At 36.3% G+C, this 72,089-nt stretch overlaps 2 non-coding genes across 2 annotated transcripts; both read left to right on the top strand.

Annotated features, from left to right (window-relative positions):
• The first annotated feature begins 8,315 nt into the window (after window positions 1-8,315).
• On the top strand, window positions 8,316-8,422 carry LOC116116399. The gene has a single exon (XR_004125809.1). It is a non-coding gene; the product is annotated as a small nucleolar RNA R71 (small nucleolar RNA).
• Window positions 8,423-23,410: 14,988 nt separating this feature from the next.
• On the top strand, window positions 23,411-23,517 carry LOC116116397. Its single transcript, XR_004125807.1, has one exon. It is a non-coding gene; the product is annotated as a small nucleolar RNA R71 (small nucleolar RNA).
• The last annotated feature ends 48,572 nt before the right edge of the window (window positions 23,518-72,089 follow it).

Genomic DNA, 72,089 nt, shown 5'->3' on the forward strand with positions numbered 1-72,089 from the left:
TGGGAATTCCATCTATATCCTTTGAGTCATTACAAACACACCCCCATAACAACATATTCTCCATGAAAATTCCTTACATTTTACTCCCCACTTTTCCTGCTAATTAGGGGTAGAATGGTCAAATTGCCCTTAGGGAAGAAAATATCTAAAACTTAACAAACATTTTGGTTGGCATGTCGCCGCGGCGAGGAAGCTTCTGTCGCCGCGGCGAAACTGTCCAGCAGCTTCTTGTGGCTTCAACACCTCTTCGCCGCGGCGAAGATTCTTCTTCGCCCCGGCGAAGCATGGAACATTGAACTTCTTCTATTTCAACCAATTTCAAGGCAAGTATTCAACACACCACTCAAACAAAGGTCAACCAAACAATAATACTAATAAACCAACTCAAATAAGAGCAAAAGAAGAAACGTTAGCTACGTACCTCAAGTGGGGCGTTACATGAAACAAAGCCATCAAAAACAATCTTTATTTAACAAACTGACAAGGATTCAATCAATCACCTAAACGCAAATAGAAAGAATCAAATAGAGGAAAAACCACCTAATTTTGTAAAACAACTGGTAAAGAAATGCAATTAAATTGTATACAGCCTACAGAGGAGTTTACCAGATTAAAAGAACAAAAAGTTGAAGTGGAAAATGAAGAAGAAAGAAAGAAAAACCTTCATATCTCTAATGAAGGATTAGAAAGCCTAAGATAATAAGATTCAAAAGCATTGTAACAGTCATCTAAAAGTTGAAGATTGAATGGGGTTTGAAGAAATTTTTAAACCAGCAAAGGGATTATTGTATATGAATAATAGTGGAAAGGGGTATTTTTGGGATAGAATTTTTAAACCAGCCAAAACACTCTGATTTGGGGTGTTTTATAAACCCCTCAAAAATACACTACATTGGTTTTGGGGGGTTTTTAAACCAGTCAAAACTAGTTCATAAAAAATCTGGCAAGTAATGGTTTTTAAACACCTCAAAACCAGTCTAATTAAAAACCCCCCAAAACCAGTGAAAAAAAAAACTCCCAAGCAGACCCTTAGTGCTTTATTTATGCATACAAAGTGCTTGATGAAATTTCATAGAGAAGTGCATGTATGAGTATGTTGATTTATCTTTTTGACATGAGTTTGTAGATTGTAGAGAAAGTAGAGAATGACATGTTTACATGCCATATTGCATTTTTGCATTTAATCATTTGAGTTAAGAAAGAACAATAAGAAAAGCCCATCTACATGCATACATGCATATAAGAATATTAAAGAGCAAAGAAAGAAAAGAGAATTATTAAAGAAAAGAAATTGAATACTAATTTCTAAAAGAAAGTTAAGAGAAAAGAAGGTTGTTGCGATGGCGAACCCGTGAGTGACAAGAAGAAGAATATTCCCACAGGTACACCACCTTCAGTGAGTGGCCTAAGAATAAGAAGAAGAATTTATATAGTCCGTAAGAGTGCATGTGGATGAGGATTGTACACAGAAGAATATACCTACATGGACGCCGCCTTTAGTGAGCGGCCTAAGAAGAAGAAGAATCTATACAGTCTGTAAGAAGTGCATGTACATGAGGACTGTACTCACTCGCACGGCTAGGGTTCCAAATCCATGCCTCAACCGAGTCCGGTCGGCAAAGAGTAAGAAAGAAAAGAAAAGAAAAGAAAAGAATAGAATAGAATAGAAAGAAAAGGAAGAAAAAGAAGAATAGGAAGAAAAGAAAGAATAGAATGAAAGAAAGAAAGAAGAAAAAACACATAATGAAAGAAACACAGAAAAGAAAGAAAAACATAATAAGAACTAGAAAAACAGAAAGAAAAATGCACATCCTATGCATTTGTGCATTTGCATCATACCTATGCATGATACCATGCTTGCTATCATGAGTAGTGAGAAATTAGAAATAGAGAAGGAATAAAGAGAATTAGAAATATAGAAAGAACAAGAACCGAGAAGAATAGAAAAGTGTGATGTAAGGAGAGAAATTCAGAATATGAGCAACAGAGATAGAAGGTTATCATAGTGGATTTACTTAATGAGCAATTAGTGCTCACTCAGTTGATTTCTCTATTTTTGCAGGAAATAGGTGAGAAGCAGTCAGATGGAACATTGAGAGCGGAGGAGAATGGCACTACTACCCACTGTTTTTTGAGTTTATGTATATGACATTTTTATTAATGTAAAGAAATTTTTGGGCCCACTATTTTGTACTTACATACATATATAGTTTCTATGATATATTTAGTGAATTCATATTATATTTTCCAAAGTCTACTAGCTAGAAAGAGTTATTACAAACTCCCTCACATATGCGGAGGCTCTTTGTAATCTTGGGATAATTTCTTACTGAAGAAGGCAATCGGATGACCGTACTACATGAGGACAACACCTACCTTTTGTTGGTTTGCAGATCGATTACGTAGTGCAAAAACAAAATATTCTCGATCCAAAAACCTTAAAGCCCAATGACCCTTATACGGATCTACATCATTTTCATAAACAATATAATCATAAGATCAAGATTATACCAGCATTTTGAGGCTCTTTTGATTGATGTGAATCACTCTCACTCCAAGATAGGAATGAACTCCAGTATCCACATGAAGACATGACTACAATCGCCAAGGGTTCAATGTGCTAGCAAACCCGTAGGGATCAATAATAAAAACTACAAAATTTTTCTTTGAAAAATTCTCTTCTGTACTATATATGGAAAGAAAACGTGAGAGAGAGAGAGGGGTGGCTAGGGTTTCTTTAAAAAATATATATTACTATTTTATTTTTAAGTTGCCTCTAAATAGGCAACAAAATAAAACCATAATCTAGTTAGGAATAACCATTAAGTTTATTCCATGACTAGAATGGCAAATCCCCATTACCAAACAAGGTGGTATTCCACATGGAATTTGATTTAAATTCAAATATGAATTTCATATTTATATATTATCTTCATTAATATTAAAATCATCAAATATTAATATTAAATATTATATAACATTTATATACATACATACATACATACTTAAACTACATATATTTAAATACATAATCTTACTAATTTTAATTTCCATATGAAATTAAATATAGGCAATGACCTCAGCAAATTTAATTGCACCATGAGATTACCAAAATGCCCTTTCATCTCAAAAGACTAAAATTCCCTTCTTTCTTATTGATTCTTAATATGTCTTCTATGTATGCGACTCGAAGGCTCCTCATCGTATCGACAGTGAGTAGTCTTGCGATTAACACTAATCAACTGTCTCACTAAACACAGACCAAGATTGGCCTTTAGCAAGGCATCATGGCCACCGAATAGATTTGGATTTAGCAAAATAGCTTACCTATCAGTGATATGGTTACCGTGCAATCCAATCCCTTCATCATCTCTTATCTCATCAAGGTCGAGGTACAGGAGTAGTGTCAACCTCGGATATCCTTGATATCTCTGTATTTGGTTAATGGACCAACGACCAGAATAGATTGGATTGAGCTACAACTCAATCCCACTGTGGCCATAGATTTAATGTCGTTGGCATCTACCAATTACTCGGTGAGATAATTTCTCCCATACCTGAGAGTGATGAATCCTCTGTCGATCCACAATAGTCTCAATACACTTCTCGATGTAGCCAATCACTATCGTTTTGATAGTTCTGAATAGAACTACGTTGGGCTAGTGTCAAACTACAACAATTGGTGCACAAGGCGCTCCGGTGATCTCAAGTCGAAGGATCACATGCACCACCATCCGTTAGAGATTTATTTTACAGACACTAGGGTTACCATCTATGTGGAATCCTCTAGTGGGTTTGTCTAGTGAACTCGCCTTATGACAAGCACCCATGTGTTACACTAGCTTGTCGACAAACAACCTTGACAAGTGAGATCAGTCATTGTCTTTCGACAAGGTCATTCAACACTATGATAGTCTTACCATATTATTTGTGCCCTTATTCAGAATAATATTAGGGCTCTGGATGATTCTAGAATGGACACCATATGTGATCAGAGGGTCCTCACTATCGATATTTGAAACACTTGATACCCTCGTCATGGTTCTACCATTATAAGGACATTCATTATAACATACAGTAAATATGAATTACATAATGTAGAAAATGCCTTTATTAATTATAAACATTATTTATAAGAATCAACAATTACAAAATGGATTGGCTCTAAGGCACCTACTATAATAGTCTCCCATTTGCATTATAGCTAATGATTCATATATTTAATATCGAATGACCTCAAGTGCTTTTCATGCTCTTGCTATGACAGAGGTTTAGTCAATGGATCTGTGAGATTGTCATCAGCATGTACTTTGCAAATATGCACATCTTTCATCTCAACCATTTCTCCGATGAGATGAAATTGCCTGAGTATGTGTCTGGACTTCTGGTGAGACCATGGTTCCTTTGCTTGAGCTATTACTCCATTGTTGTCGCAATAGACATCTATTGGATCAACAATCATGAAAGCCACACCAAGTTCAATGACGAACTTTTTAATCCCAACCACCTCCTTGGTCGCATCGGATAATGCAATATACTTAGCCTCTATTGTAGAGTCTGCTATAGTGCTTTGCTTGGAGTTTTTCCAACTCACAGCAGCTCCATTGAGACAAAATACAAACCCAGACTGCAAGCGATAATCATCTTTATCTGTTTGGAAACTAGCATCACCATATCCTCTTATAGCGAGCTCATCTTCCCTTCCATAAACCAAGAACATATCCTTAGTCCTTTTCAAGTACTTAAGGATGTTCTTGACAGCTATCCAGTGACTCTTACATGGATCTGATTGATATGTACTACAAGTAATGCACATGAGACATCCATCCAATTGCTGATTTGTGCTCCCTTAACACTGGAATCAATCGCTCTTCCTCTAATTTACTCAGCCCTGCGTTGATGATCACCGAAAAGGTTTCTGATTCACCAAGATACACATATTTGAGGTGAGAAGGTAAATGCTTCAGTTCAAGTTTTGGAGGTTCTTCCATTCTTGCCTTTTCCTTCTCTTTTTCAATGTCAAATTCTTCAAATTATGGATCTTGACTTGTGGTAATCGGCTGAAATGCTTCCAAAAGTCTAGCACACTCATTCGTTGCTGACTCATCTACCTCTATTATTTTTTATTGGGCAATGCAAGCTTCTAAAGGTAGTTGAGGGGTGTTCTCTTCAATAGCATTGGCTACTAGTCTGTCCACCAAGTCTACACTAAAACAAGAATTAGACTCTGATGGAAATTTCATGGCCTCAAAAACATTGAATGTCACCTTTTCATCTTGAACCCTTAAAAGTAATTTTCCTTCTTGCACATCAATTAGGGCTCTTCCGGTGGCAAGAAATGGTCTTCCCAAAATGAGAGGCATTTCCTTGTCCTCTTCCATATCCAACACGACAAAGTCTGCAGGAAAGATGACTTTGTCCACCTTGACCAATACATCTTCAACTATGCCCCTCGGATGCTTGATGGATCTATCTGCAAGCTTCAAAGAAATGGTGTTGGCTTCACTTCACCAATCCCTAGTCTCCTAAAATAGAAAAAGGCATTAGATTTATGCTTGCAACTAGATAACATAACACTCTATCAAATGTAATATCTCATATAACACAAGGGATAGTGAAACTCCTTGGATCTTTGAGTTTTTGTGGCAGCTTCTTCTGTAGAATGGCACTGCATTCCTCCATAAGCATCACTGTTTCCTCCTCTTCCAACTTCCTTTTGTTTGATAGAATATCCTTAAGGAATTTTGCGTAGCTCAGCATCTGTTGCAAAGCATCTGCAAAAGGAATGTTAATATGCAGTTTTTTAAATATCTCAATGAATTTTGTAAACTATTTATCCTGATTTTTCTTTCTGAGCCTCTAAGGAAAAGGCATAGGATGGATCTGATGTACGAACTCTGGTGGTATCTCAGGAAATGGCAATTTTTTCTTTCTTTTGTCTTTGCCTCTCTTCCTTCTTTAGTTCATCTTCCCTGGGACTTGTTGGTTTCTTTTCAACAATGATCTCTTCGTCAACTTCTTCATCAGAATCTTCCTTGCCTTTTGGTGGGCTCTCTTCTATCCCTATTTGTTCCACCTCTTCCAAGACTGTTCCACTCCATAGCATTATTGTATTTGTTTGTTCACGTGGATTTGTCACTGTGTTGCTTGGTAGGGAACCTTGTTGTTGCTCATTCAATTTTTCTGCTATTTGCCCCACCTGTACCTTAAAGTTTCGAATGGATACCCCTTGGTTTCTGAAAGTTTCCCTCATCCCACTCATGAAACCTGTGGTCTCTCGCATGAATTTCCCGAACATATCCTCCAATTTTGACAATCTTTGCTCCCCTGGTTGATTATTCACCCCCACTTGATTGTTTGACATTGTTCTTTGATTCCATTGATTTTTGTGCTGATTCTGCTGGTTCTGATTGCCCCAAGACAAGTTTGGATGATTTCTCCAGCCAGGATTGTCCATGTTGGAATAAGGATTGTTCTATTGTCTTTGATTCCCTGCCAAGTAGTTAACTTATTCCGATGATGATGAAGCTGAAGCGAAGGTGTTCCCCACTTGGCATTCATTGCTCATGTGGTTACCTGCACAAAAATCACAAGTCAGTTCAGGTGCTTGATAAGCGTATTTTACACTATGATTTTGCATTGAATTTTGATAGGATTTAGGATACTTTTCATACAATTTGGGCCATAATTGCTACCTAATTCTATTAATTTGTCTTTGTAGGCCTAAACGATGATTTTTAGCATAAATGACAGTTTTGAGCATAAATTGTGTAACTTGAGCTTGAAAACTCAGAATAACCTGAATTTAGAAGCTTTGGAAAGCTAAGAAGAAGAGCTACAACGTTCATGTTTTGGGTTTTTCCTAATTCTGACTGGACAAAGGTGAAAACTTGGCTTGAAGTCGTGAAAAGGACGCTGGGAACTGAGAAAACGTCTTTGGACGTGCTTCAGTATTTCTACGATAACTTGATCTGTAGACCTCAGATTGTGCTGATTCTTGAACGACCAGAAACATAATTGAACGGCTATAATTCATATGTTTGACACTTTTCCAGATTCTAACTATTCATGCTCAAATTGGGACTGTAGTCTTCGCCCGGCGAGGAAAAAGCTTCACCGCGGCGAAACCTGCGTCAGATGCAAAAATAAAACGACGCGTTTTGGCTTGCTAGGGCTTCGTCCTTAAGTGAGAGAGTAAATTAGAGCGAAAGGAAGAGAAAGGGGCTTGGTTCGTGATTTGGAGGCGCTCATGGAAAGAGAAGATTATGAAGATTTGGGCTTCAAATTAGAGAAGATTCTCCATCTTTTGCTTGCTTTTCAATGATGAATCTTGATTCAGTTTGTTTTTGTTGTTTTATTTCGTTTTTGAGTATGACTGAGTGGTTTAGCTAGGGTTTGATGTAATCTTGATACATGATTCAAATTTATATGGATTGAATTACTTTGAGTTTTATTTCATGATTGAGTGTTTTCTCTTTGCTTAATGTCTTTTGGATGTTTGATCACCTTCAAATGTGTGTGTTCACAATGAGACTAGAAGTGATTTGTGATTGTGCCTCTTGGGATAAATACCATGGATTAGCAAACGCTAGAGATAGGTTTAGCGATCATGAAATCTAGATAGAATTCCACAAAGCTTGAAATCCTTTGAACTTTAATCTTCTTTTGTTGGGTGCGGAAGCTTATAGGGATAGTAGGGAAATGTAGCATGAAATGTATGTTTTACAACTTAGGGATCGATTTTCAATCAAGGAATTAGAACTTGGGTAATAGATTCTATGATTTGGTTAGCGTATTTAGGTGAATTCAACACCCTAGCATTTGTTTTAGATTGTTTAATTAGTTAAGTTGTTGGGTTTTGCATTTATATTTAGTTTGTTAATCTTCCATCAATCCAATTTATTGTTGCTTCAATTAGGACTTAAACTAGAAAAATCGGTAATTAGTAACACTATCCTCGTGGGAACGATACTCACTCATCACTTTATTACTTTTTGCGACTAGTATACTTGCTATTTTTGCATGTTGTAGTAAACACGCATCAGTGCTTGAATAGAATTGACTTGCATACGTCCCAATTGCTTCTAAAGTACTGTAAGTTAGACTGAAATGGTCGTGTAAGCATCAACTTCATGAAGACCCATAGACTTCTTTGACTGCATTATCTTATTGGGTCTCTGATAGTTTTTAGTTGCCAGGACTTCAAGCAACTCATAAGCTTATTTTGCAATGCTCCTCCAGATGCTGCATCCACCATCGTTTGCACATTAAGCATCAACCCATTATAGAATGTTTCGACTTGCATCCAAACTGGCAACCCATGATGTGGACAATTTCTCAACAGTTGCTTGTATCTTTCCCAAGCTTCACACAGCGATTCAATCTCATCCTGTAGAAATGATGTGATATCATTTCTCATCTTTGTAGATTTCACTGGAGGGAAGTATTTAGTGAGGAATTTCTGTGCCAATTCATTCCAGGTTGTGATTGTTCCTGGTGGTAGTGCCATTAACCATCCATTTGCTTTATCCCTTAATGAAAAAGGAAACAATCTTAATCTGATGGCGTCATCTGACACTCCATTTGATTTGAAGGTATCGCAAATCTCTAAGAAATTTGCAATGTGTGAATTCGGATCTTCCTTCAAATCTCCCTTAAACTGAACCGACTGTTGGATCATCTGAATGATTGCTAGCTTTATTTTGAAAGTATTGTCTTGCATTGGTGGCCTAGTTATACTTGGATCACTGCCATTAACCGTAGGTATTGAAAATTCCCCCAATGTTCTATTCTCTGCCATCTCAATGACTATACCTCTCGTTCTCTTCTTTCTCTGTTAAGTCTTCTTGCGGTTCTTTCAATCTCTGGATTAATAGGAACCACTGGACGACGTCTAGCTTTTCGCATAAATTACATAGAAAGAAAGAAAAATAACAAAATTAAACTAGAAAACAATTAAAACTAAAATTAAACTCCAATCCAGCTAACACAAGAAAGGTTCAATGTTAACACAAAAATCAATCCCCAGCAACGGTGCCAAAAACTTGATGCGTTGAAATTACAACAAGCAATGTGTAGCAAGTGCACTAGTCACAAAAAGTAATAAAGTGATAAGTAAAGTATCGTTTCCACGAGGATTTTTTGTTAAGCACCGATTTTCCTAGTTGTTGTCAAGTTGGAGAAAACTAAAGATATTCGATTTGCGGGAGAAATTTAAGCTAAAATGAAAAAAAAAAATTACTACATACTTAAAAGGCTAATTAATGACAGTAAAACTAATTCGAGAGAAAATATCAATTAAGGCAAACGGTTAGGGTTTTTACTTCACTAGGAATTTATGAAATAATCTACGAATTATGCTACTTCTACACTCACATGCACAGATTCTAAATCGGACTCCCTAATGTGTAAAACATACCTTCTCAGGCTATGTTTTCCTACTTTTCCCTATTAAGCTTCCGCACCCAACAAATTGAAGATTAGTAGTTCCAAGTTCGTTAAGCTAATGGAATCCTAAATTGATTTCATTGATTCTCAAACCTATCTCTAGCATTCAATAAAACAATGGCGATTATCCTAAGAAGCTCACACATGATTCATTTCTCAATCTCATCATGTTCAACAAATAAATTCAGTAAAAACAAGAATAATCACACAATCCATGCAATAGAATGTAAAAGCAACAATTATCTATTGATTAAGCATAAAAATCCCAATTACATCAAAACCCTAACCCAAAATGAGTTAGTTCATACTGAAATTAACACAAACAGAAATAAAAACAGTAAACAATGCATTCAACATGTTGGAATAAAGAAAAGAGAACAAAAATCTTCCCTATTTGATGAATCCAAGGAGTTTAATCTCCAATCTTCTCTTCTTTCTCCCAAAAATGTCGAACCCCTAATAAAATGGCTAAGTTTTTCTTATATAGTCGGTCCAAGAAAACCAAAAACTCGCCTAAAACAAAACTGTGCATTTTAATAAAAACTGGAACTTGCAGACTTCGCCTCGGCGAAGAATAGACTTCGCAGTGACGAAAAATAAACTTCGCTGCGGTAACGAGTTCCCAAGAGTTTATCGCCGCTACAAAGAAAGAACTTCGCCGCGGCAAACTGTTCTGAACAATTTTGAAATTATGAAATTGCCCTCCGCTTGCTTCCTTGCTCGAATCTTCAATCTTTGGTGCTTTCCAATAGGAACAAGCTTCATAGTGCTTCAAATACGCTTCAGAACTTCCCCGAATTCTGAGATTCGCTTGCTTCTGGGTCCAGAAACTGAATTCCGCTCTTTATTTGCTCAAAGTGCACTTTTTGGCCTAAAACATAAAACATATGAAATTAAGTTGTAATTCAGGCAAAAACAACATAAGAAGTATCCAAAATCCAGCCAAAAAGCCTGGATAAAACAGTATAATCCTAGGATTATCAGAGATTACCAAAATTCCCTTTCATCATAAATGATGAAAATACCCTTCTCATTAATTTTTTTCTTAATCTGTCTTCTATGTATGCGACCCAAAGGCTCCTCATCATATCGGAAGTGAATTGTATCGCGATTGACAATCAATCAATCGTCCCACTAGACACAAACCAAGATTGGCCTCTAGCCAAGCATCATGGCCACCCGATAGATTTGGATTTAGCAAAACCGCTACCTATCAATGATATGGTTATTATGCAATTCAATCCTTTCATCATCTATTATCTCATTAAGACCTAGGCATAGAAGTAGTGTCAACCTAGGATATCCTTGATATCTCGGTATTCGGTTATTGGACTAACGACCGAAATAGAGTGGATTGAGCTACAACTCAATCCCATTATGGCCACATATTTAATGTAGTTGCCATCTACTGAATTATTTAGTGAGATAATTTCTCCCGTAGCTAGGAGTGATGAATCTTTTGTTGATACACCATAGTCTTGATACACTTCTTGATGTAGCCAATCACTACTGTATTGATAGCTCTGAATAGAACTACGTTGGGCTAGTGTCAAACTACACCAATCGATGCATAAGGTGCTCTAGTGATCTCAAGTCTAAAGATCACATGCACCACCATTTGTTGGAGGATTTGTTCCACAGACACTAGGGTAACCATTTATGTGGAATCCTCTGGTGGGCTGGTCCAATGAACTTGCCTATAGCAAGCACTCATGTGTTGCACTAGGTTGTTACTAAACAACCTTGACAAGTAAGATTTGTCACTACCTTTTGACAAGGTTGTCCAACATTATGATAGCCTTACCGTATTATCTGTGCCTTAGGTTAGGATAATATTGGGGCTATGGACGTTTCTGGAATGGTCACCATATATGCTCATAGGGTTCTCACTATCGAGATTTCAAACACTCAATGCCCTTGTCACAGTTCTACCATCCTAAGGACGTATACCATTTTCTTATACAAATATAATCAGATCATATGGTATAGATAAATGCCTTTTATTGATAATAAAACATGATTATAAAGAGTCAATTTACATAATTGGATTGGCTGTAGGGCTCCTTTTCTAAGAGGTGCTTCTTCAATTTTCATCAATTGTTCATTAAGAAATTTGTCTTGAATTTAGACCTCTTTCTCATCCTCCATTTTCGGTTGCTCAAGTCTTGACAAGTGATCTACCACCACATTCTTTGACCCTTTCTTATCCTGGATTTCTAAATCAAATTCTTGAAGGAGTAGAATCCATCGAATAAGTCTCAGTTTTGCTTCTTGCTTTGCCACCACATTCTCTAATCTCACTTGTCAAGGTTGTTTACCAACAACCTGGTGCAACACATGGGTGCTTAGTATAGGCAAGTTCACTAGACTGACCCACCAGAGGATTACATATAGATGGTAACCCTAATGTCTATGGAATAAATCCTCTAACGAATGGTGGTGCATGTGATCCTTAGACATGAAATCATCAAAGTGCCTTGTGCACTGATTGGTGTAGTTTTACACTAGCCTAACATAGTTCTATTTAGAGCTATCAATACGGTAGTGATTGGCAGCATTAGGGAGTGTATCAAGACTATGATGGATTAACAGAGGATTCACCACTCCCGGGTATGGGAGAAGTTATCTCATGGTGCGATTCAGTATATAGCAATGACACTAAAGCTATGGCCATAGTGGGATTGAGTTGTTGCCAAATCCAATTTATTATTTCGGTTATTGGTCCAATAACTAAACACAAACACATCGAGAATAATTGAGGTTGACACTATTTTTGTACCTCAGTCTCGATGAGATAACAGATGATAAAAGAATTCGATTGCACAGTAATTATATCGTTGATAGGTAGCTATTTCGCTAAATTCGAATCTATCGAGTGGCCATGATGCCTTGCTAGGGGCCAATCTTGGTTTGTGTGTAATGAGACGATTAATTGGTGTTGATCGTGATACTACTCACTATTAATATGATGAGGAGTCTATGAGTCACACACTCAGAAGATAATTTAAGAATCAGTTTATGCAAGGGGTATTTTCATCTTTTAGGACGAAAGAGTATTTTTTGTAATCTCACAGTGCAATTAAATTTGCTAAGGTTGTTACCTATGTTTGATTTAATATTAAAATTAAATTAGTGAGATTATATTTAAATATATGTACGCATATATTTAAATGAATTATTAATATTAATTAAATGTTAATATATTTCATATATATATATATATATATATTAATTGATTTTAATTATAAAAATAATTAATTAAATATAAAATACCATAATAAGGGTGTTTGGATACAAGGGTGGATTAGGGTTGGAGCCCATATTGATTCCATATAGGAATAGGGTTTTTAACTCATGCACTATATAAGTGCAACTTGAGTTAAAGAAAATTCATTCATTCAATCATTATTAAAAAAAAAAAAAAGCCAGCCACCCTTTACACACACTCTCTCTCATGTCTTGTGCAAAGAAATTGAAGAGAGTTTTCTCCTCTTGATTCTTTAAGGATTTTTATTCTTGAAGCCATCCCTTTGTTCTAGCAAAACAAGGGTTGGTTCTTTGGATTGTCTTCATGTGGATCACCGTTTGTGCAATTCTACGTTGAATCGATAGCGAAGTAAATTCAGAGATACTTGAAGGAGCCTCCAAACTTGCGTAAGATCTCTAACCTTGAATGGATCTTTGTTATTTCAATTTAAGCATGAAAAATATATATACATCAGACCCTGATCTTGGCGTAATTAGAGTAATCGATGGGCAATAATTTCTATTTTTCACTGCCTCTGCTTATCAATTTACTAACATCCATCATATCACTAAATATGGACATCATGCATTGAAAGGTGACCGGTGATTTACACAACCCAAAGGGCATCATCCTATACGCAAATGTACCATATGGACAAGTGAACGTCATCTTTTCATGGTCTTCAGGAGCAATGGGAATTTGGTTAAACCCTGAGTAGCCATCTAGAAAACAGTAATAGGCATGTCCCGCTAGTCTTTCCAACATCTGATTAATGAATGGTAGCGGAAAATGATCCTTCCTTATTGCTTCATTAAGTTTCCTATAATCAATACACACCTTCTAGCCTGTGAATGTCCTAGTAGGGATCAATTCATTGCTTTCATTTTTCATCATCGTGATGCTGCCTTTCTTTGAAACCACTTGTACAGGATTCACCCAAGGACTATCTGAAATGGGATAGATGATTCCCGCATCTAAGAGTTTTACCACCTTTTTCCTTACCACTTCCTTCATAAAAGGGTTCAATTGTCATTGAGGTTGCACTCTTGGCTTGATATCATTTTCCATAAGGATGTTGTGCATGCAAATAGACGAAGAAATGCCCTTTATATCTGAAATGGTCCATCCAATTGTAGACTTGTGCTCTCTTAACACCCAAATCGATTTCTCTTCCTCCAATTTACTCAAGTTTGCATTGATAATCACTGGAAAATAATTAGATTCACCAAGATACACATACTTGAGATGAGACAATAAGGGCTTCAATTCAAGCTTGGGAGGTTCTTCCAACTTTGCCTTATCCTTCTCCTTACTCATGTCCAAGTCTTCAAATTCTGGATCCTGGTTGGTATTCATCAGTTGAAGTGCTTCCAAATACCTAGCACACTCATTCTTCTTTGCCTTATCCTCCTCGGTAGTTTTGGATTGGGAAATACATGCTTCAAGAGGTAGTTGAGGATTAATCTCTTCAAATGTGTCTTTTACTATTCTATCAACCACATCAACTCCGAAACATGACTCTACTTTCAATGGAAATTTCATGGCCTCAAATATATTAAAAGTTACCGTTTCATCTTGGACGTTCAAAATCAATTTTCCTTCCTGAACATCAATTAAAGTTCTTCCCGTAGCAAGGAATGGTCTTCCCAAACGGTATCTCTTTGTCTTCCTCCATATAAAATACAACAAAGACTGTAGGAAAAATGAATTTATCCACTTTGACTAGCACATCTACAATAATACCCCATGGATGCTTGATCGATCGATTTATAAGCTGTAAGGAAACCATTGTAAGCTTCACTTCACCAATCCCCAATTTCTTGAAAACAAAAAAAGGCATTAGATTTATGCTAGCACCTAAGTCACACAAAACTCTATCAAATGTAACATGTCCTATAACACAAGTGATAGGGAAACTTCCTGGATCTTTGAGCTTTGGAATGGCGCTGCATTCCTCTGTAAGCATCATTATTTCTTCCTCTTTCAGCTTCCTCTTGTTTGAAAGAATTTCCTTTAGGAACTTAGCATAACTCGGCATCTGCTGCAAGGTTGTTAGAGTAGATGCCCTAGAGCCAATCAATTATTGTAGAATTGACTCTTTGTAATAATGTTCATTGATCAATAAAAGGCCTTTTATACTATGTTGCGTAAATCATCAATGTATGTACTGATATATGTCCTTAGAATGGTAGAACTGTGACGAAGGTATCAAGTGTTTCAAATCTTAATAGTGAGAACCCTATGAGCACATATGGTGGCCATTCTAGAAACATCTGTAGCCCCAGTATTATTCTGAAGTAAGGGCACAGATAATACGGTAAGGCTATCATAGTGTTGAACGACCCTGTCGAAAGGCAGTGACTGATCTCACTTGTCAAGGTTGTTTGGTGACAACCTGGTGCAACACATGGGTGCTTGCTATAGGCAAGTTCACTGGACTGACCCACCAGAGGATTCCATATGGATGGTAACCCTAGCGTCTATGGAACAAATCCTCTAACGAATGATGCTGCATGTGATCCTTAGACTTGAGATCACTGGAGCGCCTTATGCACCGATTGGTGTAGTTTGACACTAGCCTAACGCGATTCTATTCAAAGTTGTCAATACGGTGGTGATTAGCTGCATCAAGGAGTGTATCAAGACTATGGTGGATAGACAGAGGATTCATCACTCCCAGGTACGGGAGAAGTTATCTCACGGCGTAATTCAGTAAATGGCAATGACACTAAAATTGGGGCCACAGTGGGATTGAGTTGTTGCTCTATCCAGTTTATAATACAGGTCATTGGTCCAGTAATTGAATACGCAATATCGAGAGTAACCGAAGGTTGATACTATTTATATGCCCCGTTCTCGTCGAGATAATGGATGATGAAAGGATCGAATTGTACGGTAACCATATTGTTGATAGGTAGCTACTTTGCTGAATTTGAATCTATCGGGTGGCCATGATGCCTTGCTAGGGGCCAATCTTGGTATGTGTTTGGTGGGACGATTAATTGGTGTTAATCACGATACTGCACACTACCGGTAAGATGAGGAGCCTATGGGTCACACACATAGAAGATAATTTAAGAACCAAAAAGAAAGAAGGGTGTTTTCATCTTTTTAGGCAAAAGGGTATTTTGGTAATTTCACAGTGCAATTAAATTTGCTGAGGTCGTAGCCTTTATTTAATTTGTTAGAAAAATTAAATAAGTGAGATTACATTTAAATATGTATTCGCATATATTTAAATAAATTATCATTATTGTTAAATGTTAATATATTAAATACATATTGATTTTAATTGAGATAATGATAAACAAAATTAAAATATCTAAATGGGAGTGTTTGGAAACAAGGGGTGTTTGGGTTGGACCCCAAGCCTATTCCATAAGGGAATAGGGCAATTAAACTTGCACTATAAAAGTAAAAGTTTAATGAGAGAGTAAGAGATTTTCATTATTTTTCATTTCATTGAGAAGGAAAAGCTACAGCCCCTTGAAAACTCTCTCACGCCAGATTTGGGTTTTGGTTTTAAATCAAATACACTTCATTTTCTTCTTTGTTCTTAAGGCTAAAGAGGATCTAGCAAATCCCTCTTTAGTTCCTTGCGATTATCTTCATGTGGACTACATTGGTTCGATCCTACATTTGGGTCGGTAGCAAAATACGTTCAGAGACAAAGTTGGAGGCTCCCAAACGTGCATATGATTTCTTAAACTCTAAACTAATTTTCTGCAGATTCTTATTTTGATATAAACTGTGAATTTGTACCCTGATCTTGGTTCTATGGAACGATCCGTGTTGTTATTAGGTTTTGTTTTCCGCTGCATCAATGGATCGTTTCCTAACAAAGGCATTTACAAAAGGAATGTTAATATGCGGTTTGTTGAAAACATCAGGAAATTTAATAAACTGCTTATCCTGATTTTGCTTCCTTAATCTCTAAAGGAAAGGAACTAGAGGAGTGTGGTGTGCCAACTCTGGTGGTATTTCAGGAAATGGAAATTTTTCCTTCCTTGGCTTTGACATCTTCTCCTTCTTTGGATATTCTTTTCTTGGACTTGTTGGCTTCTCTTCAATAATAATCTTTTCATCGACTTCTTCCTCAGATTCTTCCTTCTTCTCTGGCAAGTTCTCATCCTTCCTTTTTGGTTCAACTTCTTCTAAGACTGTTCCACTTCTTAAAGTTATTGCATTTGCTTGTTCACGTGGATTTATCACCGTGTTACTTAGTAAAGAACCTTGAGCTCTCTTGATGAGAATGCAAAATGTCTTATTTAACCCCCCTTAATGTCTCATATTTTATACTTATTTTTTGCTTAAATGTACTCATTATTATTCTATTTTGATTTAGGATGCAAATGGAGGCATTAAATGCAAAACGGAACAAATTAGGTGAATTCGGATAGTTTCGACATTGCTTCGTAATCTGGGCATAACTCTCTCATCCGAGCTCCGATTGAGATGATTCAAAATTCTGTGGAACTCTAAGAAAGAGATATAAAACTTTCATGTTTTGAGTTTTGAGAGATACTCACTGCATCAAGGTTTTAATTGGGCTTGAATTTGACACACCTGCACTACTAACGTTCTGGAATATTCCCCCTTGTCATGCAAGTCAATTAGGCAGTTTATTATTGGAAGTTTTGAAGACATGTTGCACACAAGTTACAGCTGGAAACACCACTTTCCTATTTTACATTAGGACTTTATTTTAGTTTCAATTAATTAGATTAGGATAAATGTTATTTTAGGATATTATAATATTTTTAGGAGATTGAGTAGAATTCAAAGACTTGAACTGGATATTCTTAAAAGGGGGAGAGAGATCAGATTAGAGGAGATTACACACGCCTCTCCTTCTTCTCTTCTGGAATTTCTTTTTGAGTTTTGATTATGGCCATGAGCGGCTAAAACTTTTATAACTTGGTCGAAGGAAACGGAGGCCTCGGAATCAATAAAACTATGAGGTCTAATCTGTTTTTAGTGTTCAATTTATGCTTTGAGTATTGGATGTTCTTCTGTGCCTATTTTCATGATTGTTTCATTTAATTACTAGGAGGCCTACTAGTTTATTATTTGTTGCAATCTATTGCTTAATTAGATATCAAATCCGTAATTGTTTGATCCCTCTAATTTGTGAGTAAATAAGAGTTAAGAATTTGCTGCGTCAGGAATTTTAAATCTTAAGGAGAACATTCGACTGAATTAAATACAACCGCTTGTGTTTGTGTTGTTCATCTTCATCGATCTCTCTAGTCTTATGTAACACCCCATTTGAGGTACGTTGTTATTGTTTCCTCTTTCGCCCTTAATCGAGTTGGTTTTTGTTTTTATTGTTGTTTGATTTTTATGTTGATTGTTGCCCTGAAATTGGTTGAAAATAGAAGAATCTTAGTGAACCAGCTTCGCCGGGCGAAGAATAATCTTCGCGCGGCGAAGATGTGTTGAAACCACCGGAAACTCTCTGGACGTTTCGCCGCGGCGACATAAGTTCTTCGCCGCGGCGACGGGCCGATTTTCATGTTGGTTGAGTTTTAGACATTTTCTTCCCTAAGGCAATTTGACCATTCTACCCCTAATTAGCAGGAAAGTGTGGGAGTTAATTGTAAGATTTTTCATGGAGAATATGTTGATATGGGGGTGATTTTGTAATGAATCAAAGGATTATGGATGGAATTTCCAAGATGAATAAGGGCAAAATGGGAATGATGTGTTATATTTCATTAAAAGGAATTAGAGTTCAAACCCCATTCTTCTTCTCCAAAAACCAACCCTTCATTCTTCTCCTCTCAACTTCTCTTTTCTTTTGTTCAAGGAATTTCAAGGGATTTTGAAGTGATTTGAGGTATAGAACAACCTAAGGCTTCCTAAGGTAAGGATTTCTCCTTAAGTTGGTTGAATTGTAGATTTTAGTTCATTTTGGTTTTGAGGGTTTTCATTCTTTTGGTTAAGAGTAGAGAGAATAGCCAAGAAAACCAAGTGGAAAGAAGATTTGGTGAAGTCTCTCCATAGCAAGTAAGTAAAACCCAACCCAAGTTGAGATTCATGAAATTTTCTGATTGGTTTGATAGAAATGATGTTTGTATTTGATGTGTCATGTATTATGCCATGTATGGAGTTTAAATGAGATTTCTATCTTGTGAATGTTAACACCTGGCAAATATGAGAAATGGGTTGTTGGATTGGCAAGGTATTGAATGATTGAAGGGGTGTTATGGACCCCCTTTTTGGAAGTGTCTTGTTTGACAGGTTATTATTGACTTTGTGAAGGGGTTTTTCCCCATTTTGGATGGTTAGGAAAATTTTTAGATTCACGGCTATGATAGAGTTTTATAGTGCACATGAGTTTTTTGATGAAATGCCTAATAGAGAATTGAGTGTGAGTAATGAACCTTAATTTTTGCAACTTGCATGTTGGCATTCACAAGTGCATTAGTAGAGATGAATCATCATGTGCATTGTTATATGCATTGATAAGTGACCTAAGAAAGAGTAGGGAACTTTGTGTATAGAAATACCCTATGAGTAGAGAGCTTAGTGGGTAAAATTACCCTAGGTAGAGCATTGAAAAATGCTACAATAGAATAGGTTAGAAAGTAGTATGGTTGGGATGATGCTTTGTGATCATCACCCGACCGTTATGGGAATCGGATCGATGCTTTGTGATCATCTTCCGAATGGCCCTTAGAGATGGGTCGATGCTTAGTGATCGTCACCCAATGAGTATAGGAATGGGTAGATGCTTTGTGACCACTACCCGATTAGTTAAGAGTATGTAGGTTGATGCTTTGTGATCATCATCCAACGCTAGTAGAAGCGGGTTGATGCTTTGTGATCATCACCCGATAGTGACTAGAGACGGGTAAATGCTTGGTGATCATTACCCAAAATTCATGAGGACAGGTAGGTGCTGGTGATCTCCACCCGATAGTTAGGAGGAACCGAGTTGGTGCTTTGTGATCCTCACTCGGTAGTCACTAAGAAAGGGTTGGTATGTGTGATTCCACCCGATAGCCATAGAGATGAGATGGTGCTGTGTGAATGCCATCCGGCCGTACCTCCGGTAAGATGAGGCCATGAGTTTATTAGAAACAGAAATAGAAACAGAATTAGAAAAGGAAAGAATTAAGAGTCACACACGGGGACAGACAGTTAGAGAGTTTTACTTACTGAGCATTATTTGTGCTCACCCCGTTATTTTTCCTTTGTGGATGCAGGTTCTAGGTGATGATGCGGTTGGAGGGGCGTCGGCGCGCGAGGAGCAATAGCTACACTGTTCCCCTATTTTGTCTTTTAAAATGCACTTTTGTAAACAGTAACCTTTGCGTATAAAAGACATGAGAATTGTAATGAAAAGAAACATTTTGGGCCCAATTTTCCATTGTTAATTGCATGCATTGTACTAGTTTTCAGTAGGTGTTACACTTAAGGCTGCCACTAGATTAAACCTTTAGCGCTTGTCTTGGGTTGTTTAGTACTAAGATTAATTAGATCACTTGTTTCCTAATTAACTACAACTAAGGAGAGATAGGGAAATAGTTCCAACGGTGAATATTCAAAGTATGAATTGATTTATTTTTGCATCAATGATCAGTTGTAAAATTTTGATGGTGGATGTTGACTTAGACCAAGGTTTTTATTTTGATTGATAATTTAATTTGAATTGGTTTTTTTTCCTAAAATTGTTTTTGTTTTACTCAAACCCCCCCAGCCTTGTTCACGTAACATAAAACTCGGCTAGACACTCTCTGTGGGAACGATCCTTACTCACACTACTACATGTGTTTTTAGGTTTTAATCTTGGTTGCCTACGACAGCACACCATCTCTCATTCAATTTTTCTGAAATTTGACCCTATTGCACCTCCAAGTTTCGAGTAGACGCTCCTTGATTTCGGAAATTTGACCACGTCTCATTCATAAAACTTGTGGTTTCTTGCATAAATTTCTCGAACATTGTAATGACTTCTTTCTAATAGTATATTTTATAACATATACTATGAAAACATAGATAACTTGCATATGAAAATAGTTGGGCCCAAATTTTTCTTTACATACAAAATATAATTCTTTACATATATCAAAATAACAAGTACAAAAACTTAGCAACGGTAGACAGTAATGCCAATCCTCTCTGCTTGTCGACGTCCTTCCGACCGTTGCTCACCTATTTCCTGCGAAAACATGGAAAAACAATAGGGTGAGCATAAAAATGCTCAGTAAGTAAATCCCTTAACTTTTCTTCTTCTTTGATTCTTTCCTTACTTAATTTTCTTCTTCTTTCTTTCTCTGTTTCTAATTCTCACTGTTCTTTTCTTTCTTTCTAATTCTCTCTATTTCTTTCTTTCTTTCTTTCTGTTCTTTCTTTCTTACTCTTTCTATTCTTTCTCTTCTTGCTACTCTTCTATTCTTTCTAACCATAATAAAATTCATGGGAATATGCATAAATGAAATGCATATGCAATAATGCATAAAAATGCATTTTATTTCTTCTTTCTATTTCTTTTCTTTTCTTTTCTTTTTTTTTCTTCTCTATTCTTTTCTTTTTCTTTCTATGCTTTTCTTTTCTCTTCTTGTCTTGCTTGCCCAAGCTTCTCTTTTCTTTCTTGTTTCTTTTCTTTTCTTTTCTTTGCTTGTTCAAGCTTTCTCATTCTTTCTTATTCTTTCTTTTCTTATTCTTTTCTTTTCTTATTCCTTCTTTTCTTATTCTTTGCCGATCGGACTCGGTTGATGTATGGATTCGGAACCTTGGCTGTGTGAGTGAGTACAGTCCTCATCTACATGCACTCTTGCGGACCGTACAAATTCTTCTTTCTTCTTAGGCCACTCAATTAAGGTGACGTGCATGTAGGAATTCTTCTTGGTACAACCCTCATCCACATACACTCTTACGGGTCGTACAATTCTTCTTCTTCTTATGCCACTCAATTAAGGTGACGTGTATGTGGGAATTTCTTCTTAACACTCACGGTTCCCCATCACACCAACCTATTCTTTTCTCTTCTTTAACACTTTTTCTTTCTTTAATTCTTTAATGCTTATTCTTTCTTTCTCTTTATTCTTAGAATGTTTTATTCTTTCTTTCTTTATTCTTTATTCTTTCTTAAGTTTCTACACATACACAATTATATGCATATGGATGGCTCATGCTTAAAATTTCTTACTTAAATGCACTTATGAAATGCACATATGCAATGTTGCATAAAATTAAGGTTTCCACTCAACTCATACTTCTCTTAGGCATTTCATCAAACAATACTTGTGCATAAACAAACCCTAATGTAATTATCATTCTATTTGTTTCTTAAACCATCCAAATTGAGAGAAAAACTCTCTTGTAACATCACCATACCTACACGGCAAAAACACTCCCAAAAGTTTCTCCAATTCTTCCAATTTCAACCCATCATCAAACCATCACATACACTCCTCATATTCAAGTATATCCAACAACAAGCATAACTAATCATCCATCTCATCTCAATTTCTCAATAATCATAACATATGCATATTTAAAAGAAATCTCTACTCACTTGATTTTCTTAAACTTTAACTTGAGTTGGATTTTGAGTGGAATTTACTTACCTTATGCTTGAGTAGTCTCTCCTAAGCTCTCTACTCTTGTTGGATTCAAATCTTCTCTTAACCCTAAGCATAAACTTCATAAGAACTCAACTTTTACACAAATAAATCATAGATAAAGAGCATGAATTCTTACCTTTTGAAGCCTAAAATCAAAACCCTATGAAAAACCACTCAAAAGCCCTCAAAATCCTTGGAGGATTGAATGAAAATTTGAGAGAAAATGGGGGAGGAGTGTGGCGGTGGAATGAAGAAAATAAGGGTTTCAAACCCTTAACACTTTAGTTTATAAACACACTTTCCCATTTTGCCCTTACTCTTTCTTGAAAATTCCATCTATGTCCCTTAGTCAATTACCATAATGCCCTCATTTTTAATGCATTCTCTATGAAATTCTATCTCTTTTCACTCCCCACTTTTTCAACTAATTTTGAGTGAAAAGACCATTTTACCCTTAATGCAAGTTTAAGGCATTTTCTTCATATTCTCTTAAAATCACTTTAACAAAAATTAACTAAGGGCTATAAAAACATAAATTAAATCATGTACCTCCATGTTGGGCGTTAAAACATATCCTCCAATTCTGACACTTTCTGTTCAACTAGTTGAAAATTCATGCCTGGTTGATGGTTTGGCCCTATCCTTTGATTTATTTCATTGTTTTGATTACCCAAGGACAAGTTTGGGTGATTTCTCCAACTAAGATGGTAGGTGTTGGAGAATGGATTGTTTTGTTGTCTTTGATTCCCAACTAAATAGTTGGCTTGCTCTAATGATGAGGAGGATGAAGCAGGTGTTCCCCACTTGATAGTCAATACTGGCATGGTTACCTGCACAAAAATCACATGTTACTTGAGGTGTTTGAATGGAATTAACATGCATACCTCCTATTTGTTTTTGAAGTATGGCAAGTTGGGCTAAAATGACTGTGTAAGCGTCAACTTCATGAATACCTATGGTCTTCTTCAACACTATTCTATCATCCGGTCTTCGGTAGTTGTTACTCGCTAAAACTTCAAGTAACTCTTGAGCTTCCACCGGTGTCTTGTTCTGTGAAGCTCCCCCAGCTGCTGCATCTACCATTATTCGAACATTTGGTAGCAAACCTGAATAGAATGTTTGGACTTACATCCAAATAGGCAAACAATGGTGTGGACACTTCTTCAACATTTCCTTGAATCTCTCCCATGCTTCATATAATGATTCGTGGTCGCCTTGAACAAATGAGGTAATATCATTTCTCATTTTCATCAAAAGAGTTGGTGATAATACTTGTAAAGGAACTTCCGTGCTAAATCATTCCATGTTGTGATGGTTCCAATGGGTAATGACATTAGCCATCCTTTTGCCTTATCTCTCAACGAGAATAGAAACAGCTGCAATCTAATAGCATCATCTGTCACCCCGTTGTGCTTGAATGTGTCATAGATTTCCAAGAAGCTGGATATATGCAGATTAGGATCATCTTTTGGATCACCCCCAAACTGCATTGATTGTTGAATTGTCTAGATTATAGTTGGCTTTATCTCAAAGTTATTCGCCTCAACAGGCAGTCTCGTTATGCTCAGACTACACCCATCAACTTATGGAAGTGAAAACTCCCTCAAGGTTTTATTTTCAGACATCTCAATGATTCTCGCTTCTCCTTCTCTTCTCTCTCTGATAAGTCTTCTTGCAGTTCTTTCAATCTCTGGATCAATAGGAAGCATAGGAAGATTTCTTTCTTTTCACATAAATAAAAGAAAGAAAAAGAGCGTGAGATCACAAGCAAACAAAAATTAAACTAAAATAATTAAAACTGAAAATTAAACTCCAACTTAGGAAAAACTAGAAAACTTCAATATTAACACAAAATCAATCCTTGTCAATGACGCCAAAAACTTGATGCATGATTTCACAAACATGCATAATTAGCAAGTGCACTAGTCGCAAAAAGTAATAATATGATGAGTAGAGTATCGTTCCTATGAGGATTGCGTGCTAAGTACCGTTTTTCTTAATTTTATAACAAATTGAAGAACACGGAAATATTGGATTTGCCGGAGCTACTAAAAACTAAATTAAAACAAAACAAAACAAAAGAGACAACTAAAATTAACACCTAAAATTAACACAATAAAAGCAATTCAACAACGAAATTCAATTCAAGAAGAGAGGTTAGGGTTCTGATTTCACTAAGTTACTCCAATTCAACCTAATAATCCTAGTATCCTCAAATTTACATGCAAGGATTACAAATCGGACTCCCTAGGTTGTACAATATACCTTTTCAGGCTATAATTCACTACTTATCCCTGTTAAACTTTCGTACCCAACAAATTGAAATTCAATAATTCAAAGTCCTTTAAGCAAGTGAAATCTTATAAAGATTTCATAGATCGCGTTTGTCTATATCTAGTTTTCGCTCAATTTATGATGTTTATCTCAAGAAGCTAACACATGAATCACTTTTTGTCTCATCATGCTCAACACTCACTTGAATAAAAAACCCAACATTCAAATGCATTAAGAACAAAGATAAACACTTAATCCATGCAATAGAACCCAAAAACAACAAGATATTATAGATTAAATCATTGTAAACAAAGATCCATCAAATCCGTAACCCAAAAACAAGTTAGTTCATGTTCAAAATGGAAATAAAAAGCAAATATAGTAAGAAATCAGAGTTCAACATCATAAAATGAGAAAGGGAAAAGAAAACTTCTCTAATTTGGAGATCCAAATTCTTCCAATCTTCTTCTCCTCTCCCTGTTTCCTAAAATGTCAACCTCCTCTAAAAAATGAGTTAAATTTTCTTTAAATAGTAGCCAAAAACCCTAGGACTAAGTGCTATAAAAGAAAAACCTAGCGTTTTCACAAAACATAAAATCACAGTTTTTGCCGCGGCGAAGTAGACCAAAATCATGACTTAAACATTCCAGGGCATACTTCGCCATAGCAAAGTAAAAACCTTGCCACGGCAAAGTTCTATCTTTGACACTTGAATTTACAGAATTTCCCTCCGCTTGTCTTTTCACTCGAATCTTCATTCTTCTTGGTTTCAATCAGATCAAGCTTCAAGGGTGCTCCCAATCAGCCTTAGAACTTCTCCGATCTTCTCAACAATGATCAAAACTAGATCAAAGAGATCAATTTTGTGCTGCTTCTCTCCAAAACATGATTTAGGCCTAAAACATAAAATAGACCAAATTAAGTAACAATTTAGGCCAACATCCGATGAGAAGTATTAAAAATCCTATTAAAATCATAAGAAAAACAATATAATCTTTAAGATTATCAATAGATAAGAAAATCCTAAGGATGTTCAATCGTCTAAGCTAATGAACAAGGATGAAAGAACAAAGGGTTTCTCCTCAACAACACTCCATAAGGTGACAGAGCCTTATAGACCTCTAATTCCTTATCCAAATCGACTAAAGGACAATAAACATGATAAGCAATTTTCTGAAATTTTTGATATGTTTTCTAAAATTAACATTAACCTGCCTCTTTTGGATGTTATTAAGAATATGCCTTCTTACGCAAAGTTTTTCAAGGAACTCATTACCAAAAAGAGAAGATATGGGAAGAACGAGAAAGTCATGGTTTCAGAAGTCACTAGTGTGGTGTTCCAACAAAACTTGCCTCCAAAATTGAAAGATCCTGGAAGTTTCAACATAAACATCACCACAGGAGAGAAAAAAGTCATGAAAGCTATGCTAGACCTGGGAGCGAGTATCAATCTCATGCCTTACTCAATATACTTGCAACTCGGTTTGGGGGAGCTTAAGCCAACAACTATGACCCTTCATCTTGTGGATAGATCGGCCAACTACCTAAAGGGGATAGTTAAGGATTTGTTTGTGCAAGTCGACAAGATGATTGTTCCCGTCGAGTTTGTGGTTTTGGAGATTGAAGAAGTACCTTCAAAGGACAAGGAGCATACAATTTTGCTTGGTAGACCATACGTGGCGACAACCGAGACAATTATAGATGTCCATAAAGGGAAGTTACCCATGATAGTCTTGGGAGAGACTGGTGAATTTAAAGTGCTTGGAGAAGATAGAAAATAATGTTGACGTTGCACTAACACTTGATAGGGTAGAGGAAACACTTGATGAGGAAATTAAGGGATTCCATGAGATACTAGATAGAGCAATTCCTATTTTACCACAATAAAAATCTAGTATATCCTTAGAGTTACCAACATCCCCACATAGGGACGAGCCTCCTTGAACATGCAAGGAGAAACGTCTTGCCAAGACGTTAAAGAAAAGTGCTTGGTGGGAGGCAACCCACCTATATTTGGTAGTTTCTTTCCTTTTCCTTTTTATTTGTGGTTTTTTTAGGTTTTTTTTTATTATTATTTATCTGTTCCCTTTAAATGCTTTTCTAAACACTTGCTTTCTTTGCAAACATTGAGGACAATGTTTAGTTTAGGTTTGGGGGTGCAAAATTTTATTTTTTTTGAAAATTTTGATTTTTGGTTAGTAACTAGATTTTTCATGCAATTTGTGTTTATATTGTTGGCATTTTCAAAAGTTTGATGTCTAAATTGATGCATACTCATGTTCCATAGACCATGCTCTTGATATTGAAGTTGAGATGAACTTAGAATTAACGATTAAGAAACAAATAGTGGAGACTGCCTTGTAAGTTCTTTGAGCCATAGGCGTTTTAATTGAGAGAGTTAGTTTTCTTGAACCTCTTAAACACTTTTTCAAATTTGTACTTACATTAGGATGGTCTCATTAGGCATTTATACCGAGTAGCTCCAAGTCAGAAGGACCTTGAGAGATGATGCTAGGCTATGCATGTTTTTCCCTTATTAAAAGCCTTAATCCACGCCCTTTTGTGTGCACCAATTACCACTTTTGAAGCCAAACACTTAACCTTTTCTTTCATCACCTACATCAAGCCTTACCCATTTAACCCAATTTTAAGCCATACCTAATAGCTTGAGAATGCCAAACTGATGAGACAAGTTAAGAAGGATAAACTCCATACCAAAAATATGGTGAGTACCAAAGAAATGTTTGTTGTTTCTTGTTTAAAAAAAAAAAAAAAAAAAAAAAAAAGGTAGTATATCATCCTGGTCACCAAAATGAATTCAAGGATGAGAGCATGCCTTTCAAGTACAAATAAGAGGAAGATTTGGTATGTTTCAAGCTCTAGTTTTTCCATGCCTTTCTTTCTTAACCCCAACCGAGCCTTATGTTAGAACCATAATAAAGGCCTGACTGATCTTTTGGGAAATCTTGCTTGGAGATAAGGAATGTATGTCTATTCCTTGTGAACATATGAGTATTTATTGATTATACCTATATTGATGTACGAGAATAATTTTTGCCACTCTTTGTTTATATAACTTCTACTCGCATATGCTTGATAAGTGTGTAAGTTTAGGATCGGTGCGATATAATGAGTGAATCTTGTGGGATCTAGAGTTGAAGTGAATTCCTATTCTTGACATTAAGTTTGGGGAGGTCAAGACAAATATGTTTTGAGCATTGGAATATGGTAGTGTGGTTGTATGGTATTTGCATAAAATGCTTTGTTGTGCTAAGATTTTGAATACAATTATATGAATGTATTTAGTCGCTAATTACAATGTACTTTAAGATTTGTGGTTTTAGTTGAGTTTTTCTTTCTTTCTTTCATTGTTGTTTTGCTCGAGGACTAGCAAAATCTAGGTTTGGGGGAATTTGACACACACACATCAGCAAAATGGAAAAGCTGAAAGAAAACATAGGCATATCATTGAGATGGGACTAGCATTACTTGCAAATGCCTCAATGCCTCTAGATTATTGGTAGAATGCATTTCATTTAGCAACATTTCTAATTAACTGTAAGGACTCTCTTTCTAGCTAGTATACTTGTAAAATAACAGTAAAAACTCATTAAATATATATAAGGAAATACATAAACAAGTGTCAAAGTATGGACCCGTATTTAATTTTATTTATAAACAAAACTTTACATAATACAAATAGGTCTCAAAATATTAACTTGACAGTTTTGCCCAACCCTTTCCGCTACGTGATGATCCAAGTGACCGAATTTCACTTGTTACCTGCAAAAACATTGAAAACAACGGGGTGAGCACTAATTGCTTAGTAAGTAAACTCGCTATGTTACCCTTCTCTTTCCTTTGCTTAACTTTTGAATTTCTTTCCTTACTTCACATTTCCCCATTCTTCTCTATTCTTTCTCTACTCTTACTCTGTTTTTCTCTTTGTTCTTTCTCTGTTTTTCCCTCTGTACTTTCTCTATTCTAATTTCTCACTACTCAGATAATGGGCATGATATTATGCATAAATAAAATGCAAATGCACAATTGTATAAAAGGTGCATTTTCTTTTCTGTTTTTCATTCTTCTTGGTTCTTATTTTGTTTTTCTTTCTTATATGTGCTTCTTTCTTTTCTTTCTATTCTTTCTTATTCTTTCTCATTCTTTTCTTTTCTTTTCTTTCTTATTCTTTTCTCTTCTTTTCTTTTCTTATTCTTTTGCCAATCGGACTCGGTTGAGGCATGGATTTGGAACCTTGGCCGTGTGAGTGTATTCTTCTTTCTTAGGTACAACCCATATCCACATGCACTCTTACGGACTGTACCAATTCTTCTTTCTTCTTCTTAGGCCGCTCACTAAAGGCGGCGTGCATGTGGGGAAAATTCTTGTCACGCACGGTTCCCCATCGCAATAACCTTTTCTTCTTTTTATCTTTTTACACTTCTTTAACTAAAATTCAGATTTTGGAACTTTTTAATATTCTCATTTCTTTCTATTTCATCTTTAACATTCTTTAGTGCTTTTCCTTGCTCTTATGAATATGTATGCATGTAGATGGTTTCAGGCTTATACTTCTTTCTAAATTCACATGTTTAAATGCAATTATGCAATATGGAATGCAAACATGTCATTCTTTACCATCTACAAACTCATCTCAATGTAACACATAATCATACTCATATAAACACTTCTCTTTGACATTTCATCAAACAACTTATGTGCACAAAGTAACTCTAATTTGGCTAGATTTCTGTCTCTTTTCTAAGCCACCAAAATTTGGGAATTAAACCCTCCATATTCAACATCAAATCTGCCCAAAATAGACACTCCAAAATTTCCACTCCAACTCTTCCAAATTTCATTCAAACATTCATCAAACATCCAATACACCAACACAAATACTCATGGATAAGTTACAATCATCATTCAACACCAAATCCATCAACAATTTCTACATATAAGACATATGCGTACATAAAAGAAATTCTCTACACCATAACTTAAATCATACTTAGGGTAGGATTTACTTACCTTATATAAGAGCAATCCAACACTTTGAAAACCTTCTTTGATCCAACTCCCTTTCTCTTAAATCCTATGAACATAAATCATCAAAATTCAAAACTTTAAAAATTAAAACTCACTTCATAGTGCAAGGATCTTACCTAAAGATGCTTGGGATTGAAAATTCACTCAAAAGTACCCAAAAATCTATGAATTTCCTTTGAAGAAAAATTGAAGAACTTGAGAGAATATGGAGGTGAAAGTGGCGTGAAAATGGGTGAGAGTGGCTAGGGTTTCACTCTTCAATTTGATATAACATAAATATATATATATATATTTATATTCCCATTTTGCCCTTGCACTTTCTTTAAAATTTCATCTATGTCCCTTAGTCAATTACCATAATGCCCTCATATTTATTGCATTCTCCATGAAATTCTATCTCTTTTCACTCCTCACTTTTTCAACTAATTTTGAGTGAAAAGACGATTTTACCCTTGATGCAAGTTTAAGCCATTTTCTTCACATTTTCTCAAAATAACTTTAACAAAAAATCAACTAAGGGTATAAGAGCATAAATTAAATTACATACCTCCATGTGGGCATTACATTAACAGATTGCCTTCAACAGTGTTGAAATTTAAATCCCTTTATAGTGAGATATTCAGATGTTGTCCACTGCCTACTTGTAGTTTCTCACCTCCTCCATAATTTTTGCTAATGTCCAGACGACTAAGATCAGATGTTATATGGCTGGTTGCTCCTGAGTCAATGTACCAGGATGGATCAGACACAGTAGTTGGTTGAGCAAAATAGGAATTAGACCAGCATGCCTAGTTGACAACAAAGAATCAGATCCTTCTTGATTCACAGTCTCATTTGTTCCTAACTTTTGACTTTGTAAAGCAATGTTGTCTTTAGAGAATTGAGCCACCATTGCTTGTTCTGCTCCAGCAAAATTTGAAGCACCAGGACCAGTGTTATGATTCTGAGCTATAATATATCACTAGGCAAGTATTCACTAAGTATCTTACAGGGAGAATCTAGAGAATTGCTAGCTTAAAAAAGGGTGTTCATCTAAAATTTTTATCCTTAATCCAGTTATAACATACTATTACACAATGACTATTTCTCACATATATAAATCCACATTAATTCCTTCACTGAGACAGTATGTGCAATCCTCTTGCCAGCTGATAATCATATTTTACACTATGATTTTGCATTCAATTTTGATAGGATTTCGGATACTTTTCATACAATTTGGGTCATAATGCTACCTAATTCTATTAATTTGTCTTTGCAGGCCTAAATGATGATTTTGAGCATAAATGACAGTTTTGAGCGTAAATTGTGTAACTTGAGCTTGGAAACTCAGAATGACCTAAATTTCAAAGCTTTAGAAAGCTAAGAAGAAGAGATACAACTTTCATGTTTTGGGGTTTTCCTAATTCTGACTGGACAAGGGTGAAAACTTGGCTTGAAGTCGTGAAAAGTAAGCCGGGAACTGAAGAAAAACTTCTTTAGACATACTTCCGTATTTCTGCCATAACTTGAGCTGTAGACCTCGGATTGTGCTGATTCTTGAACGACCAGAAATATAATTGAAAGGGATACAATTCATATGTTTAACACATTTCCCGATTCAGAATCTATCATTCTCAAATTTGGCCCGAATGTCCTTACTGCGGCAAGGAAAAATCTTCACCGCGGCGAAACCTGCATCAGATGTAAAAATAAAATGACACATTTTGGCTTGCTAGGGCTTCATCCTTAAGTGAGAGAGGTATAAATTAGAGTGAAAAGGAAGAGAAAAGGGTCTTGGTTCGTCATTTGGAAGGCAGCTCTTCGAAGGAGAAGAGTATTGAAGATTTGGGCTTCAAATTAGAGAAGATTTCTCCATCTTTTGCTTGTTTTTCAATGATGAATCTTGATTCAGTTTGTTTTAGTTATTTTATTTCGTTTTAGAGTATGAACTGAGTTGTTTAGCTAGGGTTTGATGTAACCTTGATACAATGATTCAATTTTATATGAATTGATTTACTTTGAGTTTTAATTTCATGATTGAGTATTTATCTCTTTGTTTAATGACTTTTGGATGCTTGATCACCATTCACAATGAGACTGAGAAGTGATTTGTGATTGTGCCTCTTGGGATAAATACCATAGATTAAGCAAACGCTAGACATAGATTTAGCGATCTATAAAATCTAGATATAATTCCATAAAGCTTAAAAGACTTTGAACTATTAATCTTCATTTTGTTGGGTGCAGAAGCTTAATAGGGATAAGTAGGGAAATGTAGCCTGAGAAGGTATGTTTTACAACTTAGGGAATTCGATTTTCAATCAAGGAATTAGAACTTGGGTAATAGATTCTATGAATTGGGTTAGTGTATCTAGGTGAAATCAACACCCTAGCCTTTTTTAGAATTAGTTAAGTTGTTGGGTTTTGCTTTAATTTCATTATCATTCATTTATATTTTGTTAATTTGTTTTTAGTTTGTTAATTTTCCATCAATCCAATTTATTGTTGCTTCAATTAGGTCTTAAACTAGAGAAATCGGTACTTAGTAACACTATCGTCGTGGGAACGATACTCACTCATCACTTTATTACTTTGTGCGACTAGTACACTTGCTATATTTGCATGTTTATGAAATCACGAAACACCAGCTTGACATCTCTCGACCACTACAATCTAACACCTGCAAAATAAAGAAAGCAACGGGGTGAGCAATAAATGCTTAGTAAGTAAACCAAATCTAACTATGCTCTTACTCCGCTATCCCTATTTTCACTATACTGCTTCTAAATTTCTGCTTGTTTTCTCTCTTTATTCTCAAGTGTACTACTTAGCAGTCTTCTATTTTTCTCAAATCTTTCTAAATCCTTCTAGTGTTGTGCTATTCTTTATCATTTTATTTCTCTTCTCTACTAGATTATAACTTTCTGTTTCTTTCTTTACTCAACAAATCGCTAAGTTTCCTTACTATTTGTCATGTTTCTAATTTCTATTCTTTTCTAACATGTATCTAATTTTGTTCTTTTTTTGTATATCTCTAATTTTTTTTCTATTCTCGTAGGCTTATATTTTCTTTTCTTCTCTATTCTCATGGGTTCCTATTTTCTTTTCTTCTCTATTATCACGGACTTCTATTTTTTTTCTTCTCTATTATCACGGACTTCTATTTTCTTTTCTTCTCTATTCTCACGGGCTTCTATTTTCTTTTCTTGGCTAGTCAAACACGCAATAATAAAATAAACTCTTTAATCTATGCATAAATGCATAAGATTCAATGCACATAAAATGTCTAATGCATATGCAAATGATCATGTTTGTATTCTTTCTGAAAATTCTTTTCTAATTCTTTCTGAAATTCTTTTCCTTTCATTTGAAATTCTTTTTGTTTTCTATTTCTTATTCTATTTTTCTTTATTTATGAAATTCTTTTTGTTTTCTATTTCTTATTCTATTTTTCTTTCTTTATGAAATTCTTTATGTTTTCTTTTTCTTATTCTATTTTTCTTTCTTTCTGAAACTCTTTCTGTTTTCTGTTCTAGTTTGCCGTCGGACTAGCCTGAGGCATGGATTTGGAACCCTGGCCATGTGAGCATATTTTGAAATTTTTTCTGGGTACAGTCCTCAGACACATGCACTTCTAGCAGACTGTACAATTCTGTTTTCTATTCTGAGGCTGCTCACTGATGGCCACATGCATGTGGGAAACTTCTGCATCTCTATTGCCACTAGCTAACGCAGCGAATGCTCACAAGTTCCCCATCGCAACAACCCTCTAAAAACATGCTCTATAAATCTACAAAATAACTAGCTAGACATTTTCCAATAATTTTAAAATTTCTGAAATATATGCTATGTTATGCCATGCATTTATATGCTATCTATGCATGATCCCAACATACGTGTTTGACTCTGGCATGTATTCTATTAATTCTAAGGCTTTTATTTCTATACTTTCTGGAAAGCCCAAAGTTCTATTCTAGTAACACACTTAAATTAAACATTTTCTATTTTATTCTTTATTTCTGAATTCTATGCATCGTGTATATGTACGTGATTCTATAATTTCTAAATAATTATGTAATTCATCAATTCTATCATGCTATGTAAAATGTACATGTACATAATTACATTATCACTCACAAATTCTACTTTCTAACATTTTCTAATGTAACAAACATGCCTTGTACAACTTTCTAAATACAAATCTTAATGCCATAAATTTTCATTCTCTTAACATGACCATCAACATTGTTATACATGCCCTTCTTTCTTCTTTTCTTTTGGCTACATTCTATATATTAATCTATATTGCCATATTAATCATTGTAAATTCAATCTAACATATGGCACAACATATATATTTTGGCTAAATTCTGATTTCTTTCTAACATTCTTAACTAAACTTTTGGCCAATACAACATATTCTCAAGATCTTCTAGCACAATTCTATAACATGTAATATTTAATAAGGCATGAAAACTATACTCATACCAATCAATTTCTAAAATAGTCATGTATTTAATACATAAACTAAACTTCTATTTCTTTGATGTTTCTTTGATATTCATACTTGGGAAAACTTTTTTATTCTTTTATACAATAAAATCACTTATTACATATTGTTCATAACCAATGTCAAAACAAGAAACAACATATACTCATTTGGCCAAGCCATTCTTTGAATGATCTTTCTAATTTCAAGCATACAAGCTTGACAATTTATTGTGGCATATTGTAATATTATAATATAATCACCCATCTTTTACTATCATCAATACTATACTATTGCAACAATTTAATATGTAATTCTTGCCATCACTTTTCAAAACTCATAATTCAATGACTAAATACAATTTGCCATTCAAACTAATGCTAAAAGTTCAAGCAACTTGAACCATGCGCTGAAGGCTGTTCATTTCATTGAACTAACATGACTAAGTGTTATTCTAAATTTAGGCATAACAAAATGCACTACTGAATACTAAAACTTACACTTGGTTAAGCCAAACATAACCTTTCAACTCCAATTCTTTCCTTTCTCTAACAATTTCTTCAATAAGATTTAACAAACTCATGCGTGCATTTCTCTTTGAATTTTCATCAACCATTTCACATGCACATGCAAATACTTAGTTGGCCACACTTCTACATCTCACCAAAATTGGAGCAAAAACTCACCAAACTTAACTTCAAATCTGGCCGGATTTAACACTTTCAAATTCCAACATCAACTCATCAAAATTTCATCCAAAGTTCAACCAAAACATCACATCTACATAACTACTCATCTTGGCTGAACTTCTGCACATTATTCTCCATCAAACAAGCATCTAAACAGCCAATACTTCTTATCATACATCATACACAAACACTCAAGAATCAACTTACACATATACTATTCAAATTAAAGCTTAGATTGGGTTTACTTACCTTTTTCTTGCAAGAATGCTTTTCTTTGCTTCCTTTGCTCACTTTCTCCATTGATTCATGCTAAAACGCATAATTTCATGAGAACTCATACTTATAAAACACAAATCACAAATTTTTGCTAAAATTCTTACCTTAGAAAGCCACAAAATGAACATATATTCACTTAGGCATGAATTCTCATGTAATTCTCTTGGAAGACTTTGAAGAAATGGAGGAGAAATGCGGGAAGAAGGTAGCGTGCTCAAGGGATGAGAATGGCTAGGGTTTTGTCAATTGAAGCCTTATAACTAATATATATACACTTGCACTTTTATGATAATTCCAATTATGCCATACGTGCATTTACCGATATCCCCTCACTTTCAATGGATTTAACACATGTTCTTGGTCATTTTCACTCCCCACGTTTTCATCTAGTTGTGAATGAAAATACCATTTTACCCTTATTCTTTAATTTCTTTCTATTACTTTACAAACACGTATTTATGTCGACATCACACCACGTGTATTTTCCATTATCTTTCTACCACTCTATTCTCATGGCTAGCACACTTAATACATTATATTTATCATACTCACTTTTCACTTGAACACATGATTCTATATTGAATGACCATTTTGCCCCTATTGAAACTTTTATGGAATTCCTCTATAAAACTAGCTAAATATATTCACTATGACTATAAAATAACCCCTACCATATTTCTGAATGTGGATATTACATGAGCTCCTTGATAAGACAAGTTGAATCTGTGATAACATTGTATGGCAGTATGTCCTGGTTTATTACAGACTTGGCGGATAACTTTGTTTTTGACAAAATTTTTCTTCTTTCCTCTTCCTTTGCTAGACCTGTTTGGTTCTTGGAATGCAGTGTAAGCAGCAAGGACACCTTTTTCCTATGGATAGTTCATTAAGGAACCAGAACTTCCATATAGAATTGATTGACTAAATTTACTTCTACCATTGTACCCCAGAAAATTGATGTTAGGACAAACCACATCATCAAAATTGTTCATAATGATTTCACCTTTTTTTATGTTAGGCTAAAGTAAGACTGTTGGCTTTGCCAAGTAAGCAAAGTGCTCATGTGGATTTCCATATGCAGTATTGTGTCTCTTATTAGAGTAGGTGCCCTAGAGCCAATCAATTATTGTAAAATTGACTCTATAATAAATGTTTATTTATCAACAAAAGGCATATTATACTATATCACGTAAATCATATTATATGTATTGATATATGTGTAAGTAATTGATTTACCATATGCAGTGGAAAAACAAAAAATTCAATCGGTAAATCAATTACCTTTCTTTGCCTTGATCTAAGTATAGATTATCCCGTTTACATGTTTATAAACAAAAATCTGTATAAAGTAAATCCACTCAAGTATTAGAATACTTCGTACATTTGGAGGCTCCTTCGAATATCTCTGATTTCGGACAGGAACACTATTCACGGTTCTTTTCACGATACTATTCACAGTTGCTGTTCAACATTTACTGTTCATGCATTGTGTCGCGGCATTGTTCACCGTCTATTGTTCATGGTTATTGTTCACCATCTACTGTTCACGTGATTTTTTGCCTATCGATCCAAAGTAGGATCACACTCATGGAAGTCCACACAAAGATAATCCGAAGAACCCTTGATTATTCTGCTAGAACAGTCAAGGGCTTCAAGAATCAAGAAAGAAGAACAAGAAAAGTTTTATTCTTGAGAGAGAGAGAGAGATGGGGTGGCTAGGGTTTTTAATTGAATGAATAATTCCCTCATATTTTAATTTTAAGTTGCACTTATATAGTGCAACAATAAAAACTCTATTTCACTTAGGAATAGCCATGGGCTCCAACCCCAGTTCACCCTTGCAACCAAACACACCCTTTATGGTATTTTAATTAATTAATTAATTATTATTATAATTAAAATCAATTAATATATAATAATATATTAACATTCAATTAATAATAATAATTCATTTAAATATATACATAGATATATTTAAATATAATCTCGCTAATTTAATTTTAATATTAAAATTAAATATAGGCAATAACCTCAGCAAATTTAATTGCACTGTGAGATTACCAAAATACCTTTTCATCCTAAAAGATGAAAATACCCTTCTCACAAATTGATTCTTAAATTATCTTCTAAGTGTGTGACCTATAGGCTTCTTATCATATCGGCAGTGAGTAGTATCGCGATTAACACCAATTAATCGTCTCACTGCACACAGGCCAAGATTGGCCCCTAGCAAGCCATCATGGCCACCCGATAGATTCGGATTCAGCGAAACTGCAGCCTGTCAACGATATGGTTACCGTGCAATCAAATCCTTTCATCAACTGTTATCTCATCGAGACTAAGGTACAGAAATAGTGTCAACCTCAGATATCATCGACATGTTTGTATTCAGTTATTGGACCAATGACAGGAATATTAAATTGGATTGAGCATCAACTTAATCCTACTCTGGCCACAGATTTAGTGTCATTGCCATTTACTGAATTACCCAGTGAGATAACTTCTCCCGTACCCAGGAGAGATGAATCCTTTGTTGATCCACCATAGTCTCGATACACTTCTCAATGTAGCCAATCACTACGGTATTGATAGCTCTGAATAGAACTACGTTGGGCTAGTGTCAAACTACACCAATTAGTGCACAAGGCGCTCTGGTGACCTTAAGTCTAACAATATGGTGATGCATGTGATCCTTAGACTTTAGATCACTAAAGCGCCTTGTGCACCAATTGGTGTAGTTTGGCACTAGCCCAACGTAGTTCTATTCAAAGCTATCAATACGGTAGTGATTGGCTACATTGAGAAGTGTATCGAGACTATGTTGGATCGAAAAAGGACTCATCACTCCTGGGTACAGGAGAAGTTATCTCACTGGGTAATTCAGTAAATGGCAATGACACTAAATCTGTGGCCATAGTGTGATTAAGTTGATGCTCAATCCAATTTAATATTCCTATCATTGGTTCATGTAATGCCCACATCGAGGTAAGTAGCTTTACTTATGCCCTAATACCCTTAGTTGAATTTTGTTAAAGTTATCTTGAAAAAGCATGAAGAAAATCCCTTAAATTGTCATTAGGGGTAAAATGGTATTTTCACTCATAATTAGTTGAAAAAGTGGGGAGTGAAAAAAGATAGAATTTCATGGAGAATGCGATAAAAATGAGGGCATTATGGTAATTGATTAAGGGACATAGATGGAATTTCATAGAAAGTGCAAGGATAAAATGGGAAACTATAAATAATATTTTGTTATATCAAGAGTTGAAGAATGAAACCCTAGCCATTCTTCCTCCACTTTCACGCCACCTTCATCCCCAAATTCTCTCAATTTCTTCAATTCTTTTTCAAGGGAAATTCATAGATTTTGGGTTATTTTTAGTGGAATTTCAATCCCAAGCATCCTTAGGTAAGATCCTTGCACTAAGAAGTGAGTTTTAATTTTTAAAGTGTTGAATTTTGATGGTTTGTGTTCATAAGATTTAAGAGAAAGAGAGTTGGATCAAGGAAGAGTATTAAAGTGTTGGATTGCTCGCATCTAAGGTAAGTAAATCCTACCCTAGTTATGATTGAAGCAATATTGTGTAGAGAATTTCTTTTACACATATATGTCTTTTATATGAAGAATTGTTGATGGATTTGATGTTGAATGATGGTTAGAACTTATCCATGAGAAGTAGTGTTTGCGTATTTGATGTTTGATGAGAGTTTGGATGAATTATGGAAGAATTGGAGTAGAAATTATGGAGTGTGCAATTTGGACAGGTTTGGCGTTAATCCTAGAAGATTTCGTTCCAAATTTTGGTGGCTTAGAAAAGAAGTAGAAGTGTAGCCAATTTAGAGCTTAGATGTGCACATAAGTTGTTTGATGAAATGTCAAAGAGAAGTGCATGTATGAGTCTGGTTATGTGTTATTTTGAGATGAGCTAGTAGATGGTAGAGAATGACATGGTTGCATTCCATATTGCATTATTGCATCTAAACATGTGAATTTAAAAAGAATTATAAGCATGAACCCATCTACATGCATACATACTCATAAGAGTATGAAAAAGCATTAAAGAACATTAAAGAGTAAAGAGAAAGAAATGAGAATATTAAAGAAATTCAAATCTGAATTTTTATTTAAAGAAGTGTAAAAAGATAAAAGAAGAGAAGGTTGTTGCGATGGGGAACCCGTGAGTGACATAGCCCCGCATGCACGCCGCCTTTAGTGAGCGGCCTCAGAATTCAGAAAGAAGAATTGTGCAGTCCGTTAGAAGTGCATGTGGATGAGGACTGTACCCAGAATTAGAGAATACACTCATACGGCTAGGGTTCCAAATCCATGCCTCAACCAAGTCCAATCGGCAAGAAAGAAAGAAAGAATAGAAAGAAAGAAAGAAATAAGAGAAAGAAAGAAAGAAAGAATAGAAAGAAAGAATAGAAAGAAAGAAAGAAAGAAAGAATAGAAAGAAAGAAAGAAATAAGAGAAAGAAAGAAAGAAAGAATAGAAAGAAAGAAAAGAAAGAAAGAAAGAAAGAAAGAATAGAAAGAAAGAAAGAATAGAAAGAATAGAAAGAAAGAATAGAAAAGAAAGAAATACAAAGAAAAGAATCAGAAAACAGAATAAGAAAAATAGAAAAGAAAATGCACATTCTATGCATTTGTGCATTTGCATGATACCTATGCATGATACCATGCCTATTATCATGAGTAGTGAGAAATTAGAAATTGAGAAAGAACAGAGAAAAAACAGAGAAAAAATAGAGAAAGAACAGAGAGGAATAAAGAAGTGTGATATAAGGAAAGAAATTCAGCATTTAAGCAATGGAGAGAGAAGGGTAGCATAGCGGGTTAACTTACTGAGCAACTAGTGCTCACCTCGTTGTTTTCAATGTTTTTATGGGTAGTAGGTGAGATGCGATCGCTCGGAACGTCAAGAAGTGGAAGGGTTTGGCAATACTGTCGAGTTACGGTTTTGTGACTTTATTATATTATGTAAAGATTTGTATATAAAAAAAAAAAAAAAAAAATTAGATATGGGCCCATTATTTCATACTCATCTATGTATATATATTTTCTTATAATACTGTTTATTTTCCGAGCATAGTGCCTAGAGAGAAAGTATTACATTTTAGTAACTGAATACAAACATGTCGAGGATATCTGAGGTTGACACTATTTCTGTACCTCAATCTTTATGAGATAACAGTTGATGAAAGGATTTGATTGCACGGTAACCATACCATTGACAGGCTGCGGTTTCATTGAATCTGAATCTATCGGGTGGCCATGATGCCTTGCTAGGGGCCAATCTTGGTCTGTGTGTAGTTAGACGATTAATTGGTGTTAATGGCGATACTACACACTGCCAATATGATGAGGAGCCTACGGGTCATACACTTAGAAGATAATTTAAGAATCAATTTGTGAGAATGATATTTTCGTCTTTCAAGACGAAAGGGTATTTTGGTAATCTCACAGTGCAATTAAATTTGCTGAGGTTGTTGCCTGTATTTAATTTTAATATTAAAATTAAATTAGTGAGATTATATTTAAATATATATCTCTGTATATGTTTAAATGAATTATTATTATTAATTAAATGTTAATATATTATTATATATTAATTGATTTTAATTATAATAATAATAATTAATTAATTAAAATACCATAAATAGTGAGTTTGATTGCAAGGGCGAACTAGGGTTGGAGCCCATGGCTATTCCTAAGTGGAATAGGGTTTTAATTGTTGCACTATATAAGTGCAACTTAAAATTAAAACAAAGAGAATTGTTCATTCAATTAAAACTTTAGCCACCCTATCTCTCTCTCTCTCTCAAGAAGAAAATGTTTCTTGTTCTTCTTTCTCGATTCTTGAAGTCATTGATTGTTTTAGCAAAATAATCAAGGGTTCTGCGGATTATCTTCGTGCGGACTTCCGTGAGTGCAATCCTACTTTGGATCGATTGGCGAAAAATCACATGAACAGTAACCATGAATAGTGTTCCTGTCCAAAATCAGAGATATTCGAAGGAGCCTCCAAACGTACGTAAGTATTCTAATCCTTGAATGGATTTACTTTATACACATTTTGGTTTATAAACATGTAAACTGTATAATCTATACTCGGATCTAGGCAAAGAAAGGTAATTGATTTATCGATTGAATTTTTGTTTTTTGCTGCATATGGTAGATCAATTACTTACAGTGGTATCAGAGACTCGGGTATTAGATTGTATTGTTTAATTGATGTTTGATAACATGTATATTTGTTTGATAACATGTTATTGCATGATTTGAAGTGTTTTAAAATCTGGAAAAAATTTGTATGTTGAATGTCTTAATTAATCAGTTGATTAAATAATGTGTTGATTGAATGTGTATTGGTTGGTTGGTGTCCTGGTCGAATGTTTAAGCATTCAATTTGATTTGGATCCGTGTCATTATGTGAAAAAATTGCAAAAGACGTTACTATGTCTGATTCATTGTTTTGCGGCGTTAGCCGCGACGAAATAACACTTCGTTGCTGTGAGATGCAAAAACGAAATCTGGCCGCAGCAAAATAAAACTTCGCCATGGAGAAATTCCGGAAAGTGGATCTAGCCGTGGCATAAATCTCTCTAGAACAATTTGTGTTTTCTGGAAGTTCATGGTCACGGCGGCAAACTAAAACTTTGCCGCAGCGACCATGTGTGCATGAACTTCGCTAGGGCGAAGAATTTCTTCGCCGCAACAAGAAACTACTGTTCCGTTTTTGCTTTCCCTTTTTTGCATAGGGACTAAATTGTAGTTTTTTGAACCTTTAAAGCCAATATTTATTCTGCATGTTTAAGGTGGTAACTTGATAATTCAGCCCACCCAATTCAAAAATTGATTGTTTGATAATTGCATGGTGCCCAGTACATGAGCCTTAGACCTATTGTTTATTGTTTATTAGGTTTGTTTGTAATTTTTTATAAGCAAATAGGACCTACGTGTCCTGCCTCTCTCTCTTAAATCTCCAGGTATTTCTTCTCCTCATCTCACTCCCCTCGTATGTAATGCGAGGTTTCTATTTTATTGATGTAAATTAGAATAGGTTTTTTATTATAAAATTATTTGTAATGATCGTGAAGAAGAAATGAAGGAGCTATGGAGAGGAATAACTTGAAGATCCAAGATTTATTTTTAAACCCTAGGTTGACCCACCGATTCCTCTAGGCTCTAAGAAATCAGTTTTAGTGGGCCATGTACCAGCACGTTTAATTTTTTTGTTTAGAATGCATGCTAAGGTTGAATGTTCAATAACATGCCAAATAATGTCATTCTAACAAAGATAATAATCTAATGAGACATTAAATAAAAACCCTCAAATAAGATAGTTAAGTCACGTATACCTTCCAACACCATGGTTTTAATCAAACCACTGTTCGTCGGAACCTTGTTCGCCACAGCAAAGGGTACATTTCTTCCAGTAGGAGGTTAAAATTCATTGGAGTTTTCCTTAATGATGATGGGTCGACTTAAAATGATAGTTTTGCTTGTTCGCCACAGCAAAGGTTGATAAACACGTCATAGGCATAGTAGAGAAGTACACATGTTGAGTGTACGTGGTGACATATAGTGTCTACGATACTGATATTGGGAATCACACTTTAGGACAATGGCTAGGCCGTTGGATTGTGTGATTGGCTTGTTAACTTACTTCACATTTAAGGTTGGTAGTGGGAGCTATCAACTGGTGTGGATTAAGTTTGTTAGCCAAACTAATCAACCCATTTTGGCTTGTTCGCCACAGCGAAGGTTTGAAATGGGCCAGATGGGATCTCAGTCCACCAGGAAAGCCAACAGGCTTTCCCGAGTTAATAGTGAGGGCTATTGGCTTGAGGAAAATAGTGGGAGTGTTTTTTTAATAGAAGTCCATATTAAGAAATAATAAACATTATATATGACTTTACTTTTCTGAATTGTAGATTCACTTAAAAATGAGCATTATGAACCTGCGACCGATAATCTAGAAAGAAAACAAGTTGGATGGATCCAATTTCTCGGACTGGGATCGTAATCTTCAGATTATACTTAAGTCCGAAAAGAAATTTTATATCCTTGATAAGCCATACATGGCTGGGCCTGATCATGATGCCACTGAAGAAGTAAAAGATACTTATCAAAATTTCCTTGATGATGCTGATGGCGTTCAATGCTTGATGTTATCATCAATGACACCACTGCTGCAAAAGCAGCATGAGAATATGGACACTACTGCCATCATTCTACACCTCAGGAGCTTTACGAAGGGAATGCTCGACATGAGAGGTACATGGTGTCAAAAGCACTGTTTGGAAGTCGCTTGACTGGGGGAGCCCAAGTGGGCCCTCATGTGCTCAAAATAATCGAGCACATTGAGAGGCTTGAGACTTTGGGGTTTGAGTTGGATGCAAAATTACAAGTGGATTTAATTCTGCAATCCTTGCCTAACTCTTATGCATCGTTGATAATCCGTAAATTATACAGTTTTTATTTGATCTTTTTGTCGGATTTCAGGTACTTGCTAGTGCATTTTTACCTGAATTGGTGCTTAATTCTTTACTTTTCGTGTTTCAGGTTAAAATGGACTTTTTGAGCAAATAAAGACAAAATTGGATAGTTTTGACTCAGAAATTAGCGGATCTCAGAAGATAGGAGAGTTCCAGAGCAGGACAAAGCATGATGAAGCTTGTTTCCAAGGAAGAGAGCCGAAAATCGAAGAATCGAACGAAGAAGCAAGCAGAGTGGCAGTTCTGTAAATTTCAGAACTTTTGAAGGAGCTTCGCCCCGGCGAAGAAATTGTCTTCGCCGCGGCGAAGTAAGCCAGAGACGATGTGGAATTTTTCATTCTTCGCCGCGGCGACAGTCAACTTATTCAGTTTTGTAAACGCACAGTTTCGTGTTGTGCGTGTTTTTGGCTGGGTTTTTGGACTAAGTATAAAAGAAAAACTTAACCTTTTGCCAAGGGATCTTGAGCTTTTTAGGTTTAGCCGTTTTTACACTTTTCTTAGAGTAAAGCTTTTAGTTTTTCGGATTGTTGAAGGGAAGAGTCAGATTTTGACTAGAAGATTCATCTTTTGGGGAGATTTCTTATCTTTCATCTCAGTTTCATTATGTTTAACTTGCTTATTTCTATTTTTCGTTTTTGTAGTGTTAATTTAGCTATGAACTAATCTTTTATGGGTTAGGGTTTTGATTGTAGTTTGGATTTTAAATGGGTTAAGTGTTTGATTGTGTTATTTCCATGTGAATAAGCTTTGGGTGTGTGTTACTCTGAAATTAAATGCTGTATGTGATGAACATGATGAGATTGAGAAATAATTCATGTTAGGCTTCTTGGGTAATCACCATTATAGTATTGGATGCTAGAGATAGATTCAAGAATTAATGAAATCAATTTAGGATTCTTGTGCTTAATGAATTTAGAATTATTAACCTTCAATTTGTTGGGTGCGGAATGTTAATAAGGATGAATAGGAAAACATAGCCCGAGAGGGTATGTTTAACATATTAGTGAATTCGATTTACAACCATTGCGCATGAATGTGAATATAGTGTAATTTTAGGTTTAACCCATAAAAATCCAAACGAAGTCAAAACCCTATCCTTTTTGCTTAAATTGATATTCCGTGTTTAATCTTGCTTTCTTAATTAAGATTTGATTCTTTGTATAATTTCATTGTTGTTTTTAAATTCAATTTGCTCCTACCAATCCAAGATTTCGATTGCTTCAACTTGATAACGTTAGGAAACTTAGTGCTTTGCTAACAGTCCTCGTGGGAACGATATCCTACCCATCACTTTATTACTTGAGCGACTAGTGCACTTGCTAGTTTTGCATGTTGTAAGAACACGCATCAATCGTTCATGATGAGCTTCAATATGAACGCTATGGTGAAAACCCTGTCGGAGCTTTTGGACATGCTAAGGACTGTAGAGCAAGACTTGAAGAAGTCCAAGCTTGTTTTACTGGTAGCTACCAGTGGTGAGGGCAAGGGAATGGCCAAGGCCAATCCCAAGCCCAAGCCTAAAGGACAGGATGCTCTCAAGCCTGCGGGTGGCATTACGAAAGGTGGGAAGGTAGTCTGCTTCTATTGTGGAAAGCCTAGCCACTGGAAGAAACACTGCAAGGCTTTCCTCGCAAACAAGAAGAAGTCAGATGCTTCGACTTTAGGTATTTTTATGATTGAGATTAACTTCTCTCCTTCAACATCTTAGGTCATTGACACAGGATGTGGTGCTCACATTTGTACTGATGTGTAGGGACTAAGGCAGAGTAGATTGCTTGCCAAGGGAGAAGTGGACCTACGAGTTTGAAATGGAGCACATGTGGTTGCATTAGCTATAGGGACTTATTTTTTTGTCTTTGCCTTCATGCTTATTATTAAAACTCAAAGACTGTTATTTTGTACCTGCGATTTCTAGAAACATTATTTTAGTATCCGCTTTGGATAACATAGGATATCATTTTGAGATTTCTAATGGATTGTTGTCCTTTAGTTTGAATGGTATTCTATTTGGAATTGCAAGGTTATATAACAGATTATATGTTCTTGATTTGAACGATCAGGATATTCTCAACTTTGAAACTAAGAAAGCTAAACATAGCGAACAAAAACATACATACCACTGGCATTGTAGATTGGGTCATGTTAATCAGACCCACATTGCAAAACTTCAAAGGGATGGAGTTTTGGACCTTTTTGACTTCCAGCCATTTGAGGTATGCGAGTCATGCCTTTTAGGTAAGATGACCAAGTCACCTTTCACAGGACAAAGTGAAAGGGCTACTGAACTATTAGGCATCATCCATAGTGATGTATGTGGTCCACTGACAGTTGAAGTCAAAGGTGGATATTCCTACTTCATCACATTTACTGATGATTTCAGTAGATATGGTTATATCTACCTCATGAGACATAAATCTTGATAAGTTCAAAGAATTCAAGAATGAAGTACAGAATATGTGGGCAAAAGTATTAAAGCTCTTCGGTCGGATCGAGGAGGTGAACACTTAAGCTCAGGGTTTTCTAAATACCTAAAGGAATGTGGGATAGTATCACAACTCACCCCTTGGTATACACCCTAACACAATGGAGTGTCTGAAATGAGGAATATGACCTTACTTGACAATGTTATGTCTATGATGAGTTTTAGTGATTTACCTGCATCATTCTAGGGTTATGCCCTAGAGACCGCAACTCACATTTTGAACCGTGTACTATCAAATTCTATAGACAAGACTCCATTTGAACTATGGAATGGGCGAAAGCCCAATTTGTCTTATATAAGGATTTGGGGTTGCAAAGCTTATGTCAAGAAATTGACTTCGAACAAGCTGGGCCTAAAATCCTACAAATATATATTTGTGGGGTATCCTAAAGAGACCAAAGGATATTATTTCTACCATCCAGAAGAGCGCGAAATTTTTGTTGCTCATACTGATGTCTTCCAAGAAAAGGAATTTTTTCTAAGAAGTACTAGTAGGAGAAAAGTAGAACTCGATGAAGTTCTAAAGCCACAAGATATACTAGACGAAGGACGGGAAGATATAAGCAGTGGTTGAACATCAAGAGGAGGTTACTCCACAACTTGTGGATCAAGGTGAACCACTTCAAGTAGCACAGGAGCTACGTAGATCTGGAAGAGTATGCCATGAGCCTGAGAGATATGTTTGTCTCGTGACTCAACATGGTGACGTACTTGTCTACCAAGACGATGAACCCAGAACCTACCAAGACGCTATATCGGATCCTGATTCTATCAAATGGCTTAAAGCCATGAAATCTGAGATGGACTCCATGTACTAGAACCAAGTATAGTCTCTGGTGGAACCACTTGAAGGGGTAAAACCCATAGGGTATAAATGGGTCTTCAAGAAGAAGACTGACATGGATGGCAAGGTGCACACTTATAAAGCACGACTGGTTGCCAAAGATTTCAAACAAATTCATGGTATTGACTATGAGGAAACTTTTCGCCAATTGCCATGATTAAATCCATTCAGATTATGCTTACGATTGCTGCATATCATGATTATGAGATTTGGCAAATGGATGTCAAAACGGCTTTCCTGAACAAAAACCTTGAAGAGATGTGTATATGACACAACCCAATGGCTTCGTTCTTGATAGGCAAGATGAGAAGGTATGCAAGTTGCAGAGATCCATTTATGGACTCAAGGAAGCTTCAAGGAACTGGAACATTTGTTTTGATGAAGCCATAAAAGAATTCGGTTTTATCAACAACGAAGATGAGCCCTTTGTTTACAAGAAAGTGAGTGGGAGCGTAGTGACATTCCTAGTGTTGTATGTCGATGACATACTTCTGATCGGGAATGATATGTTAGAGTAGATGCCCTAAAGCCAATCAATTATTGTAGAATTAACTCTTTGTAATAATGTTCATTGATCAATAAAAGACGTTTTAATACTATATCGCGTAAATCATCATTGTATGTATTGATATATGTCTTTAGAATGGTAGAACTGTGACGAGGGTATCAAGTGTTTCAAATCTTGATAGTGAGAACCTTATGAGCACATATGGCAGCCATTGAAACGTCTGTAGCCCTAGTATTATTCTGAAGTACGGGCACAGATAATACGATAAGGCTATCATAGTGTTTAATGACCTTGTCGAAAGGCAGTGACTGATATCACTTGTCAAGGTTGTTTGGTGACAACCTGTTGCAACACATGTGTGCTTGCTGTAGGTAAGTTCACTGGACTGACCCACCAAAGGATTCCATATGGATGGTAACCCCAGTGTCTATGGAACAAATCCTCTAACGAATGGTGGTGCATGTGATCCTTAGACTTGAGATCACCGGAGCGCCTTGTGCACCGATTGGTGTAGTTTGACACTAGCCTAACGTAGTTCTATTCAGAGTTGTCAATACGGTGGTGATTGACTACATCAAGGAGTGTATCAAGACTATGGTGGATAGACAGAGGATTCATCACTCCCGGGTATGGGAGAAGTTATCTAATTGCGCAATTCAGTAAATGGCAATGACACTAAAACTGTGGCCACAGTGGGATTGAGTTGTTGCTCTATCTAGTTTATAAAACAGGCATTGGTCTAGTAACTGAATACACAATATCGAGAGCAACCGAAGGTTGACACTATTTCTATGCCTCGGTCTCGTCGAGATAATGCATGATGAAAGGATCGAATTGTATAGTAACCATATCGTTGACGGGTAGCTACTTTTCTGAATCCGAATCTATCGAGTGGCCATGATGCCTTGCTAGGGGCCAATCTTGGTCTGTGTTTAGTGAGACGATTAATTGGTGTTAATCGTGATACTACACATTGCCGGTAAGATGAGAAGCCTATGGGTCACACATATAGAAGATAATTTAAAAGCCAGAAAAAAAAGAATGGTGTTGTTCGTCTTTTTAGGTGAAAGGGTATTTTGGTAATTTCACAATGTAATTAAATTTGCTGAGGTCGTAGCCTTTATTTAATTTGTTAGAAAAATTAAATAAGTGAGATTACGTTTAAATATGCGCTTGCATATATTTTAATAAATTATCATTATTGTTAAATGTTAATATATATTAATTGATTTTAATTGAGATAATGATAAACAAAAATTAAAATATCTAAATGGGAGTGTTTGGAAACAAGGAGTGTTTAGGTTGGGGCCCAAGCCTATTCCATAAGGGAATAGGGCAATTAAACTTGCACTATAAAAGTAAAAGTTTAATTGAGAGCTAGGAGATTCATTCATTTCATTTTTCAAAGAAAAGAGAAAAAGCTGCAACACCCAAAACACTCTCTCACGCCAGATTTGGGTTTTGGTTTTAAATCAAATACTCTTCATTTCTTCTTTGTTCTTAAGGCTAAAGAGGATCTAGCAAATCCCTCTTTAGTTCCTTGCGATTATCTTCATGTGGACTACATCGGTTCGATCCTACACTTGGGTTGGTAGCAAAAATATGTTCAGAGACAAAGTTGGAGGAGCCTCCAAACATACGTATAATTTCTTGAACTCTAAACTAATTTTTCTGCAGATTCTTATTTTGATATAAACTGTAAATTTGTGCCCTGATCTTGGTTCTATGGAACGATCCATGTTGTTATTAATTTTTGTTTTCCGCTGCATCAATGGATCGTTTCCTAACATGATGTAACGAATTTGCAGTCAGTAAAGACTTGGTTATCTAAGTGCTTCTCCATGAAAGACTTAGGAGAAGCAAACTACATCCTTAGAATAAAGATCTATCGAGATAGATCACGTAGGTTACTTGGCCTAAGTCAAAGTACATACATTAACAAGGTACTGAAGAGATTCAGTATGGAAGAATCCAAGAAGGGATTTCTTCTGATGTCACATGGTGTCTATCTCTCTAAGGATATGTGTCCTAAAACACACGATGAGAGAGATGGAATGAAGAGAATCCCATATGCATCAGCAATTGGATCCATCATGTATGTCATGTTATGTACTCGAATTGATGTCTCATGTGCGTTACGCACTTGTAATAGATATCAATCAGATCCAAGTAAGCGTCACTGCATAGCTATCAAGAACATCCTTAAGCACTTGAAGAGGACTAAGGACATATTCTTGGTTTATGGCAGGGAAGATGAGCTCACTGTAAGAGTATACAGTGATGCTAGTTTCCAAACAGATAAAGATGATTATCAATCGTAATCAGGGTTTGTATTTTATCTTAGTAGGGGTGCAGTGAGCTGGAAGAGCTCCAAGCAAAGCACTGTAGCGGATTCTACAATGGAAGCTATGTATATTGAATTATTCGATGCGACTAAGGAGGTAGTTTGGATTAAGAAGTTCGTCACCAAATTTAGTGTGGTTTCCATGATTGTTGATTTGATATATGTTAATTGTGACAACAATGGAGCAATTGCTCAAGCAAAGGAACCACGATCTCACCAGAAGTCCAGACACATACTCATACGTTTTTATCTTATCAGAGAAATGGTCGAGAGGAAAGATGTACAGATCAGTAAAGTGCATACTGACGACAATACCGTCGATCCACTAACAAAGCCGCTGTCGCAGCAGAAGCATGAAAAACACTTAAGGTCATTTGGTATTAAATACATGAATAATTGGCTATAATGCAAGTGGGAGATTGTTAGAGCAGGTGCCCTACAGCCAATCAATTATTGTAAAATTGACTCTGTAATAAATGTTTATTTATTAATAAAAGGCATATTCTACTATATCACGTAAATCATATTATATGTTTTGATATATGTCCTGTAATGACTTCTTTCTACTAGTATACTTTAGCATATATACAATAAAATCATACATACTTAGCATATGAAAATAGTTGGGCCTAAATTTTTCTTTACTTATAAAATATAATTCTTTACATATACTAAAATAACAAGTACAAAAACTTAGTAACGGCGGACAGTAATGCCAATTCTCTCTGCTTGACGACTCCCTTCCGACCACTGCTCACCTATTTCCTGCAAAAATATGGAAAAACAATGGGGTGAGCATAAAAATGCTCAGTAAGTAAATCCCTTAACTCTTCTCCTTCTTTGATTCTTTCCTTACTTAATTCTTTTCTTCTTTCTTTCATTCTAGTTCTTTCTCTTTTCTTTCTCCATTTCTAATTCTTACTGTTCTTTCTTTCTTCCTAATTCTCGCTGTTCTTTCGTTCTCTCTGTTCTTTCTTTCTATTCTTCCTTTTCTTTCTATTCTTTCTAACCATGGTGGAATACATGGTAATATGCATGAATGAAATGCATGTGCAATAATGCATAAAAATTCATTTTCTTTCTTCTTTCTATTTCTTATTCTATTTCTTTTCTTTTCTTTCTATTCTTTTCATTTCTTCTTGTTTGTCTTGCTCAAGCTTCTCTTTTCTTTCTTGTTTTTCTTTTATTTTCTTTGCTTGTTCAAGCTTTCTCATTCTTTCTTATTCTTTCTTTTCTTGTTCTTTATTCTTGCTTATTATTTCGTTTCTTATTCTTATTCCTTCTTATTCTTTGCCGATTGGACTCGGTTGATGCATGGATTTGGAACATTGGCCGTGTGAGTGAGTACAATCCTCATCTACATGCACTCTTGTGGACCGTACAAATTCTTTCTTTCTTCTTAGGCCACTCAATTAAGGTGGCGTGTATGTAGGAATTCTTCTTGGTACAACCCTCATCCACATACACTCTTACGGGTCGTACAATTCTTCTTCTTCTTATGCCACTCAATTAAGATGGCGTGTATGTGGGAATTTCTTCTTAGCACTCACGGTTCCCCATCGCACAACCTATTCTTTTCTCTTCTTTAATGCTTTTCTTTCTTTAATTCTTTAGTGCTTATTCTTTCTTTCTCTTTATTCTTAAAGTGTTTTATTCTTAAAATTCTTTATTCTTTCTTAAGGTATTACACAAATACAAATATATGCATATGGATGGCTCATGCTTAGAATTATTACTTACATGCATTCATGAAATGTAAATATGCAATATTGCATAAAATTAAAGTTTCTACTTATACTCATACTTCTCTTAGGCATTTCATCAAACAATAAATGTGCATATACAAACTTTACTTTAATTATAATTCTCTTTGTTTCTTTAACCATCCAAAATGAGAGCCAAACTCCCATGTATCCTCATAATCCCTACACGGCAAAACACTCCCAAAATTCTTCCAATTCCAACTAAATTTCAAACCATCATCATACAATCAGAAACACTTCTCTTACTCAAATATATCCAACAACAAGCATCTCAAATATATCCAACAACAAGCATAAATAATCATCAATCTCATTTCAATTTCTCAACAATCATAACATATACATGCTTAAAGAAATCTCTACTCAATTGATTTCTTAAACTTTAACTTGAGTTGGAGTTTGAGTGGAATTTACTTACCTTATACTTGAGTAGTCTCCACTAAAGCTCTCTACTCTTGTTGGATTCAAACCTTCTCTTAACCCTAAGCACAAACTTAATAAGAATTCAACTTCTACACAAATAAATCATATATATAAAGAAAGAATTCTTACCCCTTGTTGCCTAGGATCAAAACCTTATTAAATTCCACTCAAAAGCCCTCAAAATCCTTGGAAAATTGAGTGAAAATTTGAGAGAAAATGGAGAAGAAAAGTGACAGTGGAAAGGAGAGAAATAAGGGTTACAAACCCTTAATATCTTATTTTATGAACATACTTTCCCATTTTGCCCTTACACTTTCTTAGAAATTCCATCTATGTCCCTTAGTCAATTACTATAATGCCTTCATTTTTATTGCATTTTACATGAAATTCTCTCTCTTTTCACTCCCCACTTTTTTAACTAATTTTGAGTGAAAAGACCATTTTACCTTTAAAGCAAGTTTTAAGGCATTTTCTCCATATTCTCTTAAAATAACTTTAACCAAAATCAACTAAGGGCTATAAAAACATAAATTAAATTACATACCTCCATGTGGGCGTTACATGTCCTTAGGATGGTAGAACCATGACGAGGGTATCAAGTATTTCAAATCTTGATAGTGAGAACCCTATGATCACATATGGTGGCCATTCTAGAAATGTCCGTAGCCCTAGTATTATTCTGACCAAGGGCACAGATAATACGGTAAGACTATCATAGTGTTGAACGACCCTATCGAAAGGCAGTGACCGATCTCACTTGTCAAGGTTGTTTGCCAACAACCTGGTGCAACACATAGGTGCTTGCTAGAGGCAAGTTCACTAGACAGACCCACCAAAGGATTTCATATGGATGGTAACCCCAGTGTCTATGGAATAAATCCTCTAATGGATGGTGGTGCATGTGATCCTTAGACTTGAGATCACTGGAGCGCCTTGTGCACCAATTGGTGTAGTTTGACACTAGCCCAACGTAGTTCTATTCAAAGCTATCAATACGGTAGTGATTGGCTACATTGAGAAGTGTATCGAGGCTATGGTGGATCGACAATGGATTCATCACTCCTGGGTACGGGAGAAGTTATTTCACTGGCTAATTTAGTAAATGGCAATGACACTAAATCTGTGGCCACACTGGGATTGAGTTGATGCTCATTCCAATTTAATATTCTTGTCATTGGTCTAGTAACTGAATACAAACATGTCGAGGATATCTAAGATTGACACTATTTTTGTACCTTAGTCTTGATGAGATAACAGTTTATGAAAGGATTTGATTGCACGATAACCATACCATTGATAGGATGCGATTTCGTTGAATCCGAATCTATCAGGTGCCTATGATGCCTTGCTAGGGGCCAACCTTGGTCTGTGTGTAGTGAGACGATTAATTGGTGTTAATTGCAATACTGCACACTGCCGATATGATGAGAAGCCTACAGGTCACACACTTAGAAGATAATTTAAGAATCAATTTGTGAGAATGGTATTTTGGTCTTTCAGGACGAAAGGGTATTTTGGTAATCTCATAGTGCAATAAAATTTGCTGAGGTTGTTACCTGTATTTAATTTTAATATTAAAATTAAATTAGTGAGACTATATTTAAATATATATCTCTGTATATATTTAAATGAATTATTATTATTAATTAAATGTTAATATATTATTATATTTTAATTTATTTTAATTATAATTATAATTAATTAATTAAAATACCATAAAAGGTGTGTTTGGTTGCAAGGGTGAACTAGGGTTGGAGCCCGTGGCTATTCCTAAGTGGAATAGGGTTTTAATTGTTGCACTATATATGTGCAACTTAAAATTAAAACAAAAAAAATTATTCATTCAATTAAAACCCTAGCCACCCTATCTCTCTCTCTCTCAAGAATAAAACTTTTTTTGTTCTTCTTTCTTGATTCTTGAAGCCCTTGATTGTTCTTCCAACATAATCAAGAATTCTGCAGATTATCTTCGTGTGGACTTCCGTGAGTGCGATCCTACTTTGGATCGATTGGCAAAAAATCACGTAAATAGTAGACGGTGAACAGTATCGTGAATAGTAACCATGAACAGTGTTCCTGTTCGAAATCAGCGATATTTGAAGGAGCCTCCAAAAGTACGTAAGTATTCTAATCCTTGAATGGATTTACTTTATACAAATTTTTGTTTATAAACATGTAAACGGTATAATCTACGCTCGGATCTAGGCAAAGAAAAGTGATTGATTTACCGATTGAATTTTTGTTTTCCTCTACATATGGTAGATCAATTACTTACATCTCTCTATACGCATTTCATGCTTGTGTGAGTAAAATTGCACTTCCTGAATGGTCAATCATCCCTAGAGGAAAAAATTGCTACAATTGCATCATATTCAGGACTAAGGCCATCAAGAATGTAAGCAATTAGGTCTTCTATTGATATATGGACTTCACTGGAATAAAGAAAATCAGCGTATTCTTTCATTTTCAAAACATACTCATTTACAGTTAATGACTCCTTTTTTTTTTTTTTTGGACTAAAGCATATTTCTTAAGTGCATTGTTCTCACTTTAGACTCAATAACAAAGTGATGCTCAAGTGTGCTCCAGATCTCATATGAACTTTGGCAAAAAATACTTATCAGATTTTACCAATTTTGTAGATCATCAACAAATTAAAAAATTATCAGCTGTAATGAGTCAATCGATTACTCAAAACATGCCATCAACACATAATTTATATAGATTTAACAAAATAACTTGTTATCAATCAAATACATGTTATCAAACACAGATTAAACTATATAATCTGGTACTCGAGGCTCTGATATCACTGTTAGGAATAGATCTACCCAACGCAGCGGAAAAACAAAGATGAAAAGGATGAATTGATTCCTTTTATGCCATGATCCAGGTATAGATTATATAGTTTACATGTTAAATCAAAATTCTGCACAAAAATAATATCAATCCATTCAAGGATCAGAGATCTTACGCACGTTTGGAAGCTCTTTCAAATGTCTTTGAATTTTTCTTCACTACCGATTCAACGTAGAACCGTACAAACGGTGATCCACACGCAGAAAATCCGAAGAACCAGCCCTTGTTTTGCTAGAACAAAGGGGCGGTTTCAAGAATCAAGTTGAATCAAAGAAAAACTTTGATTCACACAAAGGGAAACATGAGAGAGTGAGAGTAAAGGGGTGGCTGCCTTTTTCTATTCAATAATGATTGAATGAATAATGACTGAATATTTTTAACTCAACTTGCACTTATATAGTGCTAGAGTTAAAACCCTATTCCTATATGGAATAGGCATGGGCTCCAGCCTTAATCCACCTTGTATCCAAACACCCTTGTTATGATATTTTATATTTGATTAATTATTATTATAATTAAAATCAATTAATATATTTATAAAATATATTATCATTTAATTAATAATAATTCATTTAAATATATGCATAAAAATATTTAAATTTAATCTCACTAATTTAATTTTAACATCAAATTAAATACAGGCAACAACCTCAAAAAATTTAATTGCACTATGAGATTACCAAAATACCCTTTCATCCTAAAAGACAAAAATACCCCTTGAACAGAAACGATTCTTAAATTATTTTCTAAGTGTGTGACTCGTATGCTCCTCATCACATCGGCAGTGAGTAGTGTCGCGATTAACACCAATTAATCGTCTCACTATACACAGACCAAGATTGGCCCCTAGCAAGGCATCATGGCCACCTGATAGATTCGGATTCAGCGAAAAAGCTACCTATCAACGATATGGTCACCGTGCAATCAAATCTTTTCATCATCTGTTATCTCATCGAGACTGAGGTACAGAAATAATGTCAACCTCAGTTACTCTCGATATCTTTGCACTCAGTTATTGGACCAATGACTAGACAAATAAATTGGATTGAGCAACAACTCAATCCCACTATGGCCATAGATTTAGTGTCATTGCCATTTACTGAATTGCGTAGTGAGATAACTTCTCCTGTACCCGAGAGTGAGGAATCCTTTGTCGATCCACCATAGTCTTGATACATTCCTTAATGCAGTCAATCATTATTGTATTGATAGCTTTGAATAGAATTGCATTGGGCTAGTGTCAAACTACACCAATCGATGCACAAGGCGCTCTGGTGATCTCAAGTCTAAGGATCACATTCACCACCGTTCATTAGAGGATTTATTCCATAGACACTGTCGGATGAACTTGCCTACAATAAGCACCCATGTGTTGCACCAGGTTGTCAACAAACAACCTTGACAAGTGAGATCAGTCACTGCCTTTCGACAGGGTCATTCAACACTATGATAGCCTTATTGTATTATCTGTGTCCTTGGTCAGAATAATACTAGGGCTATGGACATTTCTAGAATGGCCACCATATGTGATCATAGGGTTCTCACTATCAGGATTTGAGACACTAGATGCCCTTGTAACGGTTCTACCATCCTAAGGACATATATCAACACATATCAATATGATTTACATGATATATAATAAAATGCCTTTTATTGATTAATGAAAATTATTACAAAGAGTCCATTTTACAATAATTGATTGGCTCTAGGGAACATACTCTAACAATTTCTAGAAACATTATTTTATTATCCGCTTTGGATAATATAGGATACCATTTTGAGATTTCTAATGGATTGTTGTCCAACGCAATGGAGTGTCTGAGAGGAGGAACAAGACCTTACTTGACATGGTTAGGTCCATTATGAGTTTTAGTGATCTACCTGCATCATTCTAGGGTTATTCCCTAGAGATTGCGACTCACATACTGAACCGTGTGTCATCAAAGTCTGCAGATAAGACTCCATATGAACTATGGAGTGGGCAAAAGCCCAACTTGTCTTATCTAAGCATTTGGTGTTGTGAAGCTAATATCAAGAAATAGACTTCGAACAAGCTAGGCTTGAAATCTGACAAATGTATTTTTATGGGGTATCCTAAGGAGACTAGAGGGTACTATTTCTGCCATCCAGAAGAGCCCAAAATTTTTGCCGCTCGTACTGGTGTCTTCTTAGAAAATAATTTTTTTCCTAAGAAGTACTAGTGGGAGAAAAGTAGAACTTGATGAAGTTCTAGAATCACAAAATGTATTAGATGAAGGATGGGACGATGTGCCACAAGAAGTGGTTGAACATCGTGAGGAGGTCACTCCACAATCTGTGGATCAAAGTCAACCACCTCAAGTAGCATAGAAGCTACGTAGGTCTAGGAGAGTACGTCATGAGCCCGAGAGATTTGGTGACATAATGTTCTACCAAGACAATGAACGCAGAACCTACAAAGATGCTATATCGGATCTAGATTCCGTTAAATGGCTTGAAGCCATGAAATCTGAGATGGACTTCATTTGCCAGAACCAAGTATGCTCTCTGGAGGTAAAGCCCATAGGATGTAAATGGGTCTTCAAGAAAAAGACTGATGTTGATGGGAAGGTGCATACTTATAAGGCATGATTGGTGCCAAAGGTTTCAAACAAATTCATGGCACTGACTATTAAGAAACCTTTTCATCGGTTTCGATGATTAAGTCATCCAGATTATGCTTGCGATTGCTACATATCATGACTATGAAATTTGGCAAATGGATGTCAAAACAGATTTCTTGAACGAAAACCTTGAACAGGATGTGTATATGACACAACTCGATGGTTTCGTTCTTGATAGACAAGCTGATAAGATATGCAAGTTACAGAGGTCCATTTATGGACTCAAGCAAGCTTCAAGAAGCTAGAACATTTGTTTTGGTGAAGCCATAAAAGAATTTAGTTTTATCAAGAACGAAGATGAGCGCTGTGTTTATAAGAAATTAAGTGGGAGCACAATGACATTCTTGGTGTTGTATGTTGATGAAATACTTTTGATCAGAAATGATATACCGAACTTGCAGTCGGTCAAGACTTGGTTATCCAAGTGCTTTGCCATGAAGGACTTAAGAGAAGTAGCCTACATCCTCGAAATAAAGATCTACCGAGATAGATCATGTAGGTTGCTTGGCCTAAGTAAGAGTACATACATGGACAAAGTATTGAAGAGATTCAGTATGGAAGAATCCAAGAAGGGATTTCATCCAATGTCACATGGTGTCTATCTCTCCAAGGATATGTGTCCTAAAACACACGATGAGAGAGATAGAATGAAGAGGATCTCATATGCATCAGTAATTGGATCTATCATGTATGCCATGATTTGTACTCATATTGATGTCTCATGTGCGTTGATATCAATTGGATCCAAGTGAGTGTCACTGGATAGCAGTCAATAACATCCTTAAGTACCTGAAAAGGACAAAGGATATGTTCTTGGTTTATGGAGGGGAAGATGAGCTCATTGTAAGAGGATACAGTGATGCTAGTTTGCAAATGGATAATGATGATTATCACTCACAATCAAAGTTTGTATTTTGTCTCAATGGGGGTGCAGTGAATTGGAAGACATCCTAGCAAAGCACTGTAGTATACTCTACAATGGAGGTTGAGTATATCACATTATCCAATGCAGCCAAAGAGGTAGTCTAGATTAAGAAGTTCATCACCGAACTTGGTGTGGTCTCCATGATTGTTGATCCAATAGATGTCTATTGGGACAACAATGGAGCAATGGCTTAAGCAAAGGAACCACGATCTCACTAGAAGTCTAGACACATGCTCAGACGATTTCATCTCATTAGAGAAATGGTTGAGAAGAAACATGTGCAGATTAGTAAAGTGCATACTGATGACAATCTTGCTGATCCACTGATGAAGCCTCTGTTGCAGTAGGAGAATGAAAAACACTTAAGGTCGTTCAGTATTAAATACATGAATGATTGGCTATAGTGCAAGGGGGAGATTGTTAGATTAGGTGCCCTAAAGCCAATCAATTATTGTAAAATTGACTCTTTGTAATAATGTTTATTTATCAATAAAAGGCATATTCTTCTATATCATGTAAATCATAATTATATGTAATGATATATGTCTTTAGGATAGTAGAACTGTGAGAAGGGTATCCAGTGTTTCAAATCTTGATAGTGAGAACCCTATGATCACATATGCTGGCCATTCTAGAAATATCTGTAGCCCCAGTATTATTCTGACCAAGGACACAGATAATATGGTAAGGCTATCATAGTATTGAACAACCTATCGAAAGACAGTGACTGATCTCACTTGTCAGGGTTCTTTGTCGACAAGTTGGTGCAACACATGGATGCTTGTTGTAGGCAAGTTCACTAGACAGACCCACCAGAAGATACCATATGGATGGTAACCCCAATGTCTATGGAATAAACCCTCTAACGACTGGTGGTGCATGTGATCTTTAGACTTGAGATCACCATAACGTCTTGTACACCGATTGTTGTAGTTTCACACTAGCCCAACGTAGTTCTATTCAGAGTTATCAATACAGTAATGATTGGCTACATCAAGGTTTGTATCAAGACTATGGTGGATCGACAAAGGATTCATCACTCTTGGATATAGGAGAACTTATCTCACTGCGCAATTCAGTGAATGGCAATGACACCAAATCTATGGCCATAGTGGGATTGAGTTGTTGATCAATCCAATTTATTATTCTGGTCATTGGCCCAGTAATTGAATACAAAGATATCGAGAATAACTGAGGTTGACACTAGCCTCGATGAGATAACATATGATGAAAGGATTTGATTGCACGGTAACCGTATCATTATAGATAGCTATTTCGCAGAATCCGAATCTATCGGGTGGCTATGATGCCTTGCTAGGGGCCAATCTTGGTCTGTGAGTAGTGAGACAATTAATTGGTGCTAATCGCGATACTACTTAGTGTTGATATGGTAAGAAGCCTACAGGTCACACACTTAGTAGATAATTTAAGAATCAGTATGTGAAAGGGGTATTTTCGTCTTTAAGAACGAAAGGGTATTTTGGTAATCTCACAGTGCAATTAAATTTGTAGATGTTATTGCCTGTATTTAATTTTAACATTAAAATTAAAATTAGTGAGATTGTATTTAAATATGTGATCGCATATATTTAAATGAATTATTATTAATTAAAGGTTAATATATATTTTAATATATATATATATATATTAATTGATTTTAATTATAATAATAATTATATATAAAATTAAAATACCATAAAGGGTGTGTTTGGTTTGCAAGGATAGATTAACTTGAGAATCCATGGATCTTACTATTGGGATTAGGGTTTTAATTAAGTGACACTATATAAGTGAAACTTAATTAAAACATAGTATAAAATTATTCATTCATTGAATAAAACAAAACCCTAGCCACCCTCACTCTCTTTGATGTTCTACTTCATTGAGTGGAGAAGAAAATTTCCTTTTGATTCTTGAAGCCAACAAATGGATCTAGCAAATCCCTTGTCGGTTCTTCGAACTATCTTCGTATAGATCAGCATTCATGCAGTTCTACTTTGAATCGAGAAGCAAAATCAAATCAGAGATGTTTGAAGGAGCCTTCGAACGTACGTAAGTAAATTTGATCTTGTATGGATTTACTTTTATGTTGATTTTTATACAAATTTTATCATAAACATGTAAACATTATAATCTATACCAAGATTTTGGGATTAAGCAATTGATCTATTTAGTTTTTAAATCTGATTTTTTTGCTACGTATATCCGATAATAATGGAATCCTTCGGTGGGCTAGTCCAATGAACTTGCCTATAGCAAGCACCCATGTGTTGTACTAGGTTGTCACCAAACAACCTTGACAAGTGAGATCTGTCACTACCTTTCGACAGGGTCGTCCAACCCTATGATAGCCTTACCATATTATTTGTGCCCTAGGTTAAGATAATACTGGTGCTACAGACGTTTCTAAAATGACCACCATATGTGCTCATAGGGTTCTAACTATCGAGATTTAAATACTCAATACCCTCGTCATGGTTCAACCATCCCAAAAGACATAGACCATTTTCTTATACGAATGTAGTCAAATCACATGATATAGATAAATGCCTTCATTGATAATAAAACATGATTACAAAGAGTCAATACTACAATAATTGATTGGCTCTAGGGCACCTACTGTAACAATTTCCCACTTGGACTATAGCCAATCATTCATATATTTACCAAATGATGCTAAGTGCCTATCGTGCTTTTGCTGCAATAGAAATGTCAACAGTGGGTTAGTAGGTATTCTACAAATGTGCACATCCCCTCTCTGATTGGTTTCTTAGATCAGATTGAATCAACTAGGTATGTGTTTGAATCACTGGTGAGATCATGGTTCCTTAGCCATAGCAATGGCTCCATTATTGTCGTAATGGATCTTTATTGGATCAATAATGCTTGGAACCACATCAAGTTCCATAATGAACTTTTTGATCCAAGCCGCCTCCATGGTTGTTTTAGATAAAGCAATATACTTAGCATCAGTAGTAGAATCCACTACAGTACTTTGCTTCGAGCTTTTCCAATTCGCTGCATCCTCGCTGAGACAAAATACAAAACCCAATTGCGATCAATAATCATCTTTGTCTACTTGGAGACTGGCATCATTGTATCTTCTTACACTGAGCTCATCCTCCCCTCTATAAACCAAGAATATATCCTTAGTTTTTTTCAAGTACTTAAAGATGTTCTTGATAGCCATCCAATGTCGCTCACCTGGATCTGATTGATATCTACTACTAGTGCTCAATACACATGAGACATCAATTTGAGTACAACATAGCATGCATGATAGATCCAATTACTGATGCATATGGGATCCTCTTCATTCTATCTCTCTCATCCTGTGTTTTAGGAGAGATGGACACCATGTGACATCGGAAGAAATCCCTTCTTGGATTCTTGATGCGTGTTTAATACAACATGCAAAAATAGCAAGTATACTAGTCGCTCAAGTAATAGAGTGATGGGTAGGATATCGTTCCCACGAGGACTGGTAGCAAAGCACTAAGTTCCCTAACGTTTACAAGTTGAAGCAACCGAAATCTTGGATTTGTGGGAGCAATTTGTAATTGAAAGAAAACAAAATAAAATCTAACAAGAAATTAATCCTTAAAAGGGAAAACAAATGGAAACACAAAGATTCGATTAAATAAAACTGGTAGGGTCTTGAACTTCGTTTGGATTATTTATGGGTTAAGCTAAAAGTTACACTATTTTCACATTCGCATGCTTGGTTGTAAATCGGATTCACTATTATGATAACATACCCTCTCGGGCTATGTTTTCCTATTCATCATTATTAACCTTCCGCACCCAACAATTTGAAGGTTAACAATTCTAAATCATGAAGCATAAGAATCCTAAAGTGATTTCATTAGTTCTTTATCTATCTCTAGCACCAATACTATAATGGTTATTACCCGAAGCTTAACAGATTATTTCTCATCTCTCATGTTCATCACATACAACAATTAATTTCAGAATAACACACACCCACAACTCATTCACATGAAAATAGCATACCATATATTCAACCCATTTCAAATCCAAACTACAATCAAAACCCTAACCCATAGAAGATTAGTTCATAGCTCATTGAAAGAATAAAAACGGGAATCAAAATAAACAGACTAGACATAATGAAACTGGAATGAAGGAATAGAATCTCCCAAAAGACAAATCGTCTCTGTTCAATCTGAATGTCCCCTTCACAATCCGAAAATACAAGCTTTTTCTCCCTAAAGTTGTAAAAAGACGGCTAACCTTACTGCCAGCGAGAGATCCCTTCTAAAAAGTTCATGTTTTTCTTTTATACCTAGTCCTCAAAACCCAGTCCAATAAAAACACACGAAACTGTGCGTTTACAAAACTTAAAATTTAGACTTTCGCGCGCGGAAGAAAGATTCTTCGCCGCGGCGAAGAAAGAAAATCACAACTCGATTCTGCCCAACTTCGCCGCGGCGAAGATAATTTCTTCGCCGGGGCGAAGCTCCTTCCAAAGTTCGAAATTTACGGAACTGCCACTCTGCTTGCCTTTTCGTCCGATTCTTCGATTTTCGACTCGTCACCTTGGAAACAAGCTTCATCGTGCATTGTCCTGCTCCGGAACTCTCTTACTTCTGGAATCCTTCAATTTAAAGTCAAAATTGCCAAGTTTTGCCTTTATTTGCTAAAAGAGTCCATTTTACCTGAAACAACAAGAAGTAGAGATTACGCACCAATTCAGGTAGAAATGCACTAGAAAGTAATTGAAATCCTTGAAGAGATCATATAAAAACTGTATAATTCACGGATTATCACACTACCCCCAAACTAAAGAGATGCTCGTCCCCGAGCATACAATACAAAAATTGACAAAACAAAGACAATAAGAAAAACAAAAATACGTAAACATGCACCCACTCTGAAAAACCAAAATAAAATGAATTAAAATGCTGTAATGAATTGCATAGACATTGTACAAATCTCACAAATTGTTGAAGTTTATTATCGGAAATGTTCGACATTCCAAGAAGTTATGGGCTACATCGACTGTTTTCCTCAATAAGTCCCCCAATGAGTTACCCCCGCTTCAATCCATCTTCCAACTTCCCGGATTATTTTATGCAAAAATTGTAAAGTTTATCAAATGGTGGCAGACTCCATAAGCCTAAATATCGAACTACTCTCCACTAATGAGGATTATACATAGATGAGAATCAACAGGTCTTTAACAGCTTGTAACTTTAGGTTCGGGTCATGGGTTCCAACAAGGATGGAAACAAGTAGAGAACTCGGTTGTCCTAAAGCAAAACTCAATCACATCGAAACCCACACTTCTCACACCAGCCGACATGTTCACTCTTCCCAGTCTCATACCGTATTCTTAATTTTGGATACCATAAAGCAGGGGAACTCGTTTAAGGTGTACGTGGCGTTGTTAAACCCGGGTCGCCAAATACTGCTAGCAGTTTTTAAGGCGGGTTCTGGTTTCCATCCGGTATACCCTTAAACTAGGCAGCATTGTGTTCGACAAAAATTTTTTTTTTTTTTTTTTTTTTTTTTTTTTTTTCAACACACAACACTGAATTGAATTGAGGTGACTACCTCCTTGTTTTTATTCTTTTATCTCAACCCCCACATCATTCTTTTGGGTCTCTTCTTCATTTTCCTTCTCTTAACCCCCAACTAATCTTTCACTAAATTGTATACTCGTTTCGTTCTCGGTTTTGCACTAAGACCGAATTCTCCAAAAGGTATGATAAAGTGTTTGGGTAAAGGCATTTACAATCTGTTGTTTCTAAGAAAATAAAGTAAAATTCCAATGGCTCAAATGGGTGACTAGTGAAAATTTCAATCATTGGTTGGTAGAAAGGCTCAAACTTCCAAAAATTGCCTAAATCATCTCCTCAACCATGTCTAATCCTAAATTTCGCCTCAAGCATTTCTCAAATAGGTTCTAGAATCCACCAACATTACAAGACTTTGCCTAATCACATAAAATGAATCTAAGCATGCCGAAAATGAAAATCGTGGTTGAACCACTCAACAAACCTCAATCAGAATCCAGTCAATAAACGTCAACTTGAAGCAATGCTTAACATTTCTTAACAATAAAATTCAACAATCTTATTCCATCATTGATTTATACAACTCATCATCGGCAAAACAAAACAACTACACGAAAAATACAACACAAAACTAAGTTGTTTTTTTTTTTTTTTTTTTTTTAAAAAAACTTTTAAGGTGTACGCGGCGTTGTTAAACCCGAGGTCGCCAAATACTGCTAGGCAGTTTTTAAGGCAGTTACTGGTTTCCAGCCAATATACCCTTAAAATAGATTTTACAGTTTAAGGTGTACGCGGCGTTGTTAAACCCGAGGTCGCCAAATACTGCTAGGCAGTTTTTAAGGCAGTTACTGGTTTCCAGCCAATATACCCTAAAATAGATTTTACAGTTTAAGGTGTACGCGCGTTGTTAAACCCAGGTCGCCAATACTGCTAGGCAGTTTTTTAAGGCAGTTACTGGTTTCCAGCCAATATACCCTTAAACTCAAATCTATTCCCTACCCCCAAACTAATATAACATTGTCCCCAATGTTCCATTATGCATAGTCAGAATAAGAAAAAACAGCAACTGAAAATAAATGAAAACTAAAAAAAAGAGTACAAGAATGCTCCCTGTTAAGTTATGAATCGTCGTTCCACATGTTCAACCTTTCTTCGGACTTTCTATCATCCAGAATCTGTCAAAACAAAAACTGTGATGTCCTTATTGTTAGAACGAATTCACACTAAATGAAAGTATTACAACCTGTCTCGCCCTTTTAACACTAAAAAAAAAAAAACTAAACAACTAATACAAAAACAAAATCCTAACCAAAATAAAATGAGTTAAAGTTTCAACTGGACAAAATTAAATGAAAGTAACAAACAAAACATAAACAGGTGTTCCGGTTCAGTCTTCTTCTTCCTCTGCTTCCTCTGATTCTGGCCAGTCATCTGAGTTCCAGTCAACCACTGATATGCGAAGTGTCACCATTCGATCCTTGAACCCTTTCGTTAACATTTCATGAATGTTCTGTGTTCGCTCCATCATCCAATCCTGTCGTCTCTTCATGTATTTCGTCATCTGCAGCATTTCTTGCATCATTGCTTTCGAGACCCTGTGGAACTGGATGATGTGGCCATGCCTCTGCTCTCTGCCTCTTTGCCCCTGCTGTTGGTTGGCATCTGCCGCTCGGTCAAGATGTTTTGGTGTAATAGTCTCATCTAGAATTAGCCGGATAATACGCGCTCATCCTCTGCAACCTTGACCCCTGCTGTTTGGCACATGGCAGTGATGAGATGCGGGAACCAGTAGCTTGATCGTCCCTTTTGGGATGCAATCCTGATACTGTGATAATGATGTCTCCCCACTCCATACTCTTTCTTGGGCAATGGAGTACACAATTCCGCCTTCTCAAGAGTCACGTGCTGTAGTGCGTCTCGGGCATTAGTTTAGCACAGACAAAGTACTGCCACAGCCGAGCCATTGGTGTCAACTGTGTTCCTTTGAGTGTCTTTTTCTGTTTTCTCGACACTTCCCATGCTACCCCTGGTTTTGCAATGGCCGTAATATAATATCATTACGACTTGTTCTTTTGAACTCCCCATATTGATCATTGAAAATTCGGGCAGGTTTGTAGAATTTGTTGATCTCTTGTGCTGAAATGGCACATCCTCTCCTCTGACAACACAATATCATCCTGCCTTTCGGGGAAGTTGGCATAGAACTCTCTGACCAACGGTTCTACTGCCGGCTCCTCAGGCGCACTCATGAACATGGCCCAATTTCTACCCCTACTCCATTCCATAGCTGTTTTTGCTGTCAATCCACGCTCAGGATGAACCCTTATCTTTTTGTGTGATCACCTCCTCATAATGTTTTCGGGCTGCCTCGTTCACAAACCGTTGTCTACTTCTTTTCCCCTTGCCTTTATGCTTAATTTTCGGAGCCATTGATTCACTGAAATTCAATCCAAAATGTTACCCACCCACATGAATTACCCCCTTAAAAAAAATAGCCCTGTTCAACCTGCAGCAAAATTAATTCACACTTCCAACATTTTCATTCAACCCCCAAACTACGATTTTTCTATTTTAAGATGTACGCGGCGTTGTTATACCGAGGTTGCCAATACTGCCAGCATTTTTTTAAGGCGGGTTCGGGTTTCCAAGCCAATATCCCTTAAAATAGATTTTACATCACAAATTCAAAACATCCACACTCTAAAATTCGCACTTCACCCCCAAACTACGATTTTTCAATTCAACACAAACACTCCAAATAATCAATGACTATACTTCTAACAATCAATTGGCATATAAACTTCTTAACATGAATCACATCACAACTCAACAAACCCAAAATTATCTCAAGAATAAAGTTCACAAAAATTTTAATCTACGAATATAGACTAAAAATTTTCCAAAATAAAGCTTTGGGTTTTCGAAATCTTACCAATGTGAATCGTTTGCACCACCAATTGACTTAGAACGATCCAACACACAAACCCCAAATTTTTGATCCAAAAATTTTGTGAAATTTTTGTGAAAATTTTGTTGATGGTTGATTTGGTTTTTGGGTTTAGGAATGATGTGGAGTGTTATTTTGGTTGGAAAAGTAAATAGAAGTGAAAGTGAGGATTGAAAATTTTCTCTCAACTCACAATGGAAGGCGGCGTGAAAAATGAAGGAAGAAAAGTGAGTATTATAGAAAAGGAGCTTCGCCGCGGCGAAGGGTTTCTTCGCCGCGGCGAAGTTCATCACGCATGACCCTAGAATTTTCCCAGTTTTCGCCGCGGCGAAGAAAATTTCTTCCGCCGGGGCGAAAACTTCCCGAAGTTTAAGGCTCACTTCGCCTCGGCGAAGAAAAATTCTTCGCCGCGGCGAAATGCCTTAGTCAAATTTTCAAAATTTCTACCTTACTTCGCCGCGGCGAAAACAATTTCTTCGCCGCGGCGAAACTCTCCAGTACAACCTGGGTTTCGTCATGTCTCTTCGCCGGGGCGAAAAAATGTATTTCGCCGCGGCAAGTCTGAAAATCTGGATACCTTCCCTTGCTCTAACTTCACCTGAAACTTTGAAAAATAACAACAAACATCAAATTTTATACATACTAATAATGAAATAAGAAACAATTCAAACAACAAAAAGTTAAAATTAAAAGTTAAAACGCTTGGGTTGCCTCCCAAGAAGCACTTGTTTATAGTCGAAGCTTGACTTTTTCCATCCTTTAGGTTGGGATGTCCAGTCGATTGGGATGAACTTGCAGCTCATCACCCCCTCAACGTATGGCTTCAACTCTGTCCATTAACTGTGAAAGTGCCCTTTTCCTCATGTGTGACTTCCATGCTCCAGATGCATGTATCCTCGTTATTGTGAATGGTCCGGACCATCTAGACTTAAGTTTTCCGGGGAAAAGCCTAAGTCTAGAGTTGAACAACAAAACTTTCTGCCCAACTTCAAAAACCTTTACCCGATGTGCTTGTCGTGCCACCTTTTTGTTTCTCTCTTTATAGTTCCGGGCATTTTCATATGCTTCCAGACGAAACCATCCAGCTCATTCAGAGTCAGCATTCTCTCCTCTCCCGCGGCTTTCAAATCCATATTCAACTGCTTCACGGCCCAGTATGCCTTATGTTCAAGTTCTACCGGCAAGTGGCATGCCTTCCCATAGACCAATCTGAACGGAGACATACCAATTGGAGTTTTAAATGCAGTGCGATAAGCCCTAACGCATCGTCCACTTCCGTGACCAATCCTTCCTCGAGGCATTGACTGTCTTTTCTAAAATTCCCTTCAGTTCTCTATTTGACAGTTCCACTTGTCCGCTCGTTTGTGGATGGTAGGTGTTGCCACTCTATGTGTCACTCCGTACTTGCTCACAGGGCATCCATTGCCTATTGCAAAATTGGATCCTCCATCACTATAATCGCCCGTGGCACACCAAACCTTGAGAAAATATTCTTCCTCACAAATTTATCACCACCCTAGCATCATTCGTCGGCAATGCCACTGCCTCAACCATTTAGACACATAGTCCACGGCTACCAATATAACGCGTTCCCATAAGAACTTGGGAAAGGACCCATGAAATCAATCCCCATACGTCAAAAATTTCCACCACCAGATATTGTTCAACGGCATCTCGTCTCTTTTTGAGATACTACCCATCCGTTGACATTGGTCACACTCCTGAATCATCCGAATGAATCCTTAAAGAGGGTTGGCCAATAAACCCAGTTGTAGCACCTTCGCTGCTGTCTAGCTCCCCCGAAATGGCCCACCACTTCCTTCTCATGACAATGTCTTAGAATGTCTCCATTTCTTCCTCCGGGAACATCTCCGTATCATTCGGTCGGTACAATGTCTGTACAGGAATGGCTCTTCCCAAGTATGATTTTTAAATCAGAGAAAAATTTTCTCTTTTGTTGAAACGTCATACCACTTGGGAGCACCCTTGATGATAGATAATTTGCAAAGTCCGCATACCATGGTGCTTCGTCCACTCTCATCAGCTTTTCATCCGAAATGTTTCTGAAATTGGCATTTCCACCTCATCCCCCTTGATCGGTCTCTCAAGTCTTGACAAATGATCAGCTACTACATTCCGACCCCTTTTGTCTCGAATCTCCAACTCAAACCTTGGAGTAGTAGAATCCATCTTATCACCGAGGTTTCGCTTCTTGCTTCGCCAAAAGGTGTCTGAGTGCTGAATGGTCTGTGTAAACGATTACCTTCGCACCTAAAAGATAGAACGAAATTTGTCAAAAGCAAATACCACAGCCAACAGTTCTTTTCAGTGGTGGTGTAATTCAGTTGTGCTCAACAAGTGTCTTGCAGCATACTGAATTACATGCAACACTTTATTTTTTCTTCTGCCTCAGTACTACCCCTAAAGCAAAATCACTAGCATCACACTAAGTTCAAATGGCAGTCCCCAATCAGGACTGCAATAATGGGTGCAGAAACTAGCAATTTCTTAAAGTTAGGAACGCATGCATGCAATCATCATCAAAATCAAAAACAATATCTTTATTTAATAGATTGCACAGGTTTTAGAGATTTTAGAAAAATCCTTTATGAAGCTTCTGTAAACCCCGCATGCCCTAAGAAGCTTCGGACTGCTTTGACATTTGATGGCGTGGCAGCTTCTCAATTACTTCTGTCTTCGCCCGATCAACTTCAATCCCATCCTTGGAAATTCTATGCCCGAGCACAATTCCTTCTTGGACCATGAGTGACATTTCTCCCAATTCAGCACCAAATTCGTTTCTGTGCATCGCTGCAAAACAGAGACAAATTTGTTAGACAATTGTCAAAAGATACCCAAAAACTGAGAAGTCTTCCATGAAGACTTCTATGAATCTTTCCACCATGTCCCAAAGATGGACATCATGCATCTTTGGAATTTGTGCTGGTGCATTGCATAACCCAAACGGCATTCTTTGGTAAGCAAAGGTGCCGTAGGGGCAAGTGAGGTCGTTTTTCTCTTGATCCTCCGGAGCGATGGCAATTTGGTTATATCCTGAATATCCTTCCAGGAAACAGTAATATGCATGTCCTGCCAACCTCTCCAACATTTGATCGATGAAGGGCAATGGAAAATGATCCTTCCTTGTCGCCTCATTCAGTTTACGGTAATCAATGCACACTCTCCAACCCGTTACCGTCCTTGTTGGAATCAACTCATTACTCTCATTCTTCACAACGGTAATCCTCCTTCTTTGGAACTACTTGTACCGGGCTCACCCATGGACTGTCGGAAATCGGATAGATGATCCCCGCATCCAAGAGTTTCACAACCTCCTTTCTCACCACTTCCTTCATTGAGGATTCAATCTCCTTTGTGGTTGCACCCTCGGCTTAAGTCATCTTCCATGAGAATCTTATGCATGCAGAATGAGGGTGAGATACCTCTAATGTCAGTATGGTCCATCCAATCGCCAGTCTATGTTCTCTCAACACTCTAATCAACTTCTCTTCCTCTAAGGCACTCAATTCTGCACTAATGATCACCGGATAAGTATCCGACTCTCCAGGTAGACATATTGAGGTGAGGCGTGTAAAGGCTTCAGTTCAAGCTTTGAGCTTCCTATTATTTTCTTTGCCTTCTCTTTGTCAAAGTCAAATTCCTCAAATTCTGCATCTTGACTTTCATCATTGGTTGGAGTGCTTCTAACATTCTAGCACAGTCTGTCCTCGCTGAGTCTTCAACCTCTACTGTTTTCGATTTTGCTATACACGCTTCTAAGGCAATTCTGGACTGTTTTCTCCATGGACTCCACAATGAGTTCATCCACCACGTCCACACTAAAACATGAATCCGCTTCCGCCGGAAACTTCATCGCCTCAAACACATTAAAATCACTGTTTCATCCTGAACCCTTAACAGCAACTTCCCTTCCTGCACGTCAATCAGTGCTCTCTCCCCGTGGCCAAGAGAGGTCGGCCCAAATGAAGGAATCTCCTTATCCTCTTCCATGTCCAGCACTACAAAGTCTGCTGGAAATATTATTTTCCCCACCTTCACTAACACATCTTCAACTATCCCCCTCGGTGCTTTATCGACCGATCCGCTAGTTGCAACGACATTGTCGTTGGCTTCACTTCACCGATCCCTAATCTCCTGAAAACAAAAAAGGCATCAAATTTATACTAGCTCCTAAATCACAAAGCACACGATAAAAGTAATATCCCCTATAACACAAGAATAGTAAAACTCCCTGGATCTTTTGAGCTTTGGGGTAATTTCTTTTGGAGGATTGCACTACACTCTTCCGTTAGCATCACCGTTTCCTCATCTTCCAATTTCCTCTTGTTCGAAAGTATCTCCTTCAGGAACTTCGCATAGCTCGGCATTTGCTGTATTGCATCTGCAAAAGGAATGTTAATATGCAATTTTTTAAAAATTTCAATGAATTTCGAAAATTGCTTATCCTGATTCTTCTTCTTCCAATCTCTGAGAAAAAGGCACGGGTGGAGTGTGATGACTAATTCTGGTGGTATCTCGGGATGGCAATTTCTCCTCTCTTTTTGCCTTTCATCTCTCTCTTGTTCTCTTCCCCTAAAGCACCTGAATTACTTCACAAATAATCTCTTCATCCATTCTCTCTTCATACTTTCCTTTCCGGGTTGCTCCCTTTCTTTCATAGGCTGGCCTACTTCTTCTAAACTGTCCCACTTCTCAAAATATTGCATTTGCTTGTTCACGTGGGTTGGTCACTGTGTTGCTAGGTAAGAACCTTGTGGTCTATCATTCAGCTTCTCGGCCAATTGGCCCATTTGTACCTCAAGATTCCGAATGCGCCCCTTGGTTTCTAAAGTTTGTCCTCGTCTCATTCATGAACCCTGTAACTCTTGCATGAATTTACCGAACAAATCCTCCAACTTCGACACTCTTGGATCTCCCGGTTGATTGGTCACCCCTGGCTGGTTATTTGGAACTTGCCTCTGTTCCATTGATTACCCTGTTGTTTTGATTTCCCCAAGCCAGATTCGGATGATGTCTCCACCCTGGATGTATGTGTTGGAGAACGGATTGTTCGGCTGTCTTTGATTCCTGCCAAGTAATTTACTTGCTCCGTTGATGAAGACGACGGTGCAAATGTGTTTCCGACTTGGCATTCGCTGCTCACAGGTTTTTCCTGCACAAAATCACATGTTAGTTGAGGTGCTTGTACAGAATTTACCTGCATAGTTCCCAACTGTTTTTGGAGGCAGTGAGTTGGGCTGAGATGGCTGTGAAAGCATCTAC

The sequence above is a fragment of the Pistacia vera genome, unplaced genomic scaffold (genome assembly GCF_008641045.1).
Source record: "Pistacia vera cultivar Batoury unplaced genomic scaffold, PisVer_v2 Contig770, whole genome shotgun sequence".
NCBI classification, from domain to species: Eukaryota; Viridiplantae; Streptophyta; class Magnoliopsida; order Sapindales; family Anacardiaceae; genus Pistacia; species Pistacia vera.